We start from the raw sequence: 72,089 nt of genomic DNA, 5'->3' as shown, positions 1-72,089 counted from the left end.
GGTTTGTGATGGTGTTGATTCTTTGGCTTTTATGGTATTGTTGTTGGATTATTGGGTTATTGATGGTGCAAATTATGGTTTATTGTTGTAGGATTGCTACCAAGAGTATAGAATCAAGGTTTCAAGTGGTTGTAAGTGGAATTCATTTCTTGTGCTCACATGATAATATATGTATTGTGTTACAATGTTTTAACATGTTATTCCCTTCCATTTGATTCATATTATGTATAGATATACCTTGTTGTATATTAGAGGCAATTGAATGTCTCAATTGTGTAAAAGGGAATACAAGAGATAGAGTATGCAAAGTGTTTGTTAAAATGCCCAAGAGAGAGTTCAAATGTTTTATGGATTGATAGATACATAGTCAGAGATTGCATGCAATTAGTTGATCAACGACCACAGGCTTATATCCCTCAGAGTTATCGATTTATATCGATGGGATATAGGTACTGAGACAGAGATACTATATTGATATCAATCCAACAGAGAAAAGAGTAATACCATCTTATTGTTATATTCTGCTATGTTATTCATACTTCAAGAGTTGATGGTATTTATTGTTTTTAAAGTCATGTTTTACAGAGTATGCTATGTACATTGCTATGTAAGAGTTCCACTTGCTGAGTTTTATACTCATTTCAGTTATTCATGTGATGCAGATAAAAGCGACGAACCAGACGTTGATTGAAGCCGGGGTCATATGCATATAGAGATGGAAGGAAGTGGAAGATTATTTTGTTATACATGATCAAAATGATATTTTGTATTTTGACGCAACACTTTTTGGATCATGTATATTCTTTTGAAGGTATATATATTGGAAATGTATTTTGAATCCTTCCTCCCTTTAAAGAAAAATTTTAAATTCGCTGTTATTTTATAAAATGGGTCAGAGGTGTCACAATGGAGATGTGTCCCAATCTCCGATGCCATAGTATAGAAGAATCTTCATTTATAACACATCTTTTAATACCTCCTTGAACATGCATAGTGGTGTTATTATTTTGTAAAGAAATAGAGAAAAGACCATTAACCATTGTACCATTTCCAATAAGATTTGATTTATAAAACAAATTTATTGATTTATCCAAAAACTGAAATGAATAACCAAGAGGTACAAGTTTTGAAACTGAAATTAAATTCCTAGAAAAACTAGGAACATAAAAGATCTTTTCCAATTTTAAAATATAACCACTATTCAACACTAGGCAGCAAGTCCCAATACTCTCCACATGCGAAGACATCTTGTTTCCTGAATAGATGCTCCGCTCATTTCCTTGAGGTTTCGTTAGGCTTTGCCTACCCTGCAAGGTATTTGTAATATGGATTGTAGAACCAAAATCAATCCACCATGTGTTATAAATCATATCAACCATATTAGATTCATAACAGACAAATGAAGCAGGAATACCTTTTTTTTCAAGCTAATCCTTAAACTTAACGCAGTCCTTTTTCATGTGTCTCATCTTTTTACAGAAGAAACACTTGGATTCTTTCTTGATGTTAGGTTGGGGTGTAATTATTCCTTTCCATTTTCCCTTGACTTTGGCTTGTTTCTTAAACTTTCCTTGTGTAGTCATGAAGATATTATACTTGTTTCCATCAACAACCTTCCTTCTTCTTGAACACACATGGTCATTAATTCATTGATTGACCATTTATCCTTATGTGTGTTGTAGAAAATTTTGAAGGGTCCTTATTGTTGTGGAAGAGTGCGTAAAATGTAGTGCACAAGAAAAGTTTCAGACATTTCCACTTCAAGTGTCTTTAGTCGAGCCGCTATGTCCCGCATTTTCATTATGTGCTCTTGCACAACTCTCACACTAGTGAACCTTAATGAAGATAATTCCATAATTAGGGTGCTGGCAAGTGCCTTATCTGAAGACTGAAATTGTTCATCAATAGCCTTTAGTAATTCTTTGACATTATTATGCTGGTCGACAGAACCACGCATATCAGCAGAGATTTTGGTCTTATGAACATTAAGCAGAGTCGATTAGATCGTTCTCATTTTTAATAAAGATCAACATCATCCGGAATGCTGTTTTTAGTAATAGCAAATGGTTCATCTTTCCGTATAGCATAAACAATATCCATCCACCCTAATTGAAGAATAATTCTTTCTTTCCATATTTTATAATTATCGCCCTTTAGTTCGGGAATGTCACATTTCATATCAAAAAAACTCGCAGGTTGCATAACTGCACAAAATATCACATGCCTAAAATTTTGAGACAATATTATGTTTTACCAATGTAATTCATGTTTTAAAAAATCTAGTGACATAAAAATTTTCCTGTGGGCTAAAATTTTAATTCAATAAGATTTTTCTGTAACTTTATGATAAAACTATCAAAATATATTTTCCTTAACTCCTGTGGGTAAATTAAGAAAAATATAATTTGATATTTTAACCTAATTAATTATATAAATATAATAAAAATTCATGTGATGTAAAATTTATTATGTTTATATAATTAATTATATTTGATGTTCATTATGTGATCCAAATCCACTTAATACACTATTTTTCATAATTAAGGATGATGTGGCTATTTCTCAATTATTTAAAATTATATAGTTCACGGGACAAAATTTTGACTTTACTTTAATACTTTATATAATAATTATTTAGTAACATAATCAACAATTTTCAAGAATGCTCCTAGGAAATAGAGGTTATGGTAAGGCCCTTTAAATGCCTAACTCCTAGTCAGAGCAATATTCCTCAGGGAGACTAGTGGCAAGTCAAGGCATTTTCAATCGATCTATGAAGAACTTCCTCATATCATGCTTTCATACGTCACTTTATAATTATTATTCAACTTAATTATCCACATTTATGTGAATCTTTATAAGTCAAAATTTTTCATTAAATAACTTTATATTCACATTTTTACATAATATGAACAAATACGTTCCCCATCAGTTTTTCTCTTCAATCAGAGTAGTGATAAAGTGATGATCATATTTACGTGAAAATGTGGACTCCTCATCAGCTTTTCTCTTTTATCAGAGTAGTGATAAAGTGATGATTATTTGTTCATTTGTGAACATCTGAAATATTTTATTTTATTATATTCACATATTACTTGATATGTTTATTTCAAATTATAAACAACTTAACATAATTTAATATGAACATACTGTGAATATTGATCTACCAATTATTTTTCAAAATTATTTGCATTTAAATTTCAAGAATAAATGCAAACATAATATTAAATTTGCATGTACACATCAAACACTTATCCATAATATTTTACGTTATATCTAACAGGCAAAAAATAATTTCTAGGACATGTATTAGAAATTACGTCGAACTTGAAATTATTTTAATGTGTACAAATTATTTAACCAAATGCTATATATATACCGAATTATACATATAACTTAATAACACATTAATTATTATTTATTTATTTAATAATAATAAAAAAATTAATTTGTCCAAATGGCCACCTGACACTTTGGAAGCAAATTGAAAAATGTGGGCTCTTTTATATTTATTTAATACATTGCATGATTGATTAATATTATTATCTCATTCAATTGCATATATGAAAATCTCATTTGACCAATAGCATGCACCCAAGGCCCTTATTTATTATCATTTTATATGTAAATGGGTCAACATTCATAATGTGAGAGTCAGATTGTGTCTAGCTAAAATGTTGTGATATTGCATCCATATATTATTATGATATTTGTTATAATAATATCAATTTCAAAACAACTATTCATGCATTTGAAAAAGCCAACGAAATGTTGACATTAAATGATTCATATCATTAAGTTGAATTCTGAATACATTATTGAAGCCAACCTCAAAGTTATCTTCAACCTCTCGAGAGTTCATATTCAATTTTTCTTCGAGCAAAATTTTCAAAGTTATCTTTAAGAATCCTGATGTTCAATAGAGAACTTCAACCGAGAAAGATGTTCTCCTATTAGTTAGGCTCAGAAGAAATTCCCAGGTACATTTCTTAATATTATTATGTTTGAACTTCAAATTTTAAGTTTCTTACGCAAAACTTTTACAAATAAGTTTTTAAAGTTCATGATATTCGATTTTCAGAAAATGAAAAACAAAATTTTCAAAGCAGAGGTATAACGGCTCTGATACCAAATATCAGAATTTTTTCTCAAAAATCGTGTTTCTACGTATATATAAACATGAAAAATAATATGCGGAAGCAGATCGTGCGTTACCTCTGGCCATCGAGAAATTTGTAAGTTTTCTGATTTCATTTCGATTGAAGCCTTCTAAGCACTCAACACACTCTGCAGATGGTGTATATTTTTCTTATGAGGTGTGTGCTTAGGGACCTCAATCGCTTCTAGAGAGATAGTCAACACACTCCTAGATCCTTCATCTCAAATTCGAGACAGTCAACTAGAGAGAGAAGAACACCATGTTTATAACTTTATATTATATCACTGAAAGCATTATTGCATATTATCTATTATCGGAAGATGGCGAGCCATCTAGTTTCCATGAGGCTACTCAAAATTCAGATGTATCCTTGTGGATGACAACAATACAAGAAGAATTGGAGGCATTAGGCAGGAATAAAACTTGTGATCTTGTTACTCTACCACGAGGGAAGAAAGCCATTGCTAACAGATGGGTCTATAAGATCAACCGTGTTGACAATAACCAAGCGGAGCGGTATGGTGCTAAATTGGTTGTAAAAGGATATGATGAGAAAGAAGACATTAACTTCAATGAGATATTTTCTCTCATGGTTCGGCTTACAAAAGTTAAAGTAGTGTTGGCATTGTGTGCAATGTTTGACCTATATCTAGAATAGTTAGATGTGAAAACGATATTTCTTCATGAAGATCTTGAAGAACAAATTTATATGCTCCGGCCAGAAGGTTTTACAAAAAAAATCAAAGAGAACTTGAGCTGCCGAGGTGTTTGTACAAGATATTTGATTCTTATATCATGAGCTTTGTATACAAGTAGACTTAGTGTAGACCATTGTACATATTTCAAGAGGTGTGGTCTTAATTATATCATTTTGCTATTATATGTCGACGACATGTTGGTAGCATGCCCAAACAAATATCAAGTCCAAGAATTGAAGGCATGGTTGGATAGAGAATTTGATATGAATGACTTGGGACCAGCAAACAAGATTCTAGGGATGTAAGTTCACCGAAGCAGAAGTAGCAGAAAGATTTGACTTTCCCAAATAAGTTATTTGAAGAAAATCTTGCAACACTTCAACATGAAAGATAATAAGTCAATTTCAACACATCTTCTTGTTAACTTCAACTTATCATCTGAAATGTGTCCTAGCAGTGATCCAAAGAAGATGAAGATGTCTCAAGTACCATATGTATATCAGCAGTGAGAAGTTTGATGTTCGCCATGAGCTGTACAAAATCGGACATTGCTCAAGCAGACATTACTCAAGCAGTGAGAGTAGTTAGTCGGTATATGGCGAATCCTGGAAGAGTGCAATGGATTATTGTTAAGAAGATCCTTAAATACATTAAGGGTACATCAAATGCTGCATTATGTTATGGAAGATCGGATTTTACACCTAGAGGCTATGTTTATTCAGATTATGCAGGTGATCCTGATAAAATGAAATTCATTCATGGTTATGTGTTAACACTTGTAGGTGGAATAGTAAGTTGGGTTTCAAAGCTGCAAACAATTTTGGCGTCCTCTACAACAGAAGCAGAATATATGACAGCTACCCCAGTTTGCAAGGAGATAATATGTATCAAAAGATTATTGGAGGAGATCAGACACAAACAAGAGAAGGTTCCTTTGTTTTTTGACAGTCAAAGTGTCTCGCAAGGAATCCAACATTTTATTCCAAGACTAAACATATTGGAGTTTAATTTCATTTTCTGCGAGAAGTAGTAGAGAAATAAAGTGTAGATATACAGAAGATCCATAAAAATGATAACATAGCTGATATTTTGACCAAGCCAATGAACACGGATATGTTTGAGTGGTGTAGATTCTCAAGTGGCATAGCGGAAACGTAAGTAGCAGGGAATGACAAGATTGAAAAATATGTGGAGATGTGTTTATTTCTCAATTAAATCTTCAAGTGGGAGAAATATCGGCAATAATGGAATTAGGTGGGAGACACAGCCTTTATAGTTGTGCGTGTTGGTTTTCATAATTGGTGCAGCGAAATGTGGCAATGAATTTAGACGAGAAGATGTATTTTCAGTCGGATGAGGAGCTCTATAAATAGACATCCTTCCCCTCTTCTAAAATCATCTTGTTCTCAATTCTTTTCCTATCTCATAACATTCTAATAGGGTTTTTAAACAAATTAATTTAAAAAAAATAATTTAAGGTAGATGGTGGGGCTTTGGAAAATTAGCGCAAAACGCCACCATCAGTGGTGGATGCTGCAATATATTTTGCAGTGTTCGCCACTAATAGAATCACATGTTGCAAAAAATTTCATCGTTCAAGCAACCTTAGATTTTGCCCTTTTGAAAGGTTGGTCAAATTCCGATCAATCTGAAATATTTTTGATTTTTATTTTATTTTTTTCATTATTATTTTTTAATTGAATTTGGACATATAACTTATTTGTAAAATAGGAAGACTACATGCAAAAATTAGATTTGAAACTCGAGTTCAATAATTTTAAAATAGACCAGTTAAATGGTGAGTAAGTCAAACAATTTTTTTAAAAAAAACAATTGTTTATTTGTAAAATATTAACTAATTGATCTTTAATTTTTTTTGAATTTATTGTTTTAAAAAAATTATTTATTTATTAAGATATGAGTTGGTTTAGTTTTCGAATATTTATATATGTGTGTGTTTGTGTTCATCAACTTGTTTTTTATTTATTATTACTAATAATATTATCAATAAAAAAATAATAATAATAGCTGAAATATGAAAATTCGTAAATTTTCGTACGTAGAATTTTTGAAATTTTGCTATTTTTTTAAAAAAAATATTTTATTTATTTAAATATATGTTGGTCTAGCTTTAAAAAATTAAAAGAAGCTGTGTATGTGTGTCGATCTACTTATTTTTTCATTTTTTTAAATTATTGATTTGAGCCGATAAACGATTTAGAAAAAATTTTATTTTAAAAATATTAAGAAATTTATCTTTCGAAAATTTTGCACATATTCAAAAATAAAAAAGTGATTTATCTTTCAAATTAGTCCACATATGAAAAAATGGAAGTTGAAGATGAAATTCATTATGTTTTTTAAAAAAGAAAAAATAAATAGATTGATACACATATACAACTTTTTTTTGAAAACTAAATCAACATATATTTAAATAAATAAAATATTTTTGTTCAAAAAAATCAAAAATTTTGCGTACGAAAATTCAATAATTTTATACCAACTATTATAATTTTTATTAATCATATTATTTGTAATAATAAAATAAAAAATAAGTCGATGGATACGCATATATATTTTTTAAAAAAACTAAACTAACACATATCTGAATAAATATTTTTTTTAAACAAAAAAATTCAATTTTTTTTAAAGATACATTAATTAATATTTCAAAATAAAGATTTAAAAAAAAAAATCGGTTGATTGTTCACCATTTAAAGTGTTTGTTTTTTTCAAATTTTGAACTTGAGTTTGAACTATCATTTTTTGCATGTAGTCTCCTTATTTTACTAATAAAATGTGTGTCCATTCAATTAAAAATATAATAATAATGAATTTTTTTTAAAAAAAATCAGCATCCATGGCAGCTTGGACGTTTTTTGAACGAAGTAGAAGAAATCACAGCCTTCTGAAATGTAGGGAGACGACATATATTGCGCTAGCGCAAGCTCGACGAGGAAGACGAAATTGCTTGATTTCGCTGTAGCTTATGGAGGAACGTTGGATGTGTTTGGACTTTCGCTTTATGTATATAAAAAAAGTATCTAACAAAATTGACTAATGAGAATATTTTATAAAATTTTTTGTGCGAATCAAAAGCACACCAAAAATCAAAGAAGCTGTATTTTTTATATTAATTATCTCACACCAAACAAAATGGACGAGAGAATATGATATATAACTACGAACACTCTTTTGTGACTCTTGAAAAATAGCATCTTAGTTAGGTATGAACACGGTTCTAGAACCGATGATTTTGTTTTCAAATGAAAGGTGAAATTAGAACCGAACCTATTGGATATGGTTCATGTTTCTAACCGTTCCGTTTACGGTACTCTGAATCGATTTGAAGACATCGTAGTAGGCATTCAAATGGCAAGGTTTGGAGCCCTACTGCAGGAGGGACGCCTCGTGAGCCACTTAGTTGTCCTAAACAAAATATTTAAGTGATCTTCTTCCTTGAATTTAATTTGGCTAAAAAACAAAGAAATCGGTAATGCGATGGTCATCGGTTCGATTCCGATAGCGGGCTTTTCTCTATTTTTCAATTTATTGTTATTTTAAAACATTTTATTTCATATCATAAACAATTATTTGTTTCAGATTATTCTTTTTTCTATTTCTAATAATATTTTGAATTTATCAATTTAATTTATCTAACTTATATTATTTTATTAAGTATGTTTGTAAATATTTAATTATTATCCAATCAATGTAAAAATATGTTATTAATTTGGTCTTTATAAGGCTTTAGTGATTGTAGGGGTATTTTGGTAATGATAAAATAATACACAAAATTAATCTATTGTTTTAAAATGATACCAAACGCGATATATTTTATCATCCTACATTATTTATCATCAACTTTCTTTTACTTTATCACTTTGATTATACATCTTCACTTATCACATCACATGAACGAAGCAAAACAATATATGAGTATGATGGCTCCGTATAATCCCGATTTTTCATGGTTCAAGTTCATTATTTTTAGTAGTCAAAAGTTTATGGTTTCGGTTCAACGATTTCGGGTCTATTTTCCATGTTAAAACTGAAGCCCAAGACCATGATCAAAACCAAAACCCCTCACCTTCCTGCCATTGCAGGATAAGAAATTTTAGTGTTTAATCGTCAACATATGATTGTCAACTTCTATTAATATTTTAGTTAATCACATGATCTAATGATGTCGAGATACATGGAGAATAACTCTCAACAGAGCGTATAACAACTCTCTACTAGAGCTGTTAAAATAGTCTAGGTCTGTCGGGGTAGCCTTGCTCTGCCTGGCCCACCGAATAGGTAGGTTGTGTGGGTAATTTCCCAAGGCGCCCAAGGGTGAGCTGCGGATTGACTCGATCTGATCTGTTGGTTCGTTTTGACAATTCTACAATATGTTTCTATAAATAACATTATATAAACTTGTCATTCTATCGAAAAATTCTCATACCATAAACTACAATCACAAAATTCTACTTATCATCAACTCATGTTTTTAAATCGCTCTAGGAATCAAGGTTCGAGAGTAATTGTCGTTTGAGATTTACAAGCGTGAGCAGTTATTTATCATTATAATCATTTTTATTGAATAATCGCTCTAGAAATCGCACGCATAGCCGGGACATTGTGTAATTAATGTAAAAAAAATTAAAAGTAAATCATAATAATCACTTCTAAAAATCATGTGGTTTCAAGTGTTGTGGAACATGACAACTATCTGGCTAATTTCAATCTTCTAATTTAAGTTGGAAGATTAAAAATCAATACAAAAACTTTTATTTGAACTGTCTCACAGGTTAATTTTGTGAGAATTATCTTCAACCTAATTCGATCCATGAAAAAACATTACATTTCATAACTAAAATATTAATTTTCTTTGTAAATATTAACTTTCAAGAATATAAATCCAAGAGATCGTTACACAACAAAAACCAAAGCATCAGTCCGTTTGTGAGCTTTCAATGCCAGGTTGTTTAATTTGGACCCATAAAAGTTGTCCTTTCAACTTCAAAGTTCGGACACTTCCGAATCTCGTTAATAAAAATTTGGTGTAAAGTATCGGAATTAGCCTACTTTTAATGAGGAATGACATATATTCGATTATTTCAATCCTGTTCTTAAATTATTCTAATGGTCATTATTGATTAAAATGAGTGGGTTTCACAATTGACCCCAACAAAAATAATTATAAATAAATTTTAAAAATTGGGAAAGGTTATAAATCTAATGTTTGGATGAAAAGATTTGAAATTCATTGTTTAAACGTATTTTTATTATTTAGATAATTTACAGGGAAAAAAAATTCAAATTCATCATCCTACTTATTTACACATTGTACTACAATTATATAATCACGATTAATTTCAAATCCTTATAAAATTAGAGTCATTTGAAATTCATTATGATATGTATAACTATCGTGTAAATAAATAAAACAAGAATTTGAGTTTTCTCTATTTGATTTATTTAACAATGAAAATAAATTCAAAAATTATGAATTTCAGATTACTAAATCCTAATGCAACCTTGGATTTGGAAAATTGATGGTTTATTCATGGGTAACTACTGTCTTTATTCTTCTCATGTCATTTTAACCAGATTCGCAATTGAAAAAGTAATTCTAACAACAAAATGAGGCAAAGAGAAAAAGATGGTCAGCATGGTAAAATGTGGAAAAACATTAAAAATAATTATATCTCCTAATGATCAAGAGAATTTGAATAAGCTTCCGATTAAAATAAAATAAACAAAAAAAAAATTTGAACTTGATATGTTGAACTTAAGGACAACAAGTTATTTAGTAGTCTACAAGTTCTTTTACCTTAAAATTTTTGGCGAAAATAAGTTCGATCTCGTAAAAAAAAAATTGAAAGAAGAGAAAAACAAATTAAATGGGATAACGAAAATAAAATTTGAAGATTATCGAGGATACAAGAACAAAAATTGTATGAGGTTATTTTATAATGCATACATTTACATGATCTTAAAAGAAATAAGTTTGTATTACAATTTGGGGAATTTTTTTTTGTTGATACAATTGGGTAGAGGATAGTGGAATTCTAACCCAAGACTCTAGGATCTTATGGTCTTTTCTTGCCACTAAGTTCATTTATCCTTGGCCATTTTGTGGCAGTTTTGCTGTGTTTTTTTCTTTGCAAAAATAGCCCACTTGCATGTACGTATTTCAAATTTCAATACATACAGAAACCATATATATTTTTAGAAATAAATCAGCACAATGAGTATATTTATAACCATGATTTCTTATTTGAAATGATATTATAAGATCTCTCACTGCCGTTTATAAAGCTAATGTTTGGTTTTTTTAAGGTAAGATCTGTCAACGCTTTTCCTTTCTTTTAAATTGATTATGAATCTTCGTCTTTTGGCTGCTCAAAACCTCACTTCTTTCTTAGTTATTACGATATATATTAGAACAGTAAAGACACAGAAACTGCATGAAATTTAAATTGAATTTTTGAGGGATTTTTTATATAACAAGGTAGGTGCTGATATGGCAGTCCAAAGTAACTGGATGGTTCTTTGTTGAGAAGACAAAAGCAAAGCAAATGTAGGGTAAATCTGAGAAAAGATGCTTAGCTTGTCGAGGGTGTTGTTCCATACACCTTTATTCATCCTTACGAGATTCTTCCTTTTTACAGCCTTAAATCTACGTAGATTTTATGATTGGAATGAATCTAAAACTCTTGAATGAATTATGGGCCCTCCATTCTTTATGCCTTAAATTCCCTCCGAATTCTATAAAGATTATATTTAGAGAAATGGGAAAATATGTAGTAACACTTCGCCAAAAATAGAGTTGTTATATAAATTTCATAGTCCCTTTATTTTCATTTTCCCAAGAAAACATGGTCCTATACATCCATAATGCTTTCACGTTGTTCATCTGCATAGGATTATTAGCGTTTCGATCACATGAAGTTTGCGCCTCAAGAAGAGCCGCCTTTGAAGTAGTAGCAAAGAATCCTCGCGTGCTCGAGGGAGTTGATGCGAACAACATGGATTTGGACAAGAAACAGGTGCCGGTGAACAAGAATTTCGATCCAGATCAATCGAGCAAGAGAAGAACTCCAAGAGGATCAGATCCCATCCATAACAGGACTTGAGACAAGTACAAGGCCTGAAAGGAGACACCGTCTCTGCATGTGCAGCTGATCAACTGGCTCCACCCTTCTGTTCTAGAGGTTTAGATGCTTTAATGATTGTAGAATAGTTAGGAACTGGCTTCGGAAGCAATCACGGAGCCGAAAATGTGCAGTTATTTCAATTGTTTCTTGGTGTCTTAGCCATGTAACGGTATTTTATTTCTCCTTTGTCCCATTCTAATTATTGTAGCATCTTAAATATCACACATTTAGTGCCTAAAGATGGTCGAAAAGATATGTTTAGCTGCACGATCATTTTAGGGTAGTTTCTCACCATATTTCAATATCTTTAGATCATTTGGGACCCTTACACTTTTATGGAAGTTGACGTATATGTTAACGATCCATTGACTAATATTTGATTACATCATAAAAGGAGAAATACTTCAGATGTAGCATAGAATAATCCATCATTTTAAAGTGATAAAGTCCTAGTTCCAAAAGTGGGAAACATGTATTGCCACCCCTTTTATCTGTAGTTTATGTGCAACTTAAAGAACGAAGCATCAAAATTATTGATAACCAATCATTGCAGCGAGCCTTTCCCTACCTCGGTTTGGTTCGTGCGACACTCTGATCCAATCCGTTGTTCATTTTTAGCCACAAAGTACTAGTGGTGCAGTTTCAAATGCCCACTAAGCCTATCAAATTCGAGGAAAATGGATTCTACACATACAGTGAGTTCCATATTCCAGTTACAAATTCCGAAAGAGATAAATGGCAGACAGATGCTTTAATTGATGCCACTAGTCGAGTATCTTTGATTAGTTATTTGTCCCTCAACATACAAAATTTTTGTCAGCCTTCTCAGATATTAACACGTACAAGTCATGGACCAATCTATGTTAATATTCCAACAAATCTTCTCATCATCATGTCCTCAACTAAAGCATCACACTAGTTTTGATGCATCGCTTTCTCGCACCAAGACGCAGGGGGATTTTAAAAATTTTGTATTGGACAACAAATCACACTTAGGTGTCGGTGATTCTAAATCCATCCATATGTTTTTTATTGAAAGTTTACATTAATTTAACGTCAAACATTTGGCTCCAAATATTCCGCATTTTAAGTGAAGATAGCTATTTTTGTATCTTCCTACGAACAATCAACTAGAAATCGTATTTCTTCAATCTCCAAGAACTGGATCCACAATTGAAAGCTTTGCTCATTGTCTAGATTGCACTATAAATATAGACGAAATTTGCGTTGATAATCAATTTCGGGAAGACTGTGAGATTACGCCAATGTCACGAAGGCGACGCGGCGAGGCAGCTAATGCATGTGGTTTTCAGTCGTGTGGATGTTCTCCAAGGGGTGGTGGCCGAAATCTTACATTGAGGAGAGAGATTGTCAAGAAAATCTAGATTTTCTTGATTATGTTGTTTGTAATTTAACTTTCGATTACATATAATGTCTCTCAAGTGTACATGGATCCGTCTAGGACTAGAAGCTTTTCTCTTGTCAGATATTTCATGTTTATCTTATCATTATCCATCCACTGGATTCTAGAATTCCTTCTTCGGTGATTTGAATGATTAGAAATCTACTAGTTATTGTTTGATTATGATATTCCAAGTTTAACTTACCAAACCATCTATTATTGTGGTTTTATCATAATCTCGATCTAGAATCAGAAATCATCAATGTGTGGAGGGTATAAAACTCGTTATAATGATGCATAGTGAAAATCCAATTATCAAAATTTCTATTGATTCATTTTTTACAACTGTCAATTTTGGAACTCCTTCGTAAATTTTAGGTAGTTGCACTCTCCTCACTAATTTAATAGTCATGCTAATTCCCTCAACTTCCAAATATAGAAGCAACTTATAAACACATTTATAATACATATGTTTGATCTCCATCAAACTTAATCATCAAATTCTACTCATTGAATTTGACTATCTCAACTGGGATAGAGAATCCAATACTTGTGTAATTCTCAATGGTTTAGAAATATTGCTAGTCATGGGTTCACAACTAATGTGATTCGAGACAACATTTATCTCTTATACAGGTTTACCCTTGTTAGCCTCATTTTGTACGTCAACCTCTTGATCACAAGAATGTCGGAACTTAGTTCTGATTGCACACATCCAATCATATAAAAGCATCAAGTAGCATCGCCTTATGGATTCCCTGGTATCACTGATAATACATGCAAAAACCAATAGGTTGTGCTTAACGTACAACATGGTCCCTTCAACACATATATCCCGATTGAATCTGTAATAATTGGTATATCAAGAGTTGTATATGAATTGGATAATAACGCGATGTATCTTTGAGTAATCATAACGGTGTCGTGTTTGAAACTAGGGAAACACTTTTCCCTAAAGTTGATAAGCTCATATTCTGGTCACTGATTCATTGCATTATTAACTAATCAGATCACATAGGACATCCACGCTTGTAGGTAAGTGTGAATCCCTGACTACAATGCATATGCTCATATGCATGTCAAAACTATCTCAATCTCGCCACCCGATGACTCTCACAAAGTCGGTAAACGAGTCAAAGTGCAGCACTTGTACGTAGAGATTCTATGTTGTCAAGGATCAAAAGATTAGTGTTCATAACCATAACTGCGGACTAATCCACTCGATAAGTGACAACACTTGGAAAGTTCAATGGAGGCTTTTTCGGTGACTCGTCATATGAGCACTCGTCTGCATGACTGGACATCTTCATGCACACTACCGATGAAACATGGCGTATAACATTATGGGTGTCAATTCGGGTGGGTCGGGTTGGGTTGAAGCATATTAGTACCTAAAAAAACCTTAACCCGAACCCGAACTAACCCGAAAATAGCGAACTCGAACCTGAACCGAAGTAAGCCGCTTAACCTGAATAACCCGTGTAACCCAACTAGATACAATATCATTGGATGGCAAGAAAAATTTGAAATGGTTTTTTTTAATTAAAATCGTATAATTTTTTAATTAACTTTTAGAAATAAAATTAAAGATAATTTTGTATGAAGAATGTAAAAAAAGATATGAACACTTTAGGAAACAAAACTCAAAAATAAGATGAAAATGAGAGAGTTTGATCATATATTCATTTATATTATAATTCATTCAATTTCAACAATATACATATATCTTAACAATCTAGAAATCCTCAAAAACTACTTATTTTTTTTATTATCATTTTTAGTGAATAAATTCTATTTTTGTTATTTATAAAAATTATAATTATAACTTATTATACAACTTTATTGTCATATAATATCCTCACAAATTTCTCATTAAGAATGTGTAATGCTGTGATTGTGTGAAATAGAATTTTAGTTGTCTATGTGTAGACTGTGGTATTAATTTTTCAATACAATAATTAAATAAATATTCAAAACACATAATAATAATAATAATAATAATAATAACAACAACAACAACAACATTTAATTCAAACACATAGTAACAGAACTCTTCAAAAAGTCTTCAAACGTCACAAAATAATTTCAACTTTCAAGTGCCAATAATCAAGCTCCACTTCATCTTCTGACTTCTTCATTGTTCTACATTTGTTTGTACTTTAAACAACATTTTAAAAAATTAAAATTGAAAATGGTGAAAGTTTTCAAAAATTATGAATTTATAAAATTTAACTTACTTTTCAATACTAGGTATCATAGCATTGTTAGAATCATCAATCATCTGTTGCAGCATTATTTGATCCAGCATCCTCATTTATGAATAAATTCATAATATTTTTAGTCAAATCATCCAACCCTACCTCAGTAGTTTCTACAAAATAAAATATTAGTAAAACAGATAACTTTAAAATGAAAATAACAAGAAGAATCACTAACATTTCTGTCCAACTAACCAGTATCTACAACAAACCAACGCCTCAACAACATCAGGCTTCATTGCACTACGATATTGGTCAAGTATCCTACCACAGGTGCTAAAAGCTTATTCAGAAGCAAATGTAGAAATTGGAACACTCAAAATATCTCAGGCCATTTGTGCAAGTTCTGGATACTTAAATTGGTAAGCTTTCCAAAAGGCAAGAACATCACATTTTGAATATCTGTCAATTTTCAGTTCATCCAAATAAAAGTATCCAATGCCTATATTTAGAGGAAGAAAAGCATTATCATCAATGCCACTGTGAGAACTCTTAGATGTGTTGCTACTACTTGATTTGGAAGCAAGACCCATATATTCCTCAAACAAAGAAACTAATTTAGACTTCACAAAACTTAATTCGTTACTACCATGTCCGTATAACTTCTTGGAACAAAACTCAACAAACTGCATCTTGAACCTCAAATCAACTATCACATCAAGGGACAACAAAATGTTATAATCTTTCCAGTACTTGTCAAATTTCTGAAACATCCGATTGGCCATTGATCTCATGAAATCATCATAACTTTGCAAGGCTTGACTTAATTTCAATTGAACCGTAAAGACACGAGGAAAATAAAGGATTGGCAGTAGGATATTTCACCCCAGAAAACAAAGTTGTTGTCTCATAGAAAACCTCAAAAAATTTGCATATTTTTTCAGCTTTACCCCACTCGTCAATCAATGGACAGTGTGTGAAGTTAGTATCAGTCAATTTCTAATGATTAAAAGCATGTCGATAATACATGGCACTAAAAAGCATCAAATACGCAGAATTACATCTAGTAGGAACATCTTGCCTAAGTGATTTCTTAGGATCCAGTGAAGTTTGGATAACAGATTCTACAAACTTTTTTCTTTCTCACTTGACTGCTTTTTACATACTTTACACATTCACGTAGCTTATCAATGGAATGGTCAATTATTTTCAATCCTTCTTGGACAATTAAATTGAGAATGTGTGCACAACAACGAACATGCAAAAACTCGCCACCATTCACTAATGAACAATTTAAACTAAGATGCTCCATTAAAAGGCCAACAAACACATCATTTGCAGCGGCATTGTCCAATGTAATTGTGAAAACCTTTCTCTGAATTCCCCAAGCATTTAATAGACTATTGATTTTATCACACAATGCAATACCAGAGTGAGGTGGAGGCATGTAAGAGAGTTGATAATCCTTTTTTGCAAAACCCAATTAGAATCAATGAAATGCGCTGTCAAACATGTATAGCCATCAGTGGCAATAGAAGTCCACAAATCGGAAGTGAAATAAATTTTTCCAGGGCATGAATGCATTTTTTGAGCTAGTCTATTGTATTCATTTTTATGCATCTTGAGAATATCAGTCATTGTGGTGCTTCTAGTGAAATGATTGACTTGAGGTTCCAAATATGTAAAAATTGATCTAATTGCCTCATATTCCACAAACTGAAACAGTAAATCATGTCTCACAACTGCTAATATTAACAACTCTCTAAATATTTCTTGGCTGAATTTTTGTGACCTTATGGCAAGAATTTTATCGCCTTGTTCTAACAAAGCCTAAGCAATATCACGATTTCTCTGTTTAGGACACTGTTTTAAAATATGGTATTGGAGATTACATGTCCCCATGCTATTGTCTGCTTTGTACATAGTCCCATTTGCTTTACATTTGCAAGGCTTTTCTTTTCCTTCTACTTCTGGAAGCATCTCAAAATATTGCCACCATTGTGATTTTAAGGGTCTCTTTCGTTTAGCACTTCCGAAGGCCCGACCTTGCAAGTTAGTACATGTTTCTTCATCAACATCTAAATCTAACACATGTACACCCTCCACACTATCCTCCTCGTGAACAAGACCAATAGGTTCTGAACTCATTCTATCAATTAAAAGGCATAACAATAGGATTATCTACAAGCAAAAAATTGACAATTCCTTGAAAACAAGTCACAACCTGAGAAAAGTAAATAAGGCATTGTATAAATATAAATGACATCATTTAAAAATTAAATAAACAACTGTATACTTGAATTTATTATTATTTATAAGTCAAAGACTCAAAAGAATTTTCACCTTGACGGTTGAATAGTATTAAACAACAAAACACCATGCAAAACAATTTTAATGAAATGTACGTATTGGATTTTAAACTTTAACATTTTGAAACTTCAATACATCTCATGATATAAAGCATTATAGAAATATGGGAAACACCTGAGTCCTCGAATATGTCTCATACCATACTGATTTACATGTTAAAGAATGATGGCCAAACAACAACCAGCTTTGATCACCAGACTCTAATTTAATACACGTAACCAAATTTATGTAAAGATTGATCGGTCCATTTAGTTTAAGTTTACCCCATATGTCAATTTTCATTATTTCTGTTGTTAAAAGTAGCATCCATGCTAATATTCGGGTCAAATGACCACAGCATTGCACTCTCCAAAGCACTGTGCAGGAGACTACAAATCGGGCTTAAGTGAGAAAATCACATATATCAGGGGAGGAAGAGGTCGGAGGGAGGAGGCTCATGTCTGATAAATTGAAGTTACTGGCAACAAGGAAACTCGTTTTCAACAGTTCTTATATACAACATATTGTATCATATGAAGACAAGATAAAATGCTGGTAACTAAGAGCAAAACTGAACAATGCAAGCTTTTACAATTCAAATATGTTGCATCAACTATACAGAATGCGTGCCCTCGACTATTAAAAAAATTTACACTTTAGGCTCATTATGAAACAAAGCATTACATAAATATGGGAACGAAACATATATATTGAAGAATATTCAAATTTTATGTTCAATATTTCAAAATATAGTGGCCAACCTAAGTCAGCAACCCCAAAACCCTCTCTTTCAGAGTGAACCCAAACGAAGATTACTTTAATAAAACTCAGTTCATTCACTTGGACGGCTGGACGAGAAGCAGATTAGCGGAGAAGTGTTTCGCTCGGACGCTTGAGTGAGAAGCGGAGAAAGATACGCCTGGACGAGATGAGAATTGAGAAATGAGAAGCCAACAAGGGTTAGTACTTAGATGCATTAGAGAATTATTGGGTTGGGCTTATTTTAGTTTAGAAAGTGAGAAACCCTAGATAATAGTTGTGTAAATTGTAAAACTTTTTTTAAAAAAAAAAAACACGATGGGTCGGGTTGGTTCAGGTAACTGGGTAACCTGATATTTTTTTCAGGTCAACCCGAACCCACCCGGAAATTTTTTTTATGGGTTTGCATTCGGCTCCGACCTGAACTCGACAATCATAAACCCAAACCCGATATTTTTCATGTCGTCCCGTGTTGGGTTAACGTGTCGGGTTCATTTTTGACACCCCTATATAACATCACTGATGGTATTCTCGAGCTCAAGAAACTTTTATCCTTATTTTATGATTTAAAATTTACAAAGAATGAGTTTAGAATATACGGTAGCTAAAATGTGTTTTATGATTGACGTTACATGTACGACATCACTGTACTATGGTATATTCAATGTCTTTATATATGCAGTTTGCATGGGTATATAGATAAATTAAATTTCATAATATAAAATATTATTAAAATAAATATTGTATGTGAAACGTCTACTCGTTTTAAAATGTGGAACTATTTTTTTTTTTTTGAGTTCTCATTTTAAAAATTAACATTTAAAATAATCATATTTATTTAACAATGAAAATATCGCAGTTAAAAATAACCAACATCGACGTAAATGTAAATGAGTAAAAATTATGAAAATCCTCAACGTAAATAAAATGTTTAACTCTTCTCCAAAAACCATCACTCGAAATGCGGAAAAACGCGCGGTCCTCGGGTTTCAGTCAGCACCTCCTGCCTCCTGCTCAACATGCTCACCTGCATCACACACGCCTAGTGAGTCTAAAGACTCAACACATCTGTACCAGTAATAACAAGTACATATACGTAACACACAGCAGTGAAAAATAGCATAATCAACATACATTTCATAAGCATAAAAACTAGGAACATAAGCGTGTCGTGTAAAATGGTAACGTGTCAAAACATGTCTCATCATGTTATCATATCATATGCGTAACTGTAACCTGTCAAAACATGGTAATAGCATGTATCATCGTATCAGCATATACATGTTAAAATCTTAATTTGAATTCCGTTCATTAGCTGTGACTTTCGTATCATCATGTCATCATGTCAGTCGATGGATCCATCTACGTGTAACCGTGGTACCCGGCGGCGAGGGTCATCAGCGACGGCATTGCCCGCCCACTGAGCCCGGGCCTTACATGTCATCGTGTCATCGTGTTAGAAACAACTAAATCACTCCCTTCAAAACGTGTCATCATATTCATCACTTAAATAAAAGCATGCATATACATAATTTTTCATTTAAACCAAGCATGCACCGTATTTATCATAATTATGTAAAAATTTTAAATATGATGCATAAACATTTAAAATATCATAAATTTGTGCTCAGAGCTCTGCCAGGACCAAAATCTCACCCCGGGTGCAAAATGATCATTTTGCCCCTGGAAACCCAAAATTTATCGTTTTAACCCTAGACCTCTAAAATTGATCCGAAACTTACCAAACTCCTTAAAATGTCCCAAAACATATTTAAAAGCATTCTTAAACGTAAACTCGAGCCAAATTCACAACTTAACCTATTCGTTTTAAAACTTGGACCGGTGTCCCGATTTTATCCCGAATCGACTCGAAACTTAATCAAATTTTTCCAACTTTTTACCATACCTTAAAAACACTAAAATGTTCCTAAAACCATGTCATTATCCCCCTAACACACGGCTGAAAATTTCCAGTAATTCCCGTAACTCTCGGCCCCTTTCCTCAATTACCCCCCTTGGTGCACTCTTTTCCCAAAAACTCAAGCCACCACCCAAACTCAACGTACCAGCCTTGAACCGACCTCCCCTTGACCACCTTGGGACCCTACTTGACACACGGCTCTGGCCCCATGCAGGCTGAACAAAGCCCACGACCGCTAGACACCAAGGAGTACCGCCGCGACTCTTTTCACTAACACCGCACAGTTCGCGCTTGGGGCTGTTCCGGCAGGTTCCGAGCCCTTCCAGGCCCTGTCCCAGACCCATCAGGGTCTTATTCATGGCACGGTTGAGCCCTTACAATGCTGGTTGGACCCTTGCACGCACCCTACCCCAAAACCGAACTGAAATGGGACATCACGCCCGATCTACCCAAGTTCCAACCAAAACCGACTCCAGCCCTATTTCTCTACATACCATGACATGTCTCGGCCCTTCACAACAGCAACCGACAGTCCCCTTGAACAGCAACAAGAAACAGTGAGAGTTGACGCACACAAAAATGAAATGTTCACACGAAACCTGAAAATCTCAAACACCCTTGGTTGGATCGAAAGTTTTCGTGAAGAAGTGCACACACAGCATTAATATGACGTGCATGATGCAAAAAAAAGAAGTAACAAGCGTGCCTTATGATGCTAGCTGCACAAACGTTCGGAGGAACACGGGACGTGGAAAGAATTGAGCTTGGTGGAAAACGAAGCACCGAAATCTTTGATGCTGCAACTCACGAAGGAGATGGCCAATTGGAGGAGGTGGGCGGCTGATACATGTTTTAGGTTTAGGGTAAATGGTGTTTAGGTGCTAATTATATAGATAATCTTAAGTTAATGGACCACAATTTTATTTTAAAGGTTTATAAAAGGGTTTTAAGCCCAATAGGTCCAAAAGTAGGCTCATTAAATTCAAACGCACTCCCGAAAAATATTTCGTGTTGGAAAGATTTTGAAAATATTAGTCAAATCCTCAAAAAGTCCCCTGATTCGATAAAATTTGTGTACCGTTAAAAATAAAGTCCTGCGGGTAAAAATACTCAAAAATTTCCATTATTTGAAAAATCCACTTAAAAAACCATATATTAATTTATAAAAATTAATCATGTATTAAAATAATTTTCCTGAAAATTCTCCGGTCTCCGATCCTCGTTCGGGTGTGAAATGCACCTAGAAACCCTAATGCATGAACTTATAAAATAACATGAAATAAATTCTACCATGCATGAATTATGCATAAAATGTATAAAAATAATTAAACACAAATTAATGAAATAAACATGCATTTAATGCTTTAAAACAATTTAATAAAATACCAACGAAATTTAATAATTTGCATGCACGAGGTACACGTGAACCTTCAAATTTTCGGGACGTTACAATATGTTACATAAAAGTCAATGAAGTCCAAGCCACAAGTTAACTTGTCGGGCACTTACTCTAACAATCTCCCACTTACCGTATAGCCAACTACCCATAGATCTTAAACACATTTATTCATGATGCTTTTCAAACAATAGTCTAGAGAGGGGTTTCATAAGTGGATCAAAAACGTTGTCTGCACAGACAACTCTATCAACTGATATGTCTCCTCTTCCGACAATCTATTGGATTATGTACAACTTCTTCAGTATATGTTTTGATCGCTGATAAGACCTTGACTCATTTGCTTGCACAACGGCACCAGTGTCAGTACATCAAGACTGGATCAACTACATTTGGAATGACACTCAACTCTTGGACGAAATTACTCATCTAAACAACCTCTTTTGATGCAACTGATGCATCTGTGTATTCAGTCTAAGTGGTTGAATTTTGTATGTATGATATCTACTCGATATTCTATAGCCTTTGCACTGAGTGTTGAAATTAGATATCAGGCAAACCCTGGTCCATTGCATTAAAAACCGAGAAAGATATTCTTAAGTATCTATTTCATATAGATTTGTATTCCTAATACATAGAATATTTTACTCATGTCTTTCATGGAGAATTTACTAGCTAGCCATATTCTATTTTATTATAACAATGCCACATCATTCATTTTCATCAACATAAAGTATTAGAAATTTCATTGCACTCTCACTGACTTTCTTGTATAGATATGGTTCCTCAGAATTTTTAACAAAATCAAACTCTTTGATGATGTTATGAAATTTAATGTTTCAAATCCTTGATGCATGTTTGAAACCATTAATTGATTTCTGAAGTTTACATACATTATGCTCACTTCTCACTAATGTTGTAAGGCCCTGTAATTAATTATCCGGTAATTTGGCATAATTAGAATAATTATTGAGTTGTAAATTAAAATAATTGTTTATGCCAAATAAATTCAAGAAGTGTGTTAGAAATATGTATTTTAGAATATCGGAGAATTTAACGATATAAAAAACTTATAGAGTTTAAAACACACGAGAGCAAAATAAATACAGACCGGGATAGATGGGCTTGAGTTACTATTTTAGTAACCAAATACACAATATATAAATATACATACACATACACACCACTTACCTTAATGAGAGAGAAGGAAGTAAAGGAAAAAAGAAAAGAAAGAAACTTCTCCAAACCCAAATTTCGCAACCCTTGGAGCAGCTGCTGGAAAGTTGCGATATCTCCTCCGTCCGGCATCTAAATCTCAATCGGTCTGAAGGGATGTCTTTCTAACATCCTAAGCTTTGATTCAAGCCCAAAATTGCAAATTTTGAGCAAGGATACGAGTATATCAAAGCTGCTGTTTCGGTGCTCTGTTTCTGCGCGAATCCTTTCGATTTTTGGGTGAGAGTTTTTGTGTTGCTGCGATTTTTACAACTTGAATTTGTAGAAATGACCTAAATAAACTTTGTATTGGTTTAATTTTTCTGTTTATAGCCACTAGAATCATCAAATTTTGATAATAAACGGATTTGATATGATTTTACTACCAAAATGTGTCAAATGGAATTCTGTGTTGGAGCTGCGTAAATTAGCTATGGTAATTCGAGTTTTTGTCAATTATGCGCTCGGATTCTGGACTTATAATTCAAATAAGAGTTGTAGAGCTATATGTTTTCTTCGTAATGATTAAGATTCATTAAATTCCATTAATAATTGAGCAAGTTATGCTTGTTTTTCTTGAACTGCTCAGTGTATGAGATTCTGTTCGCGAATTCGGAAGTAGCAGTGTGTTCTTGAAAATTCTGAGAATAATCTACTGAGATTCTGAATATGGTTTCAACTAAAGAAACTTAGATAATTGAGTTATCTTTCGTTTCCAATTGGCGGATATTTATTTGAGTTAATATTGAGCGAGATACGAATTTTATGCTCTTTTGTGCCAAATCGGGCATTGGTGTGGAATGTAGTTTTCATGATCAGCTTATTGTGGTTTTGTTTAGGTCGAGAGTCTTGAAGTGAAGTTGTTATTGGATTGTCAAGTTGGTATAGGCATGTTACAGCTCGGTAACATACGTTGGTAAAACATAAATTATGTTTAATTGTCATTCTGTGTTACATGGATCGTGTTTATGACTTGTTGACTGTTGTAAATTGTTAAATGCCTTCGTTGTGATCTATTTTTATTATTATGACATATTATTGGCATTTAGCATCGGGCATACAGTTATGACATTCATGTTGAGCCCCATCGTTCTTGTTAGCCCATTGTTGATATCCGTTGTTATCTGGCACTGTTGTTTATCTCGGGGTGTGGCTGATAGGCCTATACACATGAGACCGTAGATGTGATTGAACAATCCCGTGGTTAGTGCAGCCTTTTGAGGTGAGCGCTGGGATTGTGTCATCTAGTTCGTTCTGTTGTGCCATCCTGTTATAGCATATCAACATTATGGAGGCCGAGTCAAGGGTGTTATTCAGCACAGCTTGGCATACCTTGCATACTTGGCATGGCGGTTTAGCTGCATGACGATGTAGCTCCCATGTGTTGTTGCTCGAGACTTATTCCAGTTGTTACGTACCGTTTGTTGGCTCCTGTTATACCGATTATTCGTTGAGCCTTTCATGCATTGCATATTACATTTCATTATATGATTATACATGATTTATGTTATTGTTGTTATTGTTGGACTGTTTTATACCAGAATCCTAACCTCAGTTGTTTTCTGGGGGGGGCTGTTGTGGTTGCTATTGGGCACCATGGTAGATCTCCCGAGTCGTTTTGCAGCATCAGGCCGAGGTTTCGCTAGTGGAGCTCGGGATTGAGGTTGGATTGCTTGGTTCTGTTCAGTGGAGTCTCCCAGTTAGTCTATATGTATGTCTTGAGTTTGTTTCAGTCTTGTATTGTACTTTATTTGCCGGGGAGATGCCCTGTGTATCTGTAGTGATATTTGGTTGTTCTTGTGATGTTCTGAGTCGACTCTGTGATATTTATGATCTGGTGAGTATTTGGTAAGTGTTAATTTATGTTTAGTCCTGGCCAGTGCGGCTATAAGTTGTTTAACTTCGGTTTTTGTTTTATTGACTCTAGTTGGAGTATATTTTGATATAAACTGCTGCTTGAGTTTTCGGGATGTTCTACTTATGGGGAGGTCATGTCGAAATTTTTCTAGGCCCTGAGGTCCGTTTTAAAGTATTTTAAACTTTTTCCGCTGCAGCTTTAAATCAAATCATTATTGTTTGATCATTAATTGTCATTAGAGTAAATAGGCATCACAAATGTGAATCATTCAGATTGAGATATGTAAATCTATTCCTTGATATTACATCAAGGAACGTTGTCTTCACATCCATTTGTCATATTTAATAGTCATACTATCCTGCTATGGCTAGCAGAATCCTAATGGATTTGAACATTGCAATTGGAGAAAATGTTTTATCGTAATCAATTATTTGCATTTGAGTATATCATTTTTCTACTAGTTTAGTTTTGTATATCACTACATTCCCATCCGTCTCAAACCTTTTTTAAAAAAAAAATCATTTGCATCATATGAGAACAATTCCCTTAGGTAGATCTACTAAAGGCAAAAATTGATTCAAATACTTGAAGTCCATCTAATTCTGCATGGATTCAACCTATTTGGATAAATTGACATCTGATAAAGCTTCTTTGAAGTTCTTTAGATCATATCTAAGATTGGGCTAATCATGGCCCTCTTCAAGAAGCAAATTTAATCTCACAAGTTGCATTGAGATCCTTCTAGATCTCCTAAGATTGTGTAACTATACGACTGGTTGTTGGGGAAAAGGTTCTAAAATATGAGGTGTGGGTGTTTCTTAAATATCCTCAGGTTCTATGGCTTCAAATTTTTTATCCAATAAAAACGTCTTCTCTAAGAATATGACATTCTTAGAAACAAATAATTTTGTTTCTTTGGGATATTAGAAGTAATATCCAACATAGTTATTTGGATATCCCACAAAGTAGCACAAATTAGATCAACTATTCAATTTGTCTCTCACTATCTGCTTCACATAAGAAGGGCATCCTCATATTCTAGGATAATAATATTTGGGAGATTTTCTCATTCATATCTCATTTAGTATCTTGTCAATCGCCTTTGTATGGACATTGTTAAACGACGTGACTACTGTCTCAAGAACATATTGTCAAAAGAATGGTGGTAATTCATTGAATCTCATTATAGATCGAACCATGTCCATCAATATTCGATTATGATGTTTTGACTCACCATTCAACTGTGTTGTGGTAGGAGGAGTCCACTGTGAGATAATATCATTCTCTTTAAGATGATATTGGAATTCATTACTCAAGTATTCTCTACCTCGATCAGATCGAAGTGTTTTAATATTTTTTCCTGATTGTTTATCTAATTTAGCTACGTATTCTTTGAATCTTTCAAAAGCTTCAGACTTGTATTTTATAAATATACATACTCATACCTCGAGAAGTCAATAGTAAAGATAATAAAGTAATAGTGCTCATATTTATTGCTAACATTTAGCGGATCGCACACATCTGTAAGGATCAAATCTAATAGATCATGCACATGTTCAACTTTCCCTGAGATATGGCTTTGGATTTTTTCTTTTTCAGACATGACTCGCATGTATAAAGAGAGTTTATGTTTGAAAAATCAAACATATCATATTTCACTAGCTTGTGCATCCTTATTTGAAAATATGTCATAACCTAGAGTGCAATGATTGTGTTTGGTTAAGATTATCTTGTTTTATTTTGTTTGTCGTTGAAATCGTTTTAAATTTGATATTGTTAGGTGAAATATCTTTTATTTTTAAGTTGTAGAGATCGTTTTAAATTTGCACGCTCCAACTAACATTCATTCATGTAAATATTGCAAACATCTTTAGCAAAATAATAAGAAATTTCATCTTTATCAAGCATAGAAATGGAAACAATTTTTTTAACCAAATTGAGAAAAAATGAAGCATCTTTTAAAAATAACTTAAAATTATTGTTCAATACTAAATAAAAAGCGCATACTGGCCATCACTTGAACTCTTGCTTCATTGCATGTTCTTAGGAGGGTTTCACCATTCCTAAGCCTCCTACATCTTGTCATGCTCTACAAATCATTGCAAAAATAATATCCGCGTCCAATATTCGATACCTACAAATAAGAGTTAATTGAGATATTTACTTCAATATAGAACATATCATTGTCAGAACTCTTCTGGTGTAGATATTCCATACAGTCACGCTTCCAATGTCAAGTTTTTTTGCAGAGGAAACAAATTTTCTCACAATTTTTTTCATGAGATAATCTCATAAATTTATTTTTATAAAATATATGCTAATAATTATGATAATAAACATATTATGTTAGACTTAATTTCATTGTGGTGATGAGTATCAAAATCAGTAGTAATAATACCAACCAGAAGATTATGCAAAACAGTAGCTTTTGAGTTGCTCTATCAGATCAGTACTTTAGTAAGCACTCAAGGCTTAGTATAACAGAAGCAGAACTTTGTCCTACTGGATCAGCACTTAACAGATTGTTTCTGACTTTAATTGTTACCGTTACTTTATCTAGTACCAAGCATTTATTGCGACATTAATTGCTGTACGAATACATTTAATTCATCATGCTAGTTTTAGTATAAAACAAGACTGACTACGTTGAAAGCCTTTTTACAGGATCCTCTTTAGGAAATAAAGTTGTTTCTATCAGAAGTCAAGAGTGCCGTTTTTTATTATAGACGTTGGATTCAAGTTATCTATATATCTGGAATAAAACCATTTAGAGAACAACGTTGATCATTCTTATCTATCCAACAATACATTGAGCAACCGCGAACTTATCTTTATCTTCAAAAGCTCAAACGTGCAGAAAAGCAGTACACGCTTCATTTAATACATCTGATCTTTGAAGATCATTTTGTACTGCTATTTCTTCATCTCTTCAAGCGAAACCGTTTATCATATTCTGTAGAAGAGTTTGTAAACTGGAAAAGAGTATTTTCCAGAACTTCGTTATTTTAAGCTACTTTGTGCTAGTTAGTAAGAGTTTCAGTAGGCAAGAGATAAGCCCTGCTGAAGTGGGTGTGTACAAGAGTTGTACTGTAAATCCAAAGTCTTTTAGTGATACCTTCTGAAAACAGAAGAAGGGGAGACGTAGAAGATTTTTGAAACGTCTGCCCTTTTTATTGCTTTAAAAGTACTAGAAATTTTTTTTTAACAATCAATTTTCGGCCATATACATTTTCCACATGAAAATATTAAAATATTTTCCCCTTTTAAAATAAAATACCAACCAACTAGCATTTTAAAAATCAAGTGAAATAGTCATAAAATTGATATCGTCTTCTGTTTACCAAACCAAAAAAGCAATAATTTGAAAAGTAAAGCACATACTAAACCTCTCAAAAATTGCTCAAAAGCATAAATAAATAGTCTTAAAAATCTTTATCTTAAATCAGTAATCATAAAACATAATGCGGAAAATAGTAGCGTTGGTCCTCGGGTTGTGTGCACCGACAGTCCAGTAGGATCATCCGTCAAGGCCTCCCTCAACCTCACCTGCATCCATCACACCTAGTGAGTCTAAAGACTCAACACACCATAATCTTGATAACAAGTAATACGTAATACAGTCAACATATAACAGAGAAAAATACTTGTACTTAAAATATCGTTTTCATGAAGATGCATAAACTTAAAACATGATCATTTTCATAAATATTTTCATGATGCATAAACTTAAGCATAAACATTTTCATGACGTGCATTTCACAAACCTCAACCTTTTTTTCCTTTTTCCTCAACATGACATAAAACATTTTTCATGATCATAAACATTTTTCCTTTTCCTTTTCTTTTTCCTTTGTTGAATTCAGATCGTTAATTATGACTTTCCTGATCATGATCATAAATCGATGGATCCATCTACATGTAACCACAGTACTGGACGGCGGGGGACACCAGTAACATTCTTATCGGTCAACTGGGCCCTGACCTATCATTTTTCGAATAGAAATACGATCGTCGGGGCCCCCTCTGGGGCTTTTTCCCATAAATGGGCTCCCTCTGGGGCCTTTTCCCCTCACGATATAATCATTCTTACTATTAACACAAAACCGTTACCACATATTCGTAATGATGGAAACATGATCGTCGGGCTCCCACTGGGACCATAACCCTCATGACGTCGCCAACATTAACGAATTAGTCACAATCACTTCACTTCCTTCAACATTTACATTCTCATCACTTTATAAAAATCATGCATAACATAACATTTTGTTTTTGAAACCAAGCATGCAACATGTCTTTTAAATATCTTCCTTAAATCATAAAAATCTCTTAGACATTTAAAAATCATAATTTAATCATGAACATTTCATAAACATTTAAAAATAACCATAATATCATAAAAATAGCATTTAGGGTACTGCCATGACGTTTACTAATTTTAGGTGTAAAAATATCGTTTTACCCCTGTACGTAAAATTCCCCGTTTTTGACATTTTCTTAATTTCATTGACTCTAACATGTCCCAAATAATTATTTAAGCATACATGAATTTTCTCATATTTTTATTTAGCTTAAATCGAGGACCTTTAAATTAATCTTTAAATAAGACGTATTAATGCGTTTTAATCTCGAATTAAACCAAAACTTAATATAAAATTCCCAAATTAGAACTTAGACTTATAATAATTATTTAAGCTTAAACCTAATTTTTCATAATTTTATAAAGCTTAAAACTAGGCGTTTCAATTAATTCGTTAATTAGCGTTTTGTGCGGCGATTAAATCCCGAATAAATCCAAAACTCGTTATTTTGATCCCAAATTTTTAACATAACATTTTTAAGATTTATTCTATCCTTCCAAGTTATGAGCCACCTCCGTGGACCCATGGATTCATTTTTAGCCTTTGAATTTTCGAAATTGACATCTTATCGAACACACCGAGCCATCTCCTAATTTACCCGAGCCACGCCCGAGCCACCTTGAGCCAAAACTTAGACAACCCATCTACGGGACCCTACTGTGCAAGCCCAAGCCCTAGACCAGCCCCTTAAACCCTCAAAAATCATGCTGCAAACTACACCGGATTGCATGTGTGTGTGCGTGTGAAGAGTCCTACACTTGCCAATACTCCTAGCCAACTAGGACACCTCCAGCTGGTTAGCCCTCGACCCATCCTGACCCTAACCAACCCTGGACCACGAACAGCCCCTACCCAGACTTGCCCAAGCCCTGGACCCCAAGCCCGAAGCTTCTGAATCTGTAACACAACTTGCGCGCTAGCTGCTCTCTCACGGCTCCCTCTCGGTTCCATCTTCTCCTCGAGCCAGCAGCGACCCATGCCTCTCCAGCCCCTACCCCAACCCTTGACCATCTCCCTTAGACCCTATCGGACCCACTTGGCTCGCCCCCAGGCCAGCCGCAAGCCCCTAACTTTCCCGACCAAAATCTGCGCGTGACTTGGGCGAGGGTCCCACTTCACGTGGGCTCTTCCCCAGCCCATGGCTCGACCCCTAGCCCTCCTAGGACTCTCCCTAGGACCTAACCATGACCCCTAGGACCCAACCACCAAGCCTGGTCGAGCCACCTTCCCCCATGCATAAAACCGAACCCTCTTGAATTTAGCACACCCATCAACCTACGATTCAGGCCTTGTGTTTCAAGTGTGCAGTGTTCTTGACGTGTTTCTTGCCCCTTAATCTTGTGTAAAAACTTGCTTAATCATATCCTAATTCATGGCAGCCCCTTAAGATCATATTTAACATGATTTTGGATGCAAATACAAGCTTTAAAATTGACCCATGCCACAAAAACGAAATTGTTTCATGATGCACTTATTTTTCATGCAAAAACTCAATTAAATAAAATACTATGATGTGATAGATGTTTGAAAGAAAGAATATGGTGTGCCTTTGCGTTTTACACGCTTCGAAAATCCGTTGTTGACGAAGAACGGGACGCAACCTTTGGATTGTTTTCCTAAGCACCCTTCGAACAAACCCTTGAATGTGATATGTAGGTGTGCCGTGTGTGTAGAGGGGTTGGGAGAGAAATTTCAGAATAATGGGAGATGGAGGCGTGAGTTTTCTTTTCAAAGTGTAGGGTTTTTGGTGATTAAAAACTTTTAAATAGCTAATTTAATTTGCTAACTAGGCTTAGGCCTATCAAGCCATTAAATTAAGCTCATTAGTCTAATTAGGATTTAAATAAAATATTAACAAAGTTTTGTTAAAAACAAATTTGTGAACTTATAAGCCGGGTTGCCAAAAAGCTCGTATTTTAGTTGAAAAATCAACACCGATAAAATTTACGTCCCGGCGTATAAAATCACCTCAAAACCCCTATTTTTCAAAAATATGAAAATCCAACAACCATATTTTAATTAATTAAAAATAATTATTTAATAAAAACATTTTACGTTTTTCAGCCCTCGGTCCCCGTTCCTCGATCGTCACTTGAATATCCCTTAAAAAATACATTTTAATACAACCATCTCGAAAAGTATATTTTAAACATGCAATATGCACAACATAATTAAGTAATGCAATTAAAACATTTAATTAAAATACATGAGCATTTAATAATTCAAATACATGTGGTTCGTGTGGACCTTTAAATTTTTAGGGCGTTACAATTTTATCTTCGAACTTCCAGAAACAACTACTGTTTTATTGCCTACTGATATTGCTGTTTTTCACCTTATTTCATCATATCGTTTCCGCACTTACTTTAGTGATCTGCTAGACTTACACTCGAACAAGAATAGCTATAATCTCTAACAGGATCATAGCGCTCTTTGCAAAAACTACTATCAAAGGTGTAGAGTTTATTCACCCCCCTAAACTCCACACCGATCCCCAACGATTGATATCAGAGCGGGTTTCTCTTGTTCTGAAAATTTGCAACAGTTATGGCACATTTTAGCAAAATTCCCATATTCTCAAAAGAAGATTTTAATGATTGGACGATTCGTATGCAAGCTCACCTTGCAGCCCAAGATGATGACATGTGGTATGTCATCACAGACGGACCATTAAAGATCTTAAAGCCAAATACAGCCATTGCTGTTACTGAGGGTGCACCACAAATGGTTGAAAAATCAAGAAACGAATGGACTGGGGAAGATAAGAAGAAAGCTAATCTTGATAATGTCGCGAAGGACATTCTGTATAAAACTCTTGATAAGAACACCTTAGCAAAATCAAGATGTGTTCTACTGCCAAAGAAATCTGGGAAAAGCTCATTCAGATATGTAAAGGAAATGAGCAGACAAAAGAAAATAAACTGTCTGTAACAATGCAGAAGTTTGAGAATCTAAAGATGAAGGCTAGTGAAACTCTAAATGAGTTTGATGAACGTTTCAGCAGCCTGGTTAATGAACTCGCTGCCCTTGGTAAAGAGCATAGCAACAGAGAAATAGCACTCAAGGTGATGAGAGCTTTACCTAGGGAATGGGATGTCAAAACAATGGCTATGAGAGTCTCTAAAGATCTAAACAAGTTGGAACTATATGACTTGTTCGATGACTTAAAAGCCTATGAGTTCGAGCTAGAAGTGAGAAGTGGAGAAGAGCCCTCAACAAGTCTGCCAACCAAGGCCCTTGCTGCTACTACTGCTATTACTTCTACTGCTGCTGCTGCAGTCATCTCACAAGCAGTACCTTCTACCCTTACTGAGAGTACTTCTGAAAAGACTGCTGAAAATATCAACAATGAAACTATGTCTTTATTTGTGAAAAAGTTCTCCAGGTTCATGAAGAAGAATCACCGAGCTTACCAAAACCCTAATCGGAACTTCAAGAATGATTCACCATATGGTGATATGGCGTGCTTCAACTGTGGAAAGATTGGTCATTTTATTACTGAATGTCCAAAGCCCAAGAAAGATGACCAGAAGAAGAAAGAGTACAAAAGGAATGACAAAAAGTTCAGAAAAGACCGCAAAGCGATGATTGCTGAAGAAAGAAAATCTAAATGGGCGGATTCCAGTTCTGAGTCATCTGACTCAGAAAGTCATTCTAGTGAAAGTGATGCAGAAGAGATTAAATGTCTTATGGCAGATGTTGAATCAAACTCGACATCTGAAGAGGTATTCGACTTTGACTCTGACGAATTTACACGAACTGAAAGCATTTCTGAAACCAGTATTAAACCAGAACTGGAGAAAGGCAAAGGGAAATTCATTCACTTTGTCAAATCTAGTGTGGTATATGAACCTGAAGTACCAACTGTTCAAGTTGAAAGGAATGTAAATCAGATGAACAGAAGAAAGAATTTTGGTCTAGGATATGTTGAACCTAAGGGAAAAGTTCCCCAGATTGCTGGATCCAGTGGAGGATTCAACTCAGGAGGACAACCCCCTATGAAGGTTAAAAACTATCAGTACTATAATTCCAGACCTGTTCAGAAGAGATATAGGCTAGACAACACAAACAGAAGGGAAAAACAACATCCAAATATGCATACTGTTAGAAATAACAGATCCCCTGCTGCACACACCTCTATGGATACCCGAAGTACAAAATCACCAAAAATTGTACAAATGTGGGTTCCTAAGGGACTAATAAGGCTTGGAACCAAGTAGAATGGGTACCAGATACTAAAATTTGTGTTTGCAGGAACAGATGAAGAAAGCTATAGTAAGCAGCTCCACATGGTATCTGGACAGTGGATGCTCCAGACACATGACTGGACAAGAAAATCTACTATCAGAAGTAATGAGTTGTACTGGACCAAAGATAACATTTGGGGACAACTCAAAAGGTAAAACTGTGGGTAAGGGTAAGATTATCCATGGTAACATAACTATTAATGATGTACTACTGGTTGAGAATCTCTGTTATAATTTGATCAGCATTAGTCAACTGTGTGATAATGGTTGTTCTGTAGTTTTTCAGAAGCACACATGCACAGTTAAAGATTCTGCTGAGTCTACTGTATTAACTGGAAAGAGAGAAGGCAATACTTACAAAGTCTCATGGAACTTAGATCATGCTACTGTTCCTACATGTTTGGTTGCTTCTCTTACTGATAAGCATTGGCTCTGGCACGAGAGATTGAATCATTTGAATTTCAAGTCAATCAATAATCTCAAGAAGCAGAACATAGTTGATGGTTTGCCTAATATTAATTTTGTTAAGAATCATGTCTGTTCTGCATGTCAGCTTGGAAAACAGATCAGATCCAGCTTCAAGAACAAAGGTAGTAAATCGACTTCAAGATGTTTGGAATTACTGCATATGGACTTATTTGGTCCAATCCATATCATAAGCTTAGGGGGAATGAAATACACCCTCGTTGTTATTGATGATTTTTCTAGATTCACTTGGGTAATATTCCTTGCTGGAAAAGATCAAACCAGTAGCCTCCTGATCAAGCTTCTGAAAAAGATTCAGAATGAAAAATCCTCTTCTATCATTAAAATCAGAAGTGATCGGGGTACTGATTTCACTAACAAGATTCTTGAGATTTATTTAGATGAACAGGGAATTCATCATGAGTATTCACCTGCCAGAACGGCTCAACAAAACGGAGTAGCTGAAAGGAGAAACAGAACTCTTAAAGAAGCTGCTAGAACAATGCTAGCAGATGCAGACATCTCTCAGCGCTTCTGGGCAGAAGCAATCAACATCGCATGTTACACACAAAACAGAACAATAGTCAACAAAATACATATAATCAGACTCCTTATGAGATATGGAAAGGGAGTAAGCCTAATGTATCTTATTTCCATGTATTTGGTTGCAAATGTTTTGTGCTTAATAATGGCAAAAATTATTTAACTGCATTTGATTCAAAATCAGATGCTGGACTATTCCTTGGTTACTCTGCTGTGAGCAAAGCTTTTAGAATCTTCAACAATAGAACTCTAAATGTTGAAGAATCGGTTCATGTTGTCTTCGATGAGGACAGCAATGCTCCTGAAATATCTAATATATCAAATTTGAGTAACAGGATAGACGAGATTCACTTGGAACTGGATAGTGAAGATGATGCTGAAGCAAGTATCAAAGATGTTCAAAATTCCAGAACCAGATATTCCATTAGTAGAACCAGAAGTACAAATATCAGACATACCAGTACCAGCAGCTGACACTCCAGTACCTACTACTGATTCAGCTGAGATCAATCCAAACTTATCAAATCAGGAAAAAATCCCTTTAAACACTTTTATTTGGAGAAAATCTCATCCTCCATCTTTGGTTATTGGAAATACAGCAGCGCCTTTAAGAACCAGAAGGCAAATGATTAATGAATATATGCATGCTGCTTTTATCTCTCAGGATGAACCAAAGAAAATTGAAGAAGCTCTTCTGGATCCTAGTTGGATTGAAGCTATGCAAGAAGAACTGAATCAATTCAAAAGAAACGAAGCTTGGTTTCTAGTACCTAGACCATCTCACCAAGCTGTCATTGGAACCCGGTGGGTATTCAGAAACAAACTAAATGAAGAAGGCACAGTGATTAGAAACAAAGCAAGACTGGTGGCTCAAGGTTTTAGACAAGAGGAAGGAATCGACTATGATGAAACCTACGCGCCAGTAGCAAGGCTCGAAGCCATCAGAATATTTTTGGCATTTGCTGCTTTTAAGAATTTCAAAGTCTATCAAATGGATCCGAAGAGTGCTTTTCTAAGTGGTCTACTACAAGAAGAAGTCTATGTCGAACAACCTCCAGGTTTTATTGATCATTTTTCACCTCATCATGTATTCAAATTACACAAAGCCTTGTATGGTTTAAAACAGGCACCTAGAGCGTGGTATGAAACTCTTTCACAATTTCTTGTCAATCATGATTTTACAATTGGGACAGTAGACAAAACTTTGTTTACTTTAGTAAAAAATAAACATATTCTATTAGTGCATATCTATGTTGATGACATCATTTTTGGGTCAACTAACCCCAAATTATGTGCAAAATTTGCTAAATTGATGCAGGATCAATTCGAAATGAGCATGATGGGAGAATTAACATTCTTCTTAGGATTACAGATCAAACAACTTGATACTGGAATTTTCATAAATCAAGTCAAGTATACTAAGGAGCTTCTAAAAAATTTGGTATGGAAGCATGCTCTGCTGCTTCTACTCCAATGAGCTCATCTACCAAACTCGATAAAGATGAAAGTGGAATTCCAGTAGAGGTAACTCAGTATCGTGGTCTCATTGGCTCACTGTTGTATCTTACTGCCAGTAGACCTGATATCTTATTTTCTGTTTGTATTTGTGCAAGATTTCAATCTAACCCTAAGCAATCTCATTATATTGTTGCTAAACGTATTCTGAAATACTTAAAGGAACACAAAATGTCGGTTTATGGTATCCCAATGATTCATCGTTCAATCTTATTGGATATTCAGATGCTGATTATGCAGGTTGCAAACTAGACAGAAAAAGCACAAGTGGTTTTTGTCAATTTCTTGGCGATAAGCTGATCTCCTGGTTTAGCAAAAAGCAGACTTCCATAGCTACGTCTACTGCAGAAGCAGAATACCTTGCTGCTGGAAGTCGCTGTTCTCAAATACTATGGATGCAACAACAACTTAAAGACTATGAAATTCAGGCCTCTGAATCACCTATCTTTTGTGACAATACCAGTGTCATTGCAATCAAGCAAAATCCAGTACTTCATTCCAGAACAAAGCACATAGACATCAGACATCATTTCATAAGGGATCATGTGCAGAAGAAGGATATTCATCTGGAATACATCTCTACTGATTTACAGGCAGCAGATATCTTTACAAAACCACTGCCCAAGAATAAGTTTTCTTACTTTCGAAATATATTGGGTTTAATCGACTTAACTTGAGTCTATGTTATCATCTGGTCTTATATTATCAATTTTGTGTGCTGCTACAGGCATCCAAGTTGCTTGAGTCCGACATATTAAATTATTATGTTCTTAACAATTGTTATCATACTATTTATAGACAGGTTGCATTTAATGGTGAAGAAGTTGAAGAATTTCAAGTCATACGAACCGTTCTACTGATTTTCACAGACTGAGTTTTTCTTACTCATTTATTTTTTTATCATCCATTCATTCAATGAAAGCAGTAGATAGACAAAATATGTGAAAATAAATTCTTCTTTCTTTTATAAAACCAGAAGCATTACATTGAGTCTATCTATTACATTTGTTGATATCAGCAGCTTGAAGTACTTTTCTATGTTGCAAAGTACTTCAACAGGAACTTATCTAAGGACTGTTGGGACCCCCCACTCTCTTCGCGTGATCATGGTTGGTGAAGGGGATTATCCTTAACTTAGTCCTAACAAGAAAGAACAATCTAACTGATTGTTCGTATTAATAAACTAAGGATTTTCTTCCTAGTCTTCATATCTTGAAAAAGGATGTCTTCAAACATTTGCTTACGAGAGACTGAAATTGTCTTTGGAATTCCTCCGCTGATTTTGACTCTGGAGAAGACTCCGAGAGATCACTTGCACCTATCATTTGTTTTGGTTTGATGAAAGAGTGAATGATTTAATTTGTGAATTTGCAGGTATTTTTATAGAGTCTTTGAGAAGCTGAAGAGATGACGATCTGACTACACGAATACCAAGATTGATCTACTATTTCCCAGAAATCGTATCATTGCATTTATTAATTGCATAAATTTAGGGAGAACAGTATCGTTTGTCAGTCTGTCATTTTTAGACCTGTTAGAAGCAGAAAGGATCTTTGTCTTTTTCATAAAACAAGTGTCTATTGGTTTTTGTATTAATCTGCTGGAAATATTTCAGCATCTTATGACTTCCAGTAGATATTATCATAAACGACAAATCCTCTTCTGGTCTTTTTCAGTAACCATCTGGACAGCCCGCTCTTTTTATTACTTTTCAAATTTTGAAATAATTACTGTCTCTCTGACACTACTCTGCATGGCTTTTCAAATACTCAACCGTAAACATGTTGACACGTGTCCTTGTGTTTACATTGACGGCTGTACATTTTCTTAACCGCCTTATTCATCTCTTTTCACTTTTTACGCTTCCAGTATTCTGATTATTGCCTACTGTTTTCTCTTGCTATCATCTTTTCTATCCTCATTACTTACAGGAATGGCCGGAGCTTACATCTTGAATGCTTATCAGGTTAACTTCGCATCTGTCCTTACTATTAAGGATGAGAATCTTCTCAAGATGTTTCAAACCATTGAGAAATCGGGACTCAGAAAATTCTTGGAAGCACCTGCTGTCATATATAAAACTGCTCTTTTGGAATTTTATGCTAAAGCGACTGTAGAAGAAGGGAAAATCGTGTACTCCCAGGGCGATGCATCTATCTCTATCGATGCTGCTATGCTTGGATCAACCTACTTTCTCCCTTGTTCAGGAATCAATGAACTTTCTGGAATTTCCAAGAAGGAAATGTCTACTGCTTTACTGAACTTCTCAGCTTCTGGAGAAGAATTGTCTCCATCCTGTTTCAAGAAGCTTCTGAAAATGGAGTATCAAGTACTCGCTGATATTGTGGCTAAGGCACTTCTTGTGAAAGCAGGTACTTTCGATCGGCTAACAAAAGAAAAGGTTCAAGTGATGGTTGCCATCACTTCTGGATACCAGGTGGATTGGAGTCGTCTTCTGTTCAAGATAATGAAGGAAATGGTGGTTAGAAGGAGTTCTGGTTTTGCTGTGCAGATCAGCCAAATGCTTAAGGATGCTGGTTTTGCTCTTACTTCTGATTCGGACGCATCGTAATTCACCATGGCGGATGCTGATAACGTGCTTGCATTAAGACCAAAGCCAACTGTGGCTGAATTTATTGCTCTGAAAAAGGAAGTGGGAGTTGCTCAAGCTGAGGACCTAGCACCTCAGAAGAAAATTAAAAGAAAGAGAGTGGTAATCTCTACTGATTCTGACAAAACAATGTCCGAGGAGTCTACTACTCCTATTCAACCATCTCTGCCACCCACTCCCTATAAAAAGAAAGCTCGCACAATTCTTCGGATCAAGAAGACAGCAGCCCTTTCTGAGCTGGAACTGTTCGGATAAGGCAAGTATTCCCAGAAGCCGTTCCTTCTGCAAGACCAACTGCCTCTATCTCACTACCAACTACTGCTTCTGTTCCAACAACATCTACTGCTTCAACTTTCAGACCCGTGTCTGGAATTGTTATTCGTGAATCAACTGTCGGGTCTTCTGCTTTTCGATCCGTGATGACTGCCTCTTCATCAGGAAAAGGAAAGGGAAAACTTATTGAAGAACCAAATTTTCAAGCTGCCAAATCATCTGTCTCTACTGGTGTCGATCTCCACCTAGAAGAAATTGAAAACTTTGCAAATGAAGAAATGAAATTCTTTAATGAATGGCACAAGGTTCGGGTTTTCTACCCCCTCACGTTTTTCAGAACACAAGGTTCTTTTGGAAGGCTGGAAAAATATGAGAGAAAGGTCTTTGAATTTGCAAAGACAGAAAATGTGATTGAAGCGATGCGCCGTCGCAGCTTCATTTTCGAGCAGATTAAACGTCAAAAGCTGGAATCAATTTTAAAGACTCTTAAGTCTAATTTTGATGCACTGATTCCCACTGCTGCTCACGATCAAGAAGTGATTCTTGTATTGACGGAACGTCTGAGAATAATGGATGAGCAACTTAGTGTTCAAGAACAGAATTTTGGAAAGACTGAACTATATTCAGTAGGCCTTATTCCAGATCTTGATCAGATTCAACTAGTTGAGGAACAATCTATAGCTCCTACAAACACTATGGTTTCCGGTACTCCTGCACTTCACACGATGCCTACTCAGTCTTCCTCCCTTGTATCTGTTCGTGAATTGGCTTTAGTAGATGAAGTCATTCAATCTCTCACTCGAAACACTTCTGCGGCACCAGATACAACTCCAGTTGATGAATCTGTTCACCCAACAGTTCAACAAGCGGATCAAACACAGGAAGAATTGCATGCTGCCCAGTCTCCTTCATTGTCAAATTTGGAGGTTTTCTCCACTAAACATCAAGAGGAGATGACCGTGATCTTGAATGCTCCGATTCAACCTTCCGACCAGTTGGAAGCAATGGAAGTCGGTCAACAAATAGAAAGCACACCTCCTGAATCGTCTGCTATTTTTAAACAAACTGGCGTTGAAACCATTGATGCTGAGCAATCTGTTGTTGATGAAGGTGTCTCTATTGCTCCATCTGCTGATAATGAAACTATTGCAACCCAAATTCCTTCTACTGCTTCAGAAGATATTTCTGCTGAACCTGATCGTTCTACTGCTTTGCTGGACACGATTCCTCCTGCTGCTTCTCAACAGTTTCCAATCTCTACTGCATTGGTTGTCTCTGCTTCTGACAGTGCTGCTCAATTTTCTCGTCTTGCTGACATCAAGCAGCGTATGCTCACCAGAACCCCATCTCCGGAACCAGAAATATTTAACATGGAATTTGAGATAGAAACACTGCAAAGAAATCTCAACAATCTGTCGGAATTGGTGAAGCAATTATCCCGTGAACATGCCTCAGAAGTGAGTGGCGCACAGTTTTTCCGAAACCGTGTCTCTAAAGAAATATCTCACACAATGGAATCTGTTAGCAAATTGCATGCTGAGGCAATTGTTTTCAGACAGGCTAGGCTGTTTCAAGAAGTCAAGGTGCAATCATGCTCGGTCAAACTGACATTCTTCAACGACTCACCGACCATGACGATATTATTCGCTCAGTTTCTACGTCAATAGAGTTACTGGATGCCAAGATTGAGTCTCAATCTCAATCTCTTAACACTCTCAGTGAGCAAGTATCTCATCCTCCACCACATCTGGAAATGCTCAACGATGGGATCGTGACTCTATCTAGACGTATGGACTACCTAATTGCTCAAGTCATGGCCGCTGATGCCAAAAAGGGGGAAACAGAAGGCATGATGGAAGCTCAATCAAGAAGGACAGAAGGAAATCAAGCAGAACCATCCAACAGAAATCAAGATCCTCAGGATGAAGATACTCTGTTCCGAGATATTGGAACAGACGACTAAATTTCTTGCTGTTTCTCAAAACTCTGTTTGAACTATTTATTTACTTTTTAATCATCTAGTTTTAGTTGCTATCTGCTTCATTATTCATGGTTACTAACTTCCAGGTTTTGGCATCACCGCAAAGAGGGAAATTGTTAGACTTAATTTTATTGTGGTGATGAGTATCAAAACCAGTAGTAATAATACCAACCAGAAGATTATGCAAAACAGTAGCTTTTGAGTTGCTCTATCAGATCAGTACTTTAGTAAGTACTCAACGGCTTAGTATAACAGAAGCAGAACTTTGTCCTACTGGATCAGCACTTAACGGATTGTTTCTGACTTTAATTGTTACCGTTACTTTATCTACTACCAAGCATTTATTGCGACATTAATTGCTGTACGAATACATTTAATTCATCTGGCTAGTTTTAGTATAAAACAAGACCGACTACGTTGAAAGCCTTTTTGCAGGATCCTCTTTAGGAAATAAAGCTATTTCTATCAGAAGTCAAGAGAGCCGTTTTTTATTATAGACGTTGGATTCAAGTTATCTATATATATGGAACAAAACCATTTAGAGAACAACGCTGATCATTCTTATCTATCCAACAATACATTGAGCAACCGCGAACTTAACTTTATCTTCAAAAGCTCAAACGTGCAGAAAAGCAGTACACGCTTCATTTAATACATCTGATCTTTGAAGATCATTTTGTACTGCTATTTCTTCATCTCTTCAAGCGAAACCGTTTATCATATTCTGTAGAAGAGTTTGTAAACTGGAAAAGAGTATTTTCCAGAACTTCGTTATTTTAAGCTACTTTGTGCTAGTTACTAAGAGTTTCAGTAGGCAAGAGATAAGCCCTGCTGAAGTGGGTGTGTACAAGAGTTGTACTGTAAATCCAAAGTCTTTTAGTGTTACCTTCTGGAAACAGAAAAAGGGAAGACGTAGAAGATTTTATCTTTCGAACTTCCAGAAACAACTACTGTTTTATTGCCTACTGATATTGCTGTTTTTCACCTTATTTCATCATATCGTTTCCGCACTTACTTTAATGATCTGCTGGACTTACACTCGAACAAGAATAGCTATAATCTCTAACATGATCATAGCGCACTTTGCAAAAACTACTATCAAAGGAGTAGAATTTATTCACCCCCCTCTAAACTCCACGCCGATCTCCAACATATTATTCATATTTTTTAATATGTCATGTTTTAGGCCCTATTGTCGGTAAGAAAAATGAAAAATTTCTGCCATTTTTTTCTTCGTCCTCATTGAATTTTATGAGTGGACTTGTACTATCTACATATATTAAATTTTCTTTGTTCATTAAATTTTCTTCTTTTGTTTTTTCCTAGAAAATTTAATATATTCAATTTTCTTATATATATAATTTTCTTTGTTCATTAAATTTTCTAGGAAAAAACAAAATAAATGAGAATGCTATATTTTATATCTATATATATATATATATATATATATATATATATATGGTTTTCTTCGTCAAATATGATGTTATTCGAATCGTATTTCATTTCTTGAAACAAGCAAGAAGTTATATTTCATTCTTGTCTATATAATTGATGTAATCTGACCCGAAGAAAAGAAAAAAGTAATTAAATAATTTTTTAGTGTTTCATATTGGAAGAGTTGAATTTCAATGAAAATCTATTTTTAGATAATTTAAGTGAAGAATTCAAAGATGAAGAGCCGAGCAATACTTAGTTATGTGCTATAGGGCATAAGAATGTTAGGTAAAAACTTGTGTGAGACGGTCTCACGGGTCGTATTTTGTGAAACAAATTTCTTATTTGGATAATCAATGAAAAAGTATTACTTTTAATGCTAAGAGAATTACTTTTTATTGTGAATATAAGTAGGGTTGACCCGTCTCACAGATAAAGATTCGTGATATCGTTTCACAAGAGACCTACTCATTATGCTTATAGGCTTTAAGAATTTTTTATTTTCATTAATTTTGTATTATTTTATCAGGTTATTTTATGGGCTTCAAAAAATTTATTTTAAGCTCATATTATTTTCCTGCTATATATTCAAACAATTTTGAAAAGTTTAATTATTATTATTGTTGAGGTTAAAAATTTGAGTTTTTTTCTCTAATTTTTGTTTCAGTTTCCGAACTTATCAAGATCTTAAATTATTCTTTATTTACATATATTTAATCGCATTTATTACTTATCGATAATATTATTCAATATATTTAGCGTGTATAATATATCTTTGAACAATTTGTGTAGTATAAATTAGCTTAAATGGATTTTAATTATCTAGTTAGTCAAAAATAGGCCTAAATGCAATAATTTGATTTATTCCACTGAAGTTTTGATGTAACGTCAGAGACGCCTGCTATATCTCATGTCATTTTAGCAATTATCAATGTTATATAGATAATATCTAGCATTATATCAACATTCTATCTATAAAAGAACTCATAGTAAAAAAGTACAAATTGTTTTACTAAGATTTTTTTTATTAACTAAAGAATAAAAATCCATTTAAGCCAATTTCTTCATCCCTACTCCACCTTAAGTTGTATTTTAAAAAATTGCAAAAACTTGTGTGAGATGGTCTTATGAGTCGTATTTTGTGAGACAGATCTCTTATTTGGATTATCCATGAAAAAATATTATTTTTATGTTAAAAGTGTTATTTTTTATTGTGAATATCGGTAACGCATCTCACAAAAGACCTACTGCTAAAAAATTTCCTTTATGATTTCTTACCTTTTTATACTTATTTGATCCTCTTATAAAATAAAACACTCAAATCCAAAAAATTTATTCGAGACGTGACCGCTTCATGCCTATGGTCTCAACGTCACACCTTTCATTAATGAAATATATATATATATATTATATATATATATAAAAGATTTGCGGGTCCAAAAGATAATTGTCGACCACTACTGTTCACAACAATAAATTGATAATATTTATGAGGAACTTTATAGCTTTGATTCATGAGTTCATGAAATTAAATATTAAGGTTGTTAATTAATGAGCATTAATTAATGTCATAGGATGGATATGAATTCAATGGATAGGTTAGATTTTAATATAATGAATATAACTTGGTCATATTAAACTAATAGTTAAATGAAAATTTAAAATGAATGGGTATAGTATTTGAATTATATAAATATGATAAGCAAAAACTTGTGTGAGATTGTCTCACGGGTCGTATTTTGTGAGACAGATCTCCTATTTGAGACATCCATGAAAAAGTATTATTTTTTATGCTAAGAGTATTATTTTTTATTGTGAATATCGGTATGATCGACCCATCTCACAGATAAAGATTTGTGAGACCGTCTCACAAGAGAAATACTCAATATGATATCGTTGTACTGCAATAATTATTTTTATTGAAAGATTGATAGAGGCGCACATCATTGTATGTATGTATAGTAGTTTCATATGTAAAATATGTGGAATTCATAGATATAACGATATATGCAACATATGTAGGAAGTTTACCAAATTTAGTTGTTAAAATCAGTGTTCTAAAACGTGTCTTGTAGGATTGTTAAGGCGGTCGAATACTGTCTCGATTTTAGAAAATTGACGACTCTGTTAAAAAATAGATCATCTAATCTGTTTAGTCATCGTATATGTGGCAAAATTGTTCGGTATACTTTTTAATCAATTTACATCGGATATAGATGATGTATATGTCATTAATTTTGAGTTTCAATTTGTTATACTAGAATTATTTGAGATATGTGGAGATGAAAAAGAACTATGATATTTAGATTTAAAAAAAATCGACGATCACCTAAGCTTTAGGTGTTGGTTGTCTGTCTTCTGCTTTTTAAAACACTAGTTAAAATATTTTTGCAAATGAATTAAAAAAATCACACAAAAAAATAAATTCAAAAAATTATAATAAATTGAGTAGGTCTCTTTTGAGAAGATCTCACGGATCGTTATATGTGAAACGGGTCAACCCTACGGATATTCACAATAAAAAGTAATACTCTTAGCATAAAAAGTAATATTTTTTCATGGATGACCCAAATAAGATATTCATATCACAAATACGATCTGTGAGACCGTCTCACACAACTTTTTTGCCTACTAAATTTATAACGTAAAAATATTTTTCGAAAAATCCAAAAAAATTCCACAAAATCCGAGAAAATTTAACCAAAAACGAAGCCCCCATACTGTGAACGCAGGATCGATTAATTTATTATTGTTACAAAATTTTAAAACTACTTTCCCAATCTGGATCTTAGACCACTCATCATCTCCCACCGTCCATCGTGCTGACTTTTTGTCCCCCACGTGCTTGTGGGCCCCATTTTCCGAATGTCCTTACCGTGGGGCCCAAATCTGTATACGCGGAGACGGTGGAGCTTTCTTTGTGGGTCCTGAGTGCTTGGATGCTATCATTGAATTTAAACGGTCTCCATTTCTCAACCATGGATATTAGCATTTACCCCCCAACCTTTTTAATAATATCAATGTAGTCCTTTCTCTTCCTTACCTAGGTGACAAACCATGCCCTATTTTGCCAACTGACTAGTCTGATTCCAAAAAAGTTATCATTTCGTTTCTCCGATAAGTTTCTTGAATTCGTTCTTCACCGCTAGACTATAAGTCAGTTGGTTTTCGTTGAACTGAGAAAAATCTAATGAACTTTGATTTCGTAATAGGGCTCTTGAAACGTGTAAAATCAATCGAGTTGAAATTTCAGCTTTGTTGTATCGTTTATTTCGATGGATATGTTTTTTGAAATGAATTTTAAACCAATTAATTTGAATATCTTTGGTTCAAAACTTATAAATTTAAAAAATATATATTAGATACGAAGCATCGATTTGACATGTTTGGAATTATCAAAATTTTAATGGTAGATTACTTTTAGTTTAGTCAAACAGATAAAAATAAATTTTATATTTCAATTTAAAATCTCATATGACATCGTTTTACTAACAATTTCATGAGACAGATCTCTTGATCTTATACATAAAAATATGTAAAAAAATTACTTTGATTTCAGATATGGGATTGGAGCTTTTAATGTGTCCAAATAAGAGTGTCAAAAAATTAATTTGTAAAGTTTATTTTTTAAAAAAAATAAAGTCATTGGGAACTAAAACGAAGGGCCAATTAGAAAAATGGTTTCATGGTTGGGGATTACCGCATTTAACGAAAAAGCAAAAAGTAAAGAAAAAGAAATTCATATTTGTACTTCCAACATTTATGAGACTCAAATTAGAGACACTCGATCTGCATATGCGCGCATGATGAACAATAAAAATTATACCATTTAAAGGTATATTGTTTTTGATGAAGCTGGGATTTGTTTGCTATTGAGTGCTTGTATTCTACCAAACGCTGGTTGATCGGATCTATCCATCGCGTAAATTGGTGAGAAAAGCGTAAAGATTCGACCTTTTAGATCGTTGAACCAGTGTTCGCGTCAACTGATGTGATTGGTATGTGTTTTATTGATTGATGCATTTCTTGACTTCGTTAATTTTTTATCGTCTTGTTTTTTGTTTTTCTGTGTGTTTTCTAGTGTTCTTCTTTTGGTCTTGTTCTCTCTGGAGTCTTCGTAAAATTTGCGGGATCCGACTTTTGTTGTTTTTTTAAGGATTTAGTTTCTGGGTTCGGAAAAACATTGGAGCTCGTGCTTGAATGTTCATCGTTTTGGCGGATAGTACTCAGATAATGAAAATTAAGTGTTTTCTCCTTTAATTTAAGCAAATGGATGGTTGTTTGTGAATATAATCATTTTCGCTTTTGAACAGGAGAATTAATTAATATGATGTCAACATGGATGGCGTTTTATTGATTTTTAATCCATTTCTTGCGTGAGCTTTAGTATTTGATGATTTTTGGATTTTAATGAAGTTATAATATTGCTTGAGGTTGAAGTAGATGAGCCTTCTTTTAGAGGTACTTTACAGATAGATCCATTAATGTCTTTAAGTGATGGATCCATTTAAAGTTTGTTTCATTCGATGATCATGATGGATCTTGGTAAAGTGGCAGCAGATCTAAGTTATGCTCTGTGTTATGATGTACATTAGCTTTGAATCTATGCAAATCCATAGTTTTTTATGTTGCTATTAACTGCATCTGTATTTGAGTATGTGAAGATTCCAGAAGTGAGTTTGAAAGGAAAAGCATTGAAAATGGTAGTTACTAGCTTTTGGATATGATTGACATAGCAACACTTTTTTCTCTTCAGATCGAGTTTGATATAGATATTGATCATTTTTGTACGTAATTTGGGAAAGAATTGTCGAATTCGGGAAACAAACTTTCTTTTATCTGTACCTAATTTGTGTTGCGAATGTTTCAGGCCCGTGATGGCGAACAAGTTTAATTCGGGTGATAGTAGAACTAGAAGTTCTGTATCTATATTTATAGTAGCTGGTCTGTGCTGTTTCTTCTACTTACTCGGAGCATGGCAGAGAAGTGGGTTTGGAAAGGGAGATAGCATAGCCCTTGAGATGACCAAGAGTGGAGAAAACTGCAACATCGTTCCGAACCTCAATTTTGAAACCCGCCATGCTGGTGAAGCCGGGATTATTGATGATTCTGATTCTAAAACAACTATGTATGAGTCATGCCACACTCGATTCACAGATTACACGCCCTGCCAAGATCAAAGCCGTGCAATGACTTTTCCTAGGGAAAATATGATATATCGTGAAAGGCACTGCCCTCCTCAAGAAGAGAAGCTCCATTGCCTTATTCCAGCTCCCGAAGGATATGTAACCCCATTTCCATGGCCAAAAAGTCGTGATTATGTTCCTTATGCCAATGCTCCATACAAGAGCTTGACTGTTGAGAAAGCTATTCAGAACTGGATCCAGTATGAGGGAGACGTGTTTAGGTTCCCTGGTGGAGGAACACAATTTCCTCAGGGGGCCGACAAGTATATTGACCAGCTGGCTTCAGTTATACCAATAGCTGATGGAACTGTAAGGACAGCATTGGATACTGGATGTGGGGTATGTCCAGTGCTATATTTATTGATTTTCCACTTTCTTGTGTTCTTTTACTTTGATTATTTAGGTGTTCTATGCCAATATTTGTATTTTATGTGTTGTTGACTCTCTGATAAATTTCATGATTTCAGGTTGCTAGTTGGGGGGCTTATCTCTGGAAAAGAAATGTTATTGCAATGTCGTTTGCTCCAAGAGATTCACACGAGGCCCAGGTTCAATTTGCTCTTGAAAGGGGTGTACCTGCTGTTATTGGTGTTCTTGGAACTATAAAAACTCCGTATCCATCCAGAGCTTTTGACATGGCTCACTGTTCTCGTTGTCTTATACCTTGGGGTGTAAATGGTAAAGACCAAATGTTAAACGAAAATTTGTGTGATGGAAATTACATAACAATGCATTGTGGGATGGTATTTCTTGTCATCCTTGAGCTTCTTGTTGTTTGTGTGATTTGGTTTTTTCTCTCTTTGCAGATGGACTGTATATGAAGGAGGTTGATCGTGTTCTTAGGCCCGGTGGTTACTGGGTTCTTTCGGGGCCTCCTATCAATTGGAAGATTAACTACAAAGCGTGGCAACGCACAAAGGAAGACCTCGAGGAAGAACAAAGAAAGATTGAAGAAGTCGCCAAACTTCTCTGCTGGGAAAAGAAGTCTGAGAAAGGTGAAATTGCCATATGGCAGAAGAAAATGGATACTGATTCTTGTCGTGCAGAACAAGAAAATTCTGGAGTGACATTTTGTAAATCTGAAGATGCTGATGACGTCTGGTATGAATGACTATACGTACAAGCCAAGATGAGGAATTTTGAGTTTCGTTGCTTTCATGCTTTGCATGTGTGTGTGCTTAATCGCATAAGAGTACTTTTTTGCACGCATTCAGTGTTTGGTCGATCGTTTATTAGGTACAAGCAAATGGAGCCGTGTGTTACTCCATACACCAATGCGAACAGTGATGAAGTATCTAGTGGGGTTCTTAAACCATTCCCTGAGAGGCTTTATGCCGTCCCTCCCAGAATTGCTAGTGGGTCGGTATCTGGAGTCTCTGTTGAGGCGTACCTGGAGGACAACAAACAATGGAAAAAACACGTCAGCGCCTACAAAAGGATCAACAAGATTCTTGACTCTGGAAGGTACCGGAACATTATGGATATGAATGCTGGATTTGGAGGCTTCGCTGCTGCACTTCATTCTCCCAAATTTTGGGTAATGAATGTTGTGCCGACGATTGCCAAGAAAAATACTCTGGGTGTCATTTATGAACGGGGACTGATTGGCATTTATCACGACTGGTATGCTTTCTTTTTCAACAAATTTTGTTTTCTGCTTGTAAGACCGAAAATTTACCTTATTACTAGTTGTTGTATCTGACTTTATTGGTACAACTCAAATATTTTGAACCTATAGTTGTATCACCACATTTCAATTGTTGTGCCACATATTTGACTACACAATATAGTAGGATGGATCATGACCTGGCTGAGTCTCGTTTTTCACGATTTAGTGAAATTTATTTTGTCCTGCTAGGATACCAATATCTTTTTTATCCCAGGTAGCAACCAGTTGTGTATCTGATTGTATCTTTGTTTTTCAGGTGTGAAGCCTTTTCTACTTATCCAAGGACATATGATCTTATCCATGCTAATGGTCTTTTCGGCTTGTATAAGGACAAGTAAGTTTTCGGTATCCTTCTATTTGTCCATCGGGTTCCAAGAAATCTTGAATATACAAACCGATTGATTAAAACAACACAGACGTGACTTCGAGAACTAACGAACTGATTCAATAATATGAAAGCAGATGTGACTATGAAGACATTTTGTTAGAAATGGACCGAATCCTTCGACCAGATGGTGCAGTCATACTCCGCGATGAAGTAGATGTACTAGTTAAGGTGAAGAAGATGATTGCTGGTATGAGATGGGATTTTAAAATGACGGATCACGAGGATGGTCCCCTCATCCCAGAGAAAATACTGGTGGCAGTTAAGCAGTACTGGGTTGGCAACTCCACTTCAACGAAGTAAAACCCACGAAAACACGGCGAATCTTTGATTTCATGTACACATGCCGAGGATGCACGGTTCACTTTACCCGGCTATCAAGGTTTTTCCATCGAAGTGGGGGCGATGCAGTTAAGCAGGGTAGCGCAAATTTAACCAGTAATCGATCGAAACTCTTTAGTGTTAATGGTATTTATTGATCTCTTTCAATTTTGTCATCCCAATTCTCCCTACGTTTACATTGTTATTTTAGAACATAAATCAATTACAATTGTTATTTTTCTGCTTTAGTTTCCCTTATATTCTGTTTCATGTCGTGAAAATGTAGCTTTTGCTGGATATGATCCTATCTCACGTAAATTTTACGTGAAACCTATAAATTCTATGATTAACGCTGCATGGGAAGATATCGTTTTTTTGTCCATTGAAATATTTTGTATATAATGAGCATGTGTAATAAGATTTCCACGTCTTCCTGCTCAAATATCGCTTAAATGCTCAAAATAGTTTTAGTGGTGTAGTGACATAAACTTCACCTCGAATGAGAGAAGAGGCGTAGGTTCGATCACAACTCAAATGCCGAGGTGTGCGTTTGGATTAACATATCCAAAATCATCGAATAGTTTAACTTGATCGGTTGATTTTGTATCAGATGGATTTCAATTCATTTATTTTATATTCAGATGAAACTAAACTTGCGTTATTTTTTCAATTAGTAAAAGTGATGCTCTTATCCTTGATTTATAAAATAATTTAGTAAATTGCAAGCACTAAACTATAGTTTCGAAAAAAATTTATTTTCAAAATATCTCAACATTGAAATGAGTTGAAACTAGAGGTATAAAGGAACAGAATCGACCCAAATATAACAAAAATTTAAACGTTTTAGTTATATTCGAATTCGAGCTCGATTCAGAGTTCGAAAATTTTACAACTTTTGGTTCGAATTCGATTCGAATTAAAGCTCAAGTTTGAATTTGGCTCGAAAGATTCGAACATGTTTGCAAATTATTTAAATCATCGCTCGAAAATTAGTACTCAATAAGCTCGATTTTTTATTTAATATATAATTATATTATATTAAAAAAAATACTAAAGTCCGCGAACGGGTCGTAAACTATCGAACAAAATAATTTGAGCTCGACTTCGGCTCGAATTCGATAAGCTCAAACACGAAACAATATTTTCCGAGCCTACTAGAAAAGTTTGCAAACGGCTAAGTTCGTTTACACTCTCAGTTGAAACGACATTTTGAACAAAATCTAGATTAAACAAACAAGGCCAAAAAAACCCAGATAAAGGCAGAAAACAGCATATACAAAGATTGCTTAAAATAATCATAAAAAAGGTACCATAAAATATCCATAAAAACAGCCTCTGCTTTCATTATTTTTTTACACATTGCAAAAGAAAAAAGAAACCAAATATGGGTTTATCCCAGATTCTTTTGGGGTATTATTTCAAGGGTTGATTCAATTGTAATATAAAAATTATATTATTTTTTTCACGTGGAAAAGTACATTGTCATAAGACTTGTTGGAATGTGGCTCATTGTCATTGTTTCTTTTGAAAGGTCAAAGAAACATGTTGTATTTTCTCGATATTTGGTAAGTGATCAAAGTTGCCCGAGAACGTAGTTATAATTTTACCCAATTCTCGTGTGTATATATATATATATGTGTATATATGTGTGTGTATATATATATATGTTAAGAATTTATCGATCGCGATTCACACCGCACTCAATTCATTCAAACGAAACCAAGAACTCTCGCATGCAAGATAGAAAATACAAGATAGGATTACGTGATTCGACGCTGAAACGCCTACATCCACGGGAGAACACGCAAATCGCCTTTATTAATCAACTCAACAATCGAAAGTTACAAGTGCAAGAAAACAATAGCTAAGAAATTGAATCACAAATGAAAATCCTTCTCTCAAATGCTCTCAATCTTTATCTTCCTAGCCACGCACCCTCTCGGCTGCTGAGCTACTTTTCAATCAAGGAGCTGTCTCGTAGTTGTGTCTTTCTTTGAGCCCTATATATATATCTTCCCATATATATGACTCCACCCAGTTCCTTTCAACCGATTCCTTTCAAGTTTACGTGAGCTGTCCAACTGAATACCTTCCCCAAGCTTATCGCTAACTAATTTCGGTTATGGCCACTAACCTCCATTAGCTTTCCCTTGGTGTATTTCAACGGCTACTACCCTTGGGATTCACCACCAGATCCAACAATCTCCACCTCGACTCCAAGGTCGGCGGTTCCCCTCTCTGTTGTTCGTTTAGTTCCAGGCTACTGCCTTTACCAAGTTCATGCAATGCACGAACTTGCTTTGTGGCAGTGGTTTTGTCATCATATCTGATGGGTTATGCTTTGTAACTATCTTTTCCACTTGGACATCTCCTTTTGATATAACATCTTTACAAAATGTAGTCTTACATCGATGTGCTTGGAACCTTTCATGGTACACCTGATGCTTAGACAGATGTATTGCACTTTGGTCATCGCAATGCACCACAATCTTATCATGTTTCACACCCAACTCAGACACCATTCCTTTTAGCCACAGTGCATCCTTGATCCCTTTAGAAAGAGCTATGTATTCAGATTCTGTTGTTGACAGTGTTACCACAGAAATTGAGTCAGCTTTCCAACTAATTGTTGTTTCATACATAGTGAATGTGAAACCTGAAAGGGATTTTCTTGTGTCTATGTTTTCAGCAAAGTCTGAGTCTATATACCCAACTATGGGATTTTCCAGGCTACATCCTTTCTCAAACATTAATCCAATGTTTGCGGATCCCTTTAGGTATTTGAACACCCCCTTTAATGCATGCCAATGAGCTTCACTTGGATTAGCCATGTATCTTGACACCACACTCATGCTATAGGTCAGATCTGGTCTGCTGCAAACCATTCCATATATTATACTTCCAACTCAACTGGCATAAGGGGTGCGTGACATGTCCCTTATTTGTTCTTCATTAGCATGAGATTGTTCCTTGGACAGTTTTAGGGACTGAGGCAGGGGTATTCCAACTGGTTTGGATTCATGCATATTGAATCTTTGGAGGACTTTGTAAATGTATGAGTTTTGGCACAGAAAGAGTTTGTTTCCTTTTCTATCTCTTACAATTTACATCCTAAGATTCGTTTGGCTTCTCCAAGCTGCTTCATGTCAATCTCTGAACTTAGAAGTTGTTTAACAACTTCCATGTTGGCCTTGCTTGTGCTGGCAACTAACAGATCATCAACATACAATAGGAGATAAGTTTTAATCTCGTTTTCTTGCTTGTAGATGTACACACAGTTGTCATAGCTACATCTTCTGAAGTTATTGTTTAACATGAACTCATCAAATCTCTTATACCATTGCCTTGGACTTTGCTTGAGTCCATAAAGTGACTTTAAAAGTAGGCATACCTTTCCACTGGTTACTGGAGTGGCATAGCCTTCAGGTTGGTTCATATAGATAGTATCTTCCAGTTCCCCATGTAAGAAAGCAGTCTTAACATCAACTTGTTCAAGTTCGAGGTTAGTTGTACTGTCAATGCTAGGATCAATATGATGGATGAGTGTTTAACCACGGGAGAGAATATTTCATTGAAATATACTCCTTGTTGTTGTGAGAAGCCTTTTGCAACTAGACGTGCTTTGTATCTAGTCTTTTCTTCACCAGGCTTGCCTTCCTTAACTTTAAATATCCATTTGCATCCGACCACTCTTTGATTCTTGGGTCTTTCCACTAACTTCCAGGTTTTGTTTGTGTACAAGGATGTCATTTCTTCATTCATGATCTTAATCCACCTTTGTTTGTCTTTCCCTGATACAACTTTTTTATATGAATTCGGTTCATGATGTTCCAACTGTTCTGCCACAGACAATGCATAGAAGATCATATCGGCTTGACCAAACTTATCAGGGGGTCTAATTTTCCTTCTTTGTATGTCTCTTGCTAGCTTGTAGGATCTCAGATCATGGTCAGTCTGATATGTTTGGTCTTCTTGATCCAAATATTGATCCTGTTTTGTCTCATTCTCAAGGGTTGTGGTGTCTCTTGGTGGCTCCACCTCGACTTGTACATCATCAGTAGTCAGTTCATTTTGTCCAGGGCTGTTGGCTTTCTGTTTGTATCCCATTCTGGACCCATTCAGTAATTAGCACAAAATAAAATATATTTTTATAAAAATTACAATTCAATCATAAATAAAATCAACCCTATTCACTTTCGTCGTAGATGTCACGAACATCGTCGCTCAAATACTAAACCTCTTCTCTTTCACTTTCAGTGATGTTCAAATCAATTTCATTATCGTACATAACATTAACATCGACTAGATTTTGAGACGTCAAAAGAAATTGAGTTGAAATGTCATGAGGTCCACTTTCGTTGTTTTGAAATGCATCGTTCGCATCAATTTGATTATGCTCAGTATTTGACTCAACATCACTGACATAAGCTCGCCTACGTAGACTGCTCACATACATCCAATTTGATTCAGCTCTCTTTGTTGTTGGATAAATAAAATACACAACTTGCAAAGCTTGCATAGCAAACACAAATGGTTCGTAGTATCCCAGAATCTTTTTTCGATTCACGTCAACAATTTTGTACTTTTTGTGTATGTGTGTGCCCAAGCGAGGATGAGTATCAAACTGGCAACACTTGAAAAGTACAACATGTTTCTTTGGTAGACCCGAGTATTCAATTTCTACTATTTCTTCAATTTTCCCATAAAATTCAGTCACATTTCCGCTACTCGTATGACCACTCACTTGAAGCCCCGAGTTATTTGTACCTTTGAACGAAGTGTCATGCACTGTGTGAAAGTTAAATCCATTGATGCAATAACCCCGGTAAGTCTTAACTTTCATCAAAGGACCTCGTGCAACTTGTTTAATAATTGGATTTTCAATTTGAACATCCGGCGAGTTAGCCTACGATAAAAAAGTTTAAAACTTTAAATCGTATTATTTAACATTTTATTGAAATATGTAAATAAAATTATAAATTGTCATTTATACATATTGATGAAACCACTTAAATAAATTGTTTTGGATGTACGGCTCTACTGAAGAGTCATTCATCTCTGGATATTCCATACAGATATAATTCTCGTACATGCTGCAATGCATTGAATACAATGAAAAATCTGAAACGAGTGTTTATATAATTTAATAAATTTTATATACATAATACCTGACAAATGGCTTTATTTCATTGCAATTGTGCAAAACATATGTTGAAACTACATGATATTCTTCATTTGTTAGCCATTGCGATTTTGCATCTCCTATCTTCTTATCACGAGTGTGGAATATTGATAGAAATTCTAAGTTGTTAGTGTCAATGTATGTGCTTTCATGAGCTTTCCCATTTTTTCGCCTTCTAATGTCCGTTGAATCACTGAAGTAATGCTGGCAGAATATAGCAGCCTCCTTAACCAAGTAAGCATTGCATATAGAACCCTTTACTTGTGCCTTGTTACGCACCGTTTTTTTCAATTTATTTAGATATCTTTCAAAGAGATACATCCACCTAAATTTTACAGGACCAATTATGTGTGCTTCATATGGTAGGTGTATGCATAAATGCTCCATCGAGTCAAAAAAACTTGGGGGCAAAATCTTTTTTAACTTGCACATTATGATGGGAATTTGTTCAGTTAAACGCATCATATCACTTTGTTTAACATTCCGCGATGTTAAGTCTGCAAAGAATATACTCAACTCGGTAAGAGCCTCCCAAACATCTCGTGGTAATAACTCTTTGAATACAACATGAATTAATTGTTGCATGAATACATGACAGTCATGACTCTTCATACCAAAGATCCGCAACTTGTTCATGTCTATACAACGCGCCATTTTAGAAACATACCCACAAGAGAATCTAACTTCTTTGAGCCATCTAAAAAGCTCTTGTCGGGCAAGCTTGTCAAGCGTGTAATTTGCTTTCAGATATTTTTCGTCTGTTGTAGATGGATGCAACTCGATTATAATACCCATCTGAACAAGATCTGCTCGTGATTTGGCATTATCCTTCGTACGCCCTTGAATATTACAAACCGTATTAAAGACATTTTTGAAAACATTTTTCTCAATATGCATGACATCCAAGTTATGTCTTATAATGTTCGTACTCCAATATGGAAGCTCCCAAAAAATATTATGTCTTCTCCAATCACATCTCGTCAAGTTGCAAATTTCTTATTGATTGTGTCAGAGCCAATCTCATACGAAGGTCTAAAATCAAACTCGTCCAGGTCATTGAGTAATTCATCCTCATGTTTAGTGATAGGAGCCGACTGTAACACTTGTCTACCTCTGAGAAACATTGTCTTATTATGACGCAATGGGTTATCTTCAGGTAAAAACTTCTGATGATTGTCGAACCATGATGTTTTGCCACTACATGGCAAAGTAAAGGCGTCTGAATCTGACATGCAGTGAGGACATGCTTGTTTTCCGGCAGTGCTCCAACCAGACAACATTGCGTATGCGGGGAAATTGCTTATCGTCCACATCAAAGCAATACATATATTAAAAAAAATTTTGTGTGATGTCGTACGTGGGAACACCATTACACCAAAAAGATTGAAGCTCAGCAATTAACGGCTGAAGGAATACGTCCAGTTTGTCTTTGGGGTTACTTGGTCCAAGTGCAATCACAGACAAGAACATGTATTCGTCTTTCATACACATCCAAGGTGGAAAATTATATGGAGTAACATTGATAGGCCATGACGAATAATGCTATTCATTTTGTCCAAACAGTTGAAATACATCTGTTGATCGTCCTAATCTCACATTTCGGATTCCTGATGAAAAATATGGATGCAAAGCGTCAAAATGACGTCACGTTGCACAATCAGAAGGGTGTGTCATAGTGTCACCGTCAAAATGGTGATCATTATGCCAACGTATATGTGACGATGTAGCTTTCGAAGCATAAAACCTTTGCAAACATAGAATGATCGGAAAACAATACATCAACTTGTTCTCAGGATTTTGAGATCGACGTCTACTACGTTTGTACCGAAGATGTTCACATATCTTACACTCTGTCAAAACATCGTAAACACCCTAGTATATAATACAATTATTCTTGCATGCATCAATTTCTCAACCGGAAGCCCTAGATCTTTGATAAGTTTCTTGGTCGCAGAAAAACTCTAAGGAACGTAGTTATTAGACGGACATAATGACATGACCGTGTGATTTCTATCCCACAGAATGACCGTGTGGATTTCTATCCCAAATTTCTTCTTTGCTGATTTAATACTTTCATACAATGATTTAATATAATTGTTTGAACTTTCAGGAACTTCGAGAACAATATTTATTGTAAGATTTTCTTCACCAAAATTCTAATTCTCATTTTCAGGGTTCTCTTCGAAGTTAACAATTTCTTCAATAGTAGCAAAAAAATTCGGAAATGTAGTTTGAGCAATTCATGGCGCAATACGATAAGAAGATGACGAAGGAGCATCCATATTAAGATTAGGATAGAACAGATGAATGTATTCCTCTCCATGAAAAACCAATTGTAGTAATTCGGTACAAATCCATAACGACCGAGATGTACCTTAACGGTATCGTCATCTGAATATATTTTGTTCTAACATTTTTTTCGATAGTAAGGACAACGTATATTTCCATTTAATAAACACTCAGGATGACTAAGTGCAAATGTTACAAACGACTCTACACCAACACAATATTCATTTGTTAGAAGTTCATTCTCCAACCGACAATACATTCAATTTCTATCATTATCCATTTTATCCTACAAAGAATAAATAAAATGTATTTTACTGAATCACTATCATTTATTCATTAATTAAAAAATTAATATATGAAATCCTTATGTCTCATTGAACAACATAAGCAGGCAGATTTGATAATTTTAATGTTTACAACTAATTGAACATTTAAATTATAAAATATTTTAATAACAAACATGTAATATATATTATTTAATTTCTAAATAACATGCAATAAAACAAATTAAACTATGTATAAATCTACAACAAATTCACAATCTCACCGTAGAAGACGCCGAAGCATTGTTCACGCGCAAGAAAATCAGTTGGAAAACGACATGTACTACAGCTAACAAAATTCATGATCTTAACCAACATTTACAAGTCTATCAATAATTGAAACTAAAAAACTTAGTCCAAATCGAAACTAAAATCACCCAAAAAAATGTATCACAGCTGTGAAGCGGTGCGGAGAAAAATGGAGCGAATATGCCCATATTTATAGGCAATTTTTTACATAAACCGATTTAATCCATCGCTAATGCAAAACCGTCAAAGCAAATCCTGCAGTCGGTTATCAGCTTCAAAACAGCAGTTTGAATGGTTCTTGAGACCTGTAAAATAAAAGAAAGATCATAGGTCGAATTTTCATTTCCAAATTATTCACTCAAGGATTCTAAAACATCAAGCCAATGTCCGCTCTTGGTTTCAGTTTCATTTTTATCCAACCAAGAATTTGAACGAAGATAACCAAAGTTAAAAAATTGGCTTTTCAGGGAAACAAAAAAAGAAATAAATATGCCCCTTTCTTTCCCAATGAACTAGAAGAACCGATTTGTCTGATAATTTTTTTCGAAAGTCCCCGCTTAGGGTCCAGCAGAAGCTTCCTTCCTGCATTTTTCTGTAAAATGTTCACAAGTATCGAAGCCATGTGTTTAAAGGGATCACCTGATATAAAAAAAAAAGGATGGTGCTTAAATATATGTTGGGAAAGAGGGAATGTCATGAAAATTATCTTATCACAGAGGAAAACTAAATTGAAGTGAGTCAGAACCCACCTCTTTTCTCACTAGACGAAATACAGAATGATCTCATCAGCTTCATGACATACAGACCATGGATGTTCTCATCTCCTTGCTGAAGAATCAACATTCATTATCACAATTTTAGTTATTCAGGCCTTTTCAGAGATCTAAGGAGAAGAATTCAGATTTATCAATCAATGAGGTATAATTTTCGACGGTGTCAAACAGGAAAAGATTTTTTATTCAGGAAGAAGTACAAGAAAATTAAAAAGTAACATGAGGATAAAAGCCACCTGAAGTAAATATTCAATACCAGAATCCAACTATGTGAAATTAACTAGTACCATGATTAGCAAGTGAGTAATCTCACAATCTTTCCTGTACAAAGTATCAATTGATATCTTGATGATGCCCATTGCGACGTTTTTTTAAGCTAAAGATGGGTTTTGGGACAAATTAACAAGTGCTTCTGCTGCAGGTTCTGAAACTTCCTGAACAAATGCGAAACAATAAGAAGAAATTAACAGCAAAACCAATCATTTAAAACCGGGTGTGTTCATGATCGTTCAGAGCTTAGTAACTTGGCAAGGAGACATGGTCGTTACCCCCTCAGACTCCATCACGTCTCGTTTCTAAACTCTTATAGCACCTAATGCACCTTAGATCTTGCTATATTACTGCTGCCAGTTTTGGTTGCAGGTTTCCACTTCTATGAGGTGGGACTTTGAGTCTTATGGGTGCTTATAGCAGCTAAACTTAGGTTACAAAATAATTCAAAGGTATTGATAGGTGCTTTCCAACTCATTTCATTTCACTCCACTCATCGAGGAAAAAATCGATAATTTACATTTAAACCTTTGAAGAAACATGCTTGAATCACATGACACCATATTCCTAGAAACTATAAGTAAAATTAATTTGGCATTTCTTATTCTCAGACGAGCAGGACATTGTCAGCCACAAAAATATATATGAGACCTTCACAAAGACAAGCAACATTGATCCGCATTACCCACTAAAGGTGCTTTCAATTTCAGGACAAGAATATCATGACAATTATGAAAACTTTTCGCTCTTCATCTGTGTGTATTTACACAGTTTTTCTTTTTATTCTTTGATATCATTTCATCCCTTGCAATCTGTTGTAAAATCAAGAGGGCTAATCCCAGCACACTTTCTGTGCCACCACCAAAACGGTAACTCAGAAGCTGTTACTGGTTACTAAACTATTTATCAGTTTTCAAAAAGCAAAGTACCAAGGTGCATTTGGATCCTGAAACAAAAAGTTTTAAAATCTACATTTCAAATCGATCAAACCTGTTTAAATATTCGTCAGTTCCATCAATTTAAATTCCTCAGCTGGCATTTTCAACTTACTAGTTGATACCCAGGAATGAACCCATCAAGATCCGGCCCAAATTCCCGGCCCATCATTAAGGCCCACAGGTGAATGGCTCATGACAAGCCCAGGTATTCTTCTATAAATACTAGGTTGGAGCGTATGATTTTTGGATTCAATATATTATTTTCAGCAGCGCCCTTAGCTGCTCCCCCCATATATCCTCAGTCTCTGACTTGAGCGTCGGAGGGGCTACGCCGGGACACCCTCCTGGCCCCCTCCTAACGGTCTTATTTGTGATTTCAGGCCCAGGATAATTTTGAAGCCCGTGTCTGGATTAGTGACGCTTGCGTGGATCGGACCCTAAATTTCCCGTGAGTATCACTTGGCGCCGTCTATGGGAATATCTGAGTTGAGACGTAGAGATGGTAGGGAGGCGAGGGAGTAGAAGAGTTAACTCAGCGTCATCGCGTCCTCAGAGGGGACCCGAACAGTCTCATGCTGAGGCGAGGCAGGAACAACCCCATCAGGAGACAAGAACTGAACAACCTCGTCAAGAGACCAGGGTCGAGCAACCCCGTCCTAATGAAAATGTGGGGAACTTGACCCTGGAGCAGTTGGGTCAATTTATCACTCGGACAGTGGATGAGGCTATGAAGAGGAACCAAGAAACTGTGTTCATTGAAGAGCAGGTCACTCGCCAGGAGCGAGAGAAAAATGTTGAGGGCCAGCAGAGTAGAATTGAAGAGACCCAGCCCCTCCCAAGCGAAGGGAATGCAGAGATTGGAGAGATGTGGAAGGAAATACGGATGTTGAGACAACAGGTGGGAAGTAGAGCGCCGACCCCCAAGAAAGGAAGTCCTTTTTCGCTTGCCATTCTGAAAGAAGTACTTCCCCCGAGTTTCCGACAACCGAATGTTGGAGAATATGATGGACATACCGACCCCGAAGAGCATTTGGGGAGATTTGAGAATGCGGCTCTGTTGCACCAATATTCAGATGGAGTTAGGTGTAGGGTTTTTCTGGGCACGTTAGTGAGGTCAGCCCAGCAATGGTTTAACACTTTGCAGCCCAACTCTATACGTTCTTTTGAGGACTTATCAGCTGCCTTCTTGCACCGATTTGCTAGCAGCAAGAGGCACCAGAAAAATTATTTGAGCATGTTCGTGATGAAGCAGCAAGAGAATGAAACTTTACGAGAATTTGTCCAGCGTTTCAACAGTGCAGCGCTGGAAATACCAGCGGCTACTCCTGACATCATGATAAGTGCCTTCACACAAGGATTGAGGGGAGGGGAGTTTTTCAAGTCGCTGGTCAAGAAGCCCCCGTCAAGCTTTGATGAACTGTTGGCTCGAGCTGAGAAATATGTAAACTTGGAAGATGCCCAACGGTATAGAAGGATGGAGAACCGGCACGGAGGAAGTAGAGTTGAGGGAGTGGAGAAAGGAGGAAGGAAGAGGGGTGCGGGGGAGAGAGAGGTAGACAGAACTAGAAGTAGAGGACAATTCTCATCACCTGTTCCCCTGGATAGGAGTCGTGACGAGGTGATGGAGGTAAGGGAGCCCGCGAGGAGGTGGGAGAAGTCACGAAGGGTTGAGTGCAGTGCTAGATTTCCTTCGCGGGACAGACGAGAAGGATCTGCATCCGGAAGTCGACCGAGGTCTCACCCGTCCCCTAGACGTGGTCAAGGTCCTCCATGGATAAATCAGGGGGTTGGGGAGCAGAGAGGGGAAGGTCGAGGTCAAGATGTCCTTCAGGAGCCCGTCGAACCGAGGAGGGGAACGAATGAGGATAATCACCCTACGAGAGGAATGATTCATATGATCTCGGGCGGTGCTACCGATGGAGGCTATGGGCGAGCTCGGAAAACACATGGAAGAAAATTGGAGAACTTTGAGATATATAGTGGTGCAGATTTACCACAAGACCCCGTCATCAGCTTTGGGCCGGAAAACCTCCGAGGCGTTGTGACTCCACATAACGATGCCTTGGTGGTGACGGCCACCATTGCCAATTATGATGTGGCAAGGATATTTATTGATAATGGAAGCTCCGTGAACGTCTTGTTCAAGAGCACGTTGGATCAAATGAAGGTGGAAGAATTTGAGTTTGAGCCAGTCTCCACCCCACTGTATGGGTTTGCAGGACATGCCATCCCGCCGCTGGGTCAGATTACTCTTCTCCTATCTTTGGGACGTGACTCTCGGCGGGTGACAAAGATGGTAACATTTACCGTAGTGAATACTCCCTCATTGTATAATGGAATCCTGGGGCAGCCAGCCTTAAAGGATTTTAGAGTCGTAGCTTCCACTTATCATCAGAAGCTTAAGTTTCCTGTGGGAAAGGGAGTTGGAGTCTTGTGCGGGGACCAAAAAATCGCACGTCGTTGTTATGAAAGAATCGTGAAGGAAGAAGAAAAGAGAGGTCGCGAGCATTCGTATGGAAGCTTGAGCTCAGTCTTACAGTTGTAGAGTCATTCGCAGAAGCTTCTAAGTGGGTAACTCTGTTCTGTGGAGATACAAGAGGAGCAGAGAAGAAAGTTGGAGAATGCGCTGGTTAATGCTCTAAAGAGGTCCAGGAGCACTTATCATCTTAGAGAATATTAATCTTGACGTGAGTTTTGCTGTATTTTGTTTCTGAATTTATCTTATGTTATCAGTTGAAAGTTAATAAAGCCAAGTTCTTATATTAAATTCGTGGATGTTGTTGTATTGTGAGGATGAAACGAATTAAATTTTCCTGCTAAGGCATCGCCTAGCAGAGGAGCAGAGTGTAGGAGAAGAATTTTATTTTCTTGCTAAGGCATCGCCTACCAAGGAGTAGAGTCGGGGATGAGAAAAATTTTATTTTCCTGTTAATGCATCGCCTAGCAGAGGAGTTAGGGGGTGAGGGTGGAGAATCTTTATTTTCCTGCTAAGTTTATCGCCTAGCAGAGGAGAGAGTTGGGGAAAAGAAAAATTTTATTTTCCTGCTAAGGCCCGGCTTAGCAGAGGAGTTAGAGGGTGGAGGTGTTGATTTTATTTTCCTGCTAAGGCATCGCCTAGCAGAGGAGTTAGAGAGTGGGCGCGTTGAATTTTATTCTCCTGCTAAGGCATCGCCTAGCAGAGGAGTTAGAGGATGGCGGTGTTGATTTTATTTTCCTGCTAAGGATCGGCTTAGCTGGCTTAGCAGAGAAGTTAGAGGGTGGAGGTGTTGATTTTATTTTCCTGCTAAGGCCCGGCTTAGCTGGCTTAGCAGAGGAGTTAGAGGGTGTAGGTGTTGATTTTATTTTCTTGCTAAGGCCCCGCTTAGCAAAGGAGTTATGAGATGATGAGGTGAGAGTTTGATTTTTCCAGCTAAGGCCCGGCTTAGCAGATGAGTTAGAGGGTGGAGGTGTTGATTTAATTTTCCTGCTAAGGCATCGCCTAGCAGAGGAGTTAGAGAGTGGGCGCGTTGAATTTTATTTTCCTGCTAAGGTGTCGCCTAGCAGAGGAGTTAGGGGGTGAGCGGAGTTGGGGATGAGGAGAAATTTTATTTTCCTGCTAAGTTTATCGCCTAGCAGAGGAGAGAGTTGGGGAAAAGAAAAATTTTATTTTCCTGCTAAGGCCCGGCTTAGCAGAGGAGTTAGAGGGTGGAGGTGTTGATTTTATTTTCCTGCTAAGGCATCGCCTAGCAGAGGAGTTAGAGAGTGGGCGCGTCTAATTTTATTCTCCTGCTAAGGCATCGCCTAGCAGAGGAGTTAGAGGATGGCGGTGTTGATTTTATTTTCCTGCTAAGGCCCGGCTTAGCAGAGGAGTTAGAGGGTGAAGGTGTTGATTTTATTTTCCTGCTAAGGCCCAGCTTAGCTGGCTTAGCAGAGGAGTTAGAGGGTGTAGGTGTTGATTTTATTTTCCTGCTAAGGTCCCGCTTAGCAGAGGAGTTATGAGATGATGAGGTGAGAGTTTGATTTTTCCTGCTAAGGCCCGGCTTAGCAGATGAGTTAGAGGATGGAGGTGTTGATTTAATTTTCCTGCTAAGGCATCGCCTAGCAGAGGAGTTAGAGAGTGGGCGCGTTGAATTTTATTTTCCTGCTAAGGCATCGCCTAACTGAGGAGTTAGAGGATGGAGGTGTTGATTTTATTTTCCTGCTAAGGTATCACCTAGCAGAGGAGTTAGATGGAGGAGTTGAATTTTATTTTCCTGCTAGAGCCCGGCCTAGCAGAGGAGTTAGAGGGTGGAGGTGTTGAATTTAAATTTTCCTGCTAAGGTATCACCTAGCAGATGAGTTAGATGGAGGAGTTGAATTTTATTTTCCTGCTAAGACCTGGCTTAGCAGAGGAGTTAGAGGGTGTAGGTGTTGATTTTATTTTCCTGCTAAGGCCCCGCTTAGCAGAGGAGTTATGAGATGATGAGGTGAGAGTTTGATTTTTCCTGCTAAGGCCCGGCTTAGCAGATGAGTTAGAGGGTGGAGGTGTTGATTTAATTTTCCTGCTAAGGCATCGCCTAGCAGAGGAGTTAGAGAGTGGGCGCGTTGAATTTTTATTTTCCTGCTAAGGCATCACCTAGCAGAGGAGCAGAGTTTGGGAGGAGAAAAATGTTATTTTCCTGCTAAGGCATCGCCTAGCAGAGGAGAAGAGTGGATGAGGAGAATTAAATTTATTTTTCCTGCTAAGGTGTCACCTAGCAGAGGAGTTAGAGGGTGGAGATGTTGAGTTTTTATTTTCCTGCTAAGGCATCGCCTAGCAGAGGAGCAAAGTTTGGGAAGAGAAAAATTTATTTGGTTAGTCGATAACAAAAGATGTTTACGGGGAGCAGAGTTTACGGGGATCGACCGCGAGCCTGTGGCGCGAGGGCAAGCTAGTGGCGGGCAGGCAGGCTCTCGGCGAGCTGGCGTGGCGTGGCGGGGGCGAGCAGGCGCTCGAACGAGCCGGAGTGGCGGGCGAGCTGCCAGGTGCGGGCGAGCTGCCAGGCGCGGGCGAGCTGGCGTGTGGCGCTCGGGCGCGCGGCGAGCAGACGCTTGGCGGGCAAGGGTTAGAGCGGCAGGCGAGGGGCTAGGGGCGAGCTGGTGCTCGGGCGAGCTGGAGTGGCGGGCGAGCTGCGGGGTGCGGGCGAGCTGGCGTGGCGTGGCATGGCGTGGCGCTGGCGAGCAGGCGCTAGGGTGAAGGCATGGCTGAGGGCTTGAGGGCGAGCCTGTGGCACGCGGGCGAGCCGACGCCCAGGCGAGCAGGCGAGCGTGGTGCGCGAGGGGGCGAGTGCTTCGGCAGGGCGCCGGACGAGCTCGGTGAGGGCGTGGCGCGCGGGAGCTGTGCGGCCTCGCGGGGCAAGGGCGCCGGGCGAGCGCGCGAGGGGGCGAGGCGCGCAAGGGCGGACGCACGCTGTTGGGGCTGGCGTGCAGGCGGCGAGGTGATGATGAAGCGGTGCTAGGATTGATATTTGATTTGTTTCCAACTTTTTGGAGACTGGCGGAGGGCTGGAAGAAAATGCACAACTCACGTGTTGTAAACCGAGAACAACGCAATCAATCGAACTTTGAACCTACGATTCAGTTCGACTCGGGAGGGGGAGACCGGTGATACCCAGGAATGAACCCATCAAGATCCGGCCCAAATTCCCGGCCCATCATTAAGGCCCACAGGTGAATGGCCCATGACAAGCCCAGGTATTCTTCTATAAATACTAGGTTGGAGCGTATGATTATGGGATTCAATATATTATTTTCAGCAGCGCACTTAGCTGCTCCCTCCATATATCCTCAGTCTCTGACTTGAGCGTCGGAGGGGCTACGCCGGGACACCCTCCTGGCCCCCTCCTAACGGTCTTATTTGTGATTTCAGGCCCAGGATAATTTTGAAGCCCGTGTCTGGATTAGTGACGCTTGCGTGGATCGGACCCTAAATTTCCCGTGAGTATCACTAGTTAATTGGTATGATAAACTTTAAATTATCGACAATGGAGTGATTTGATATTCATCCCTTGGATCATTTTCTCCATTCAAACAATTTCATCTAAACACAAGCGAAATTACTGCAAACATCAAGGCTTAGGGAAGCTAGAGTCCTGGTAAAAAACTTCATATTGCTTCATGGACCAAAAGTACACGTAAATCACATTAAATACCTTACTTTCAGCTAAAAGGAGAGCTAACAAATGAAAGGCAACACTAGAGTATTTTGCCAAGAGACTGCAACCCGTCCTCCGAGCCACTGTAATCCCGAACAATACTAACAGCCGCCTTCCTAATCTGCACATTGCTTATAATCAATCAAACCGATAACTCAATAAACATCACAAAATTTGCAAAAAAAAAAAAAAAAAAAGAAAACCAAGAACGAAACGATTTAAAACACTGAAAAATACATGCTTTATCATCTTCACCATTTGGCACACATTATACTCTAGTATAATCGATTACGCAATTTCCGGCACATGAAGATGAAAGAACAGGAGCCCAATTATAAATTCTTCAGTAAAAAAAATATATAACGGGTGGAGAAGAAGATGAGAGAAAGCCGACGAGTTTCTCCAGTTCCATCATTTTTCGCTGCACACGGTTTCTCGAGGAAAACTAGTAGAAATAAAGTTACAATAAATATAAAACATTAGAAGTCATTTGTCAACAAATCAGAGTGGCGCAGCGGAAGCGTGGTGGGCCCATAACCCACAGGTCCCAGGATCGAAACCTGGCTCTGATATCTGAAAATTCAGAAGCAAGCTTCCCGCACCATCTTTTTTATGCTGCTTATTTTTGTTTTTAAAATAATTACTACTCTTTATAATAAAAGTAATAATTTATAAAATCCATATTCTTTGTAATTAATATTAAATTTTATAATTTTTAAAATTATCAAACTATATAATTTACGCTCAGTTTCTTGGATCAGCTATCAAATCCTTTCATGATAAATTGAATGGTGCCTAAAATTATTGAATTGGAAAATAATTACGGGTCTTGATTTAATTTCTATATTATTCACTTCTGTCAATAGCATAAATAAATTTGCACTAAATAATAATAATAATAATAATGTGGAGCCATTTTCATACATGGTCATATATTTATTTGGTTTGAAAACTTAAATCGACAAATTCTTTTATTTTTAAGTAGCTCTCTTGTGAGACGATCTCACAAATCTTTATCTGTGAGGCTGGTCAACCCTACCGATATTCACAATTAAAAATAATACTCTTAGCATAAAAAGTAATATTTTTTCGTGCATGACCCAAATAAGAGATTCGTCTCACAAAATACGACCAATGAGATCGTCTCACACAAGTTTTCACTTTATATTTAGTTGAGGAATTGAGTTTGTCACTTCATATATACAAAGACTTGTGTGGGTGGCAGGTCAAATGTGCAAGCATTAATTAACCACTTTGAAAAATCTTCTTGCATGCATAGATATTTTCATTCCATTAAAGCCTTGCTGAAGTTACTTGCATTGATATCCAATTCACATCAACTTGATGTTTCTCAAGCACGTAAGAAAAGAGAAGTATATGGCGATTCATTCAAAGTTATAATAATTAATAACACGTTTGAATTTTCTATAATATCATGGGGTTCTAAACATCACATCTACAACATTAGTTACTTATATTAGTTACTTATATAAATCAAACTCGTGATTTTGATTCCGTTAATCATGGGCGGAGTTTAGTAGCTTTCCGTATTGAACACAAAAAAACACAGATTTTTTAAATTTTGAATCCCAAAATAAGCATATCGCCTCAAAAAAAATTCCAAAATAAGTAGGTTAGTAGGACATAAGAAAAAAATATTTTTAGCTTTTGACAAGAAAACATTGATACAACCAGCTGAGTTTTATCCACGAGGTTTCTTAAGTCTGATCTCTTTGTATTTTATGATCAACTTGAAACTTATATATCTGATATATGTTTTAACAAAATATTTCAAGGATAGAAAGTCCTTGATGATCTTTCAAATAAGTTTATTATGTGAAAGAAAAGTATAGTGTATCATTTGGTATGTAAGATTTTGACATTAATTTTATCACTTGCGAATGTGATTGTAGATATGGTATTTTCTGTCATGAGAAATGTGAAAGACAGATCGCACAATCGAATATGTGATTATTGTATATATGAATGATATCTTGTTATCTCTGTATTGAAAATAATATTTTTAACAGTTGATAATGAAATTATTTTTCGAAAGTTTCAAAATATGAAGACTCAAAAACAACAATTGTTAGATAATTATTATGTGGTACTTTATTATCAGTATGTTTTACATTTTTTATTAATTATTAATTATAGTATATTGTTACATATACTATACCAAGATCCAAACTCCAGACTGGATGTGCACTCTAAGTCTATATGTTTGGCAAAATTTTGTGTGAGACGGTCTCACAGATCGTATTTTGTGAGACGGATCTCTTATTTGGGTCATACATGAAAAAATATTACTTTTTATTGTGAATATCGGTGTGGTTGACGCGTCTCACATATAAAAATTCTTAAGGACCGTCTCACAAAAGACCCACTCATATGTCTTTGTCATCCTTGTGAGTATCAATAATGTTTTTTTTCAATATCATCCTTTATAATCTGTTCTCTTTAAGTTGAAACGAGATCAATTTGTATACCCATAGTTCTGAAAAAAACTTGTAGTTTCACTTAAATAATAGTGGATTGGGTTGTCATAAATGGAGTAGATTCAACCCACTATGAGTTGGGAAAAAGTCAATCCAAGTTTTATCCACACTGAACCTGTAGTTTTGGTGGGGTGTTGTGTCATAAAACTCATAATTGCTTTTATTTAATTACTAACTACGTACAGTCTATATATACATATATATATATATATGTATAGTATTTTTTTTCCTCAATTATTACAACATGAAAAATTCCACATTCTCGAACTGTATCGGTCGTCTCCAAAAGAACATCATAGACCTCACACGTATTATCTCAACTTATATATATTAGGGAGATTGTATTAAATATTTTATTCGCTTTCTGACATCACAAGTCGGATGGTTGGAGTAGATCTTCTCTGGGTTGGTGGTTGGCTAAAAAATTTATTGACTCGATTGTAATTAACAGTATGTATTTTAATATAATTTACGTTTCATGTTTCATTTCACTTTATCCGTATATTCATGCAATTAATTAAATCAAATCTCAAATATTTATCATCTTGATCGAGATAATATTCTTAATTTATTTTCTTTTAAATATGTACTCTCATATTTATCTTAATAAAATAAGGTGACCAAAATTAATTATTTTATGAACTTTAATAAAATAATCTAACAATTTACCCATCAATCAAATAAATTGGAGCGAGTAATTTGCAACTATCCACTTTCATTTTTCTTTTTCTCAAATTATCTAATATAAGCAAATGATTAATAGAAGCGGAATTATTATTTTACTAAAAGTTATATATAGTTGACGAAAAACAATATAACTTAAATCTTTTAAATTATTAAACAGTCAAAGTGTCATGTTTCAGTCATTCTCTTAGCAAAAAAAAATAATCATTTTCCAACAATCTCATTCGATCATTGCACTGCTTGCAACCCATAAGAATAAAAATATGACATTATATCGACTATGTTATCAGTTGTAGAATCGAGATTTTACCATTTTACTATTAGATTTAATTGATGATAATCGTACAACTCAAATATTTAAATTGTAAAACATAAAATAAATTATTGTTTCCCAGTTAAAAGTATCAAAATCTCATCAATTATATATTGATTTTTTTAGGCCATGGTTTTATTTAATGGCAAAAACTTGTGTGAGACATGTCGTATTTTGTGAGACTGATATCTTATTTGGGTCATTCATGAAAAAATATTATTTTTATACTAAGAATATTACTTTTTATTGTGAATATCGGTAGAGTTGACTCATCTCATAGATAAAGATTCGTGGCACCGTCTCACAAGAAACCTACTCTTATTTAATTAAACGTTAAAGTTTACCAACATGGTCAAAAATTATTTTCTTTGCCCCAATTAGAACGAACATCAACTTAATAATCAGATGCAAGATCAATTAATATTCATGTGTTGCCTGAAAACACGCTTGAATGATGGTCTCCCAGAGTGACGTTAGAGTTCCATCAAAACGTGCAATTGTCGTTGGTTGCGCCATTCATACGTACATAAATTTGCAATACATTGAATCAGGTTGTTGTTTCTTTTGTCTCGACCACCAAGCAAAATGAGCATCACTAAGAAAAATAGTGATCGATACTCACAAAGAATGATTTTTGACGTTGGATCCACCCAACACTAGCTGATTCAGGATTTTAAGCTTGGAGAGGGTCGCATATTGAGTGACGACATTGTGAAGAGTTTTCAGAGCTACCAATTTCCAGTAAAGTAGATCTCTTGTGAGACGGTATCACGAATCTTTATCTATAACACGGGTCAACTCTACCGATATTCACAATAAAAAGTAATACTCTTAGCATAAAAAGTAATACTTTTTCATTAATGACCCAAATAAGATATCTGTCTCATAAAATACGACTCGCGAGACCGTCTCACACAAGTTTTTGTCTTTTCAGTGGGATTCGTTGATTCGCTCTTCAGATTTGTGGTATGTGAGTTAGTGAAAGAAAAAAATCGTAAAAAAAAAAGAGATCTCGACACAAACAAATATATATTATAGTGTCAATATATACATCCTAATACTAGCGAAATCAAATTTTAACTAATAAAAATCTCTTCTTTTACACCCTATTTTTAAAATTTAATGTAAAGTACATAAATTATTTTTAAAATATATTTTTAAAATTTTTTCAATATTAAAAAATGAGTGAAAATAAAAATTAAAAAAATTGGATTTTTATTTCATGGAAGATACCTATGTTTAACGTCAATATAAAAGTTCAATCACCTTAACAAATATTTAATTTGAGTTCTCAATAATATAAATTGAAATCAGCCTAAGAATATAGGTAAGGTTAAGTTGTACATTAAAAACAACGGGGCATCATCAAAATTTTGCATCTCAAAATTAATTATTGGTAGTAAATTAAAGAGGATGTCTTCAAATACATAAAACTAAGAAAATTTGATTTCTCCCAAAGCACATTATATATGCAATTATCGACCGAATTCATCTCAAAATCAAATGAGATGTCGAGTCTACGAAACTTGAAAAACCATTATCACGCGGGTAATGTAACTATATTAAAAGAATCATTCTATTATTCAATATTTTATAGAAAAGTTATCCATGTAATCATAGAGGAAAAAAATTAGCGAAAAATGGACGTTATTGGGTCTCTTAATACATGAGAAATCAAATTTCATTCACGTTATATAATTAACTGCATAGTTTTGAAAATTGTCACAAAATCTTTGCGATTTGAAATCTGATATGTACGTACTTTTTTCATTATGTAAGCATATATCTTTTAAATTAAGACACTTGCATATTTTATTTTAATAAGATAGCATTTAACATAACTAACTTTTTATTTAAAACTAGTGTTCCGTGGCATGAATATTATTTTATTAGGATATGATACTTATAGATCAATGATTAGATAAGATTCACCGAGATAGATTTAAAATTGACAAAAAAATTTTATGAGACGGTTTCACGGATCGTATTTTTTGTGAGACGGATCTCTTATTTGAGTCATCCATGAAAAAGTATTATTTTTTATGTTAAGAGTATTACTTTTTATTGTGAATATCGGTAGAGTTGACCGTCTCATAGATAAAGATTTGTGAGACCGTATCACAAGAGACCTTCACTTGAAGATTTAGATAAATTAGAGATTAATTGGAGAAAAAATCGAAAAAACAGATAGAGTTATGTAAAAAAATTAATAATTAACTCAGATCAGCAAAGTTGACTAACAAATATTATAAAAGGTAAATCCGTAAAGAAACTTTGGTGTCACATCGACATATCAAAATTAATTAGTATGACGTGCTCAAATT

At 35.5% G+C, this 72,089-nt stretch overlaps 4 protein-coding genes across 7 annotated transcripts; 1 reads left to right on the top strand and 3 right to left on the bottom strand.

The window, feature by feature from the left end:
* Nucleotides 1-15,991: 15,991 nt before the first annotated feature.
* On the bottom strand, nt 15,992-16,390 carry LOC142523722 (zinc finger BED domain-containing protein DAYSLEEPER-like). Its single transcript, XM_075627455.1, has one exon. The coding sequence runs from the start codon at nt 16,388-16,390 to the stop codon at nt 15,992-15,994; it is 399 nt and encodes a 132-aa protein (XP_075483570.1).
* Nucleotides 16,391-46,256: 29,866 nt separating this feature from the next.
* On the top strand, nt 46,257-50,340 carry LOC142524408 (putative methyltransferase PMT2). Of its 2 annotated transcripts, none has more exons than XM_075628380.1 (7): nt 46,257-46,531; nt 47,404-48,058; nt 48,187-48,397; nt 48,526-48,820; nt 48,956-49,342; nt 49,645-49,722; nt 49,851-50,340. In XM_075628380.1, the coding sequence occupies exons 2-7, from the start codon at nt 47,411-47,413 to the stop codon at nt 50,074-50,076; spliced, it is 1,845 nt and encodes a 614-aa protein (XP_075484495.1). In that variant the 5' UTR covers nt 46,257-46,531; nt 47,404-47,410; the 3' UTR covers nt 50,077-50,340. The 2 variants fall into 2 exon arrangements, with proteins under 2 accessions (XP_075484495.1, XP_075484496.1); XM_075628381.1 differs by having other exon boundaries at nt 46,262-46,368.
* Nucleotides 50,341-54,325: 3,985 nt separating this feature from the next.
* Nucleotides 54,326-56,556, bottom strand: LOC142523721 (uncharacterized). Its single transcript, XM_075627452.1, has 4 exons — nt 56,388-56,556; nt 55,263-56,115; nt 55,136-55,187; nt 54,326-55,000 (listed from the first exon to the last, which is right to left on the bottom strand). Exons 1-4 carry the CDS (start codon nt 56,554-56,556, stop codon nt 54,326-54,328), a joined length of 1,749 nt encoding a protein of 582 aa, XP_075483567.1.
* Nucleotides 56,557-58,467: 1,911 nt separating this feature from the next.
* LOC142525023 (uncharacterized) lies at nt 58,468-66,806 on the bottom strand. 3 transcript variants are annotated; one of them, XM_075629192.1, is made up of 4 exons: nt 66,512-66,806; nt 66,268-66,391; nt 58,887-58,965; nt 58,468-58,729 (listed from the first exon to the last, which is right to left on the bottom strand). In XM_075629192.1, the coding sequence occupies exons 1-4, from the start codon at nt 66,526-66,528 to the stop codon at nt 58,695-58,697; spliced, it is 255 nt and encodes an 84-aa protein (XP_075485307.1). In that variant the 5' UTR covers nt 66,529-66,806; the 3' UTR covers nt 58,468-58,694. The 3 variants fall into 3 exon arrangements, with proteins under 3 accessions (XP_075485307.1, XP_075485305.1, XP_075485306.1); XM_075629190.1 differs by having other exon boundaries at nt 58,468-58,776; nt 66,512-66,724; XM_075629191.1 differs by having other exon boundaries at nt 58,468-58,776; nt 66,268-66,382; nt 66,508-66,723.
* Between the last annotated feature and the right edge of the window lie 5,283 nt (nt 66,807-72,089).

The sequence above is a fragment of the Primulina tabacum genome, chromosome 14 (assembly GCF_025594145.1).
Source record: "Primulina tabacum isolate GXHZ01 chromosome 14, ASM2559414v2, whole genome shotgun sequence".
NCBI classification, from domain to species: Eukaryota; Viridiplantae; Streptophyta; class Magnoliopsida; order Lamiales; family Gesneriaceae; genus Primulina; species Primulina tabacum.
The sequence above is the reverse complement of the archived record's forward strand: the minus strand, read 5'-3'. Positions and strand labels throughout refer to the sequence as shown.

Bases quoted from the DNA above. Each gene is read 5' to 3' on its own strand.
- LOC142523722 (XM_075627455.1), bottom strand. From the start codon at position 16,390: ATGGCCAATCGGATGTTTCAGAAATTTGACAAGTACTGGAAAGATTAT.
- LOC142524408 (XM_075628380.1), top strand. From the start codon at position 47,411: ATGGCGAACAAGTTTAATTCGGGTGATAGTAGAACTAGAAGTTCTGTA. The intron at 48,059-48,186 runs GTATGTCCAGTG...TCATGATTTCAG, and splicing joins CATTGGATACTGGATGTGGG to GTTGCTAGTTGGGGGGCTTA. The intron at 48,398-48,525 runs GTAAAGACCAAA...CTCTCTTTGCAG, and splicing joins TATACCTTGGGGTGTAAATG to ATGGACTGTATATGAAGGAG.
- LOC142523721 (XM_075627452.1), bottom strand. From the start codon at position 56,556: ATGTTGTCTGGTTGGAGCACTGCCGGAAAACAAGCATGTCCTCACTGC. The intron at 56,116-56,387 runs GTAGACAAGTGT...GTAATATTCAAG, and splicing joins TAAGACAATGTTTCTCAGAG to GGCGTACGAAGGATAATGCC. The intron at 55,001-55,135 runs GTAGAGCCGTAC...TTTTTATCGTAG, and splicing joins CAGAGATGAATGACTCTTCA to GCTAACTCGCCGGATGTTCA.
- LOC142525023 (XM_075629190.1), bottom strand. The intron at 58,966-66,267 runs GTATTTAATGTG...TTGATTCTTCAG, and splicing joins TCCTTTTAGCTGAAAGTAAG to CAAGGAGATGAGAACATCCA. The intron at 58,777-58,886 runs GTGGGTTCTGAC...TTTTTATATCAG, and splicing joins TTCGTCTAGTGAGAAAAGAG to GTGATCCCTTTAAACACATG.